We start from the raw sequence: 72,089 nt of genomic DNA, 5'->3' as shown, positions 1-72,089 counted from the left end.
ATACATTTTGGTGGGGTTTGAATGTATTTAAACGGTACCTATACCCAAAACGAGCACATGCCTAGATCTGTTCAATATATCATAAAAATTACTTTCCTATTCTCATAAGCTAAGTAAGTCACACATAACAATATATTTCATTTCTTTTATTGGACTATGAAGGTCCCGTAACACTACAGTGAGCAGACAGATTGGCAAATACTTGATGAAGGTGTGACGTTGCGAGGAGCCATAAAAAACAAACAAAACATCCAGTGAGCAGCAGTTCTGTGGGCTTGTTAATGAGAGAGGTCAAAGGAGACTGGCCAGACTGGTCAAAGCTGACAGGAAGGTGACAGTAATTCAAATAACCACACATTACAACAGTGGTATGCAGAAGAGCATCTCTGAACAACGTGTCAAACCTCTTAAGTGGATAGGCTGAAGCAGCAGAAAATCAATAAGTCTAAAAAATACCTAATACTGGGTGTACAAAAAAATGCATTAACATATTATCACTTGTGTATTCACTTGGTAAAGTTGCAGTCGTTCTGAGAAATACGCTGTGATAATTGGGCTAGAGGGAGCTCAAACCATTTTTACTTTCATAAGTGGAGGTGGTTGCACAAAGTGAAGCTTTTAACTCTGAAAAAGGATGTAACAATTATTTAATGATCACTATTTATGAAAAGGCACTAGCTTGAAATTTCACCCCCACCACACACACATGCACACACACTATTCCTTGGTTACAAAAAACTGAACATCATTATGGTCTGGTTCAATAAACTGAAATCTAATTTTGTTTGCAGCAGTACGCCTGAATGTTCAGTTTTCACTTAACATCACTCTATGTAATATTCATCCTTTTGCTTACTTCTTTTCTTTGACAAACTCTCCAAAACTCACATTCTCTCTCCAGACCACTTGAAATTAGAACATTGCCAAAGTAGCCACCTGAGAGTGTTGTCTTTCGGATGGGAAAGTTACAGCAAGTAGCCCATTCAGCTCCTGGCTCTCACATCAGCAGTGGCCACACATCTGGGCTTGTCCATGTTCACAAGGGGATTCTACCTGCTTATGGCCTGCACTGGATCTTGATTCATGTTCAGGATTTGAGTCTGTCTCAGTGGTGCCCCACAAATATCAAGTGCAGAGGATTGACTCAGAGAGGAGACACATTCAGACCAGTTGAATGAAAAGTGTAATTTGGTACATGGTAAATGGACTGCATTTATATAGTGCTTTTATCTGAAGCGCTTTACAATGAATGCCTCTCGCACACATTCACACCAGCGGGGAAAGGCTGCCATGCAAGTCATCAATCAGCTCATTGTTGTCTTGCTCAGGGATTGAACCGTCAATCCTTTGACTGTCAGACAACCGCTCGTACCTGAGCTAATGTCGCCACCACTTTGGGCATAATGATTAATCAATGACAGCAAATCCACAAAGGGTTGGTCACCTTGTGTTTTTGCTTTTGATAAATAGAATGAACATTGTCACTTTGATATGGTTTTGTAGAGCATTTCAATATCATTAGCATTTTACCGTTACTGTTAAGTAAGATATGTAGATTATGAAAGCCAAGATATTGTTCAACAAAATGAAGATGAAAGCCTCATCCGCATGATTCGGAAACCATCCAATGAGGGTCTTGACTTGAGAGAGAGCTTTGTAAGTAGGCAGAACTTTCGGTCACCCAAGAGAGCTTTCGCAGGAATGATATGCGCCTTCTCCAAGTAATAAAATGAGTAGACTTAAGCAACGCAAATTAATTAACATGCATTCAATTTGTGAGGGAATTTTTTATTGTGTATCTGTTATTTCCATTTGACTTATTTACTGTTAATACTGTATCTCTGATACATATTCATATCCTTAAACTAAATGCTACATTGTTGATTGTTACCATTGGTTGAATAATACAATAATTATGTGCTCCTTTTTTGAATAATACAATAATTATGTGCTTCTCCTTTTAAGTATCATTCTATTGTTATGCACTAGAATATTGTGAAAAAGCACTTCATTTTAATTGGGTAATTTGGTTTTCAAATAAAGTATTTGCTGATAAACTCATAAATAAAGGCAAAGTGTCTCCTTTTACTCTGACAGTAGTTATTGAGGGGCTAGAATGTACCATAATCGAAATGTAACCAGTGAATATTCTCTTGACCATGAGAGAGCATGTGGAGAATAAATATTATTACTCAACCATGGACCTCTCCTCCTAAAGTTACTGAAGTGCACACTTAATTGACTGAGCTACGGAGCATCAGAAATAAGAAACAGGACTAAACAGGACTAGGCTCCACAAGGTGTGCCATTGCACAAACACAAAGCTATGTTTTATCTGACTGGTCTAATTAAACCAAAATACATGCTAATGATAACAAACTGTAAACACTACATTGTTTTTATTTGAAACAACTAGTAGCTGTTATCCAGCATTAGATCCTCTAGTGCAGCATAACGTAATGGCAGTGAGAGAAAAGGCAGTTTGTGTAAGTATGGAGTTCTTGTTTCCAAAATTCTAGTCCCACCCCTCACTATGAAGTACATTGGTCTGCTCCAAGCCAATTGAAAGAAAACGCTGCAAAAACTAGATTTTTTTCTGCAGCATCGGTATATTTTGAAAGCAATAGACCACCATTTGCTTCAATTGTAATTGCATGTCGAGTTTTTAATATTCTTCCATTGTTTCCTTCCTTTATACCTTTTCTGGTTGGATGCTATAAAACAACAGATTTAATGATGTTTCACTTTCAGAAAAAAAAATAGCACACTTAAAAGTATGTCTAATAAAGATATTTTCTGCCTACAAACAGAAAACAAAGCCTTATAGCCTGTCATGAGAATGCTGTGACATTGCTGTACTTCATTAAAAAAGGATCTGCCAGATGAACAATCCGAACATCATGCATATAAATGTTGCAGATTCTTTCCTGGAGTAGAATGGTCCAATAAAATAGATTTTCTTGTGCCGTAATTGACTTAAGGCACATAGAAGTTGCTAATTAGCTTTGTATAACATTAAGAGCATATTTCCAGTCCTGGAAATACACAATTTCCTAGATGGATAGTTATTGACGAAAGCAGAGAATACTGGACCTGACAAGTTGTCATGCAGACAACTCTTTAGTTCTTTATTAAAATCAAAATAAACATGTGAAGTTTGGTGGGGATTCTTGTATAACTATCCAGTAACTGACTTTCAAAGTTTTAAAGGAAACATCTGGTCAGTAGTATCATTGGTTCACCATTTCCCTTGTGTACCTCTTTGTTGTGCCTGTTTAATCAGAGAGAAGATTTTAAGAATAACATGGCCTTGTGTTTGAAACAGATGAGGATTGCTAGACCATTGGCTGTTGTGGCGGTTGTCCCCTGAGCTCCAGCATATGCTGGGTTGGAGGAATTTGCTGAATATGCAGGCTTCTTTCCATTTGAGAATTAAATTAAATTTCACCCTGAAATGACCAAAGTTGAGCATACATGGTTAATTGACAAAGGGCTGTTTGAGAAGCCTAGCATTAGTCCACACACACACACACACACACACACACACACACACACACACACACACACACACACACAGGCACACGCACGCGCACCCACACACACACACACACAGATGGTGTATGACTTTTCTCATCATGGCTGCTGTGATTACCAGATGTCATAGATTTTGCATGGTTATTGTTAATACTAATCCACAGAACCATACATCATTTGGTTTACCTATGTCTCAACACATCTGTAGCTTTTCAGCACAGATGTCTCTGATTTACCTGCTGTTCTTTGTTCTTTGTTCCCTGTCCATCATTCTAGGTAAGAAGCACTGCCAGTCTGTAGTTGCCCGCTCGTAAAGTGGCCATAATTATTCTCTCACATCATGTTAGATATAAAAATGGGTTAGAGAAAGTACCTTTGGGTACTAAAAACTTTCAGGGGGACACGACTCCTGAAATTAAGTATCTAATAATTCAGCAAAGGAAAAAAGGAGCTACATTATCCCAAGTCTACATTTAGGCAATTTTATTAGGCAATCTTCATAAATACTTGGGGATATTTGTAGAATGCTGTGTGAAATCTTCCCAAAGTAAGGTCAAAGTGACTTAATCAGCTCCTATACGTGTACACCAAGTGTGCAGGGCAGGGTCAGACCTCAAGCAGGCCGGAGTGCTTCCAAAGGGTTCTCCTTAACTGCCAACTTTCATTTCTGACGACTATTTCTATATATCTACCATATATTTGATATAGGGGCAATTTACCAAAAATGTATGTATAACAAAAAGAAAAGCTGCAAACATTTATTTTAAAATGGACTCACAGCAAGGTTTCCCCTACTGTTTTCAGTAAGTGGGTCAGGATGAACAGAAAACCTTGCATACACATACAATTTCTAAATTTGATTAAAAAAACATCCATGGTGGGTAGCACTGCCGCCTCACAGCAAGGAGGTCCTGGGTTCGAATCCCCGTTGGCCGGGGCCTCTCTGTGCGGAGTTTGCATGTTCTCCCCGTGTCTGCGTGGGTTTCCTCCCGGTACTCCGGTTTCCTCCCACAGTCCAAAGACATGCAGGTTAGGCTGATCGGAGAGTCTAAATTGCCCATAGGTATGAGTGTGTGAGTGAATGGTGTGTGTGCCCTGCGATGGACTGGCAACCTGTCCAGGGTGTATTCCTGCCTTTTGCCCAATGTATGCAGGGATAGGCTCCAGCCCCCTGCGACCCTGTTCAGGATAAGTGGGTTCAGATAATGGATGGATGGATGGATTTCTTCTGGATTATTGTAAATTATATTTGGACATATCTGTTCAACTTTACTGAATTTTCAGTTATTGACCTGGCTAATGATACAAAGCAAGAGGTGACCTTATAGCTACCCTTTGAGTAAATCAGCTAGTTATGTTTGTTTCACCTGACCGCACAAGCCACTGTCTGCTTGTGCAAGTTAGACAATCAAACTTAGAAAATGACTTCTCAAAATAGATATATTAACCGAGGGGAAGAGTCTGTCTTTCTTTAACAAACCCCTGCCATTGAAGAGCATGTTGGTATTGCGGGGGAGGGCTATACATCACAGAGATGAGGTAAGACTTTACTTGAACCCAGTAGAGATGCTGTTGCATGACCTGAAATTGGCAGGTAATGTTTCAAAACCTACACATTTTTCTGAATTAAAGAACTTCTGCAAACAAGAGTGGGCTAAAATTCCACAGTGATGAGGAAGACTGATACGTAATTATAGGAAGCGTTTGGTTCCAATTGTTCCTGCTAAAGGTGGTGCCACCAGTTATTAAGTTTAAGTTACTTTGAAATGAAGTGATGAAAAAAGGTTTTGTGTACTCAGGCAAGCTGCTAGGAGAGGTACAGCTGATAGGAGTATTGAGGTTGCATGAAATAAATATATTCATTCTTGCTTTAATTTTTACCTTGCTTAAAATTTGGCACCAAAATAAAATATATACTTTGACTAAATAAATAAATTAATACATAAATAAATGAACAACAGAAAAATGTTGGTCAAAGAAAGATGTGAGAGAAAAATGCTCAGCTGTCAGTTGTGGGTGCATAATTACTCACTTTGAGTTGAAGAAGCTCCAGCCTCAGGGACAATGGAGCAGTCATGTTCTGTTCCATTTGGCTTCCCTGCTGTTTGATTCTGGTGTCCTTTAAGCTGCAGGTTTACGTTCTCCAAGCAATAAAGTCTGTGTGTGTGTGTGTGTGTGTGTGTGTGTGTGTGTGTGTGTGTGTGTGTGTGTGAGGGTGTGTGTGTGTGCGTGTGTTGGGGGAGAGAACAGTAAATAGAATTTTAAAAATCATTTAAAAACATTGTTGCATGAATTTCAGACACTTCTCCAACACATTTCATGTGATTTCTTGTCCTATACTGTATATCTGCTGTTGTCTATACTGTTATTGAGTAAAAAGAAAGGGTGCTTAATTCTCATTTTTCCTTTTGCTGGTCATACCTCAGATGATTCTCTATTCAAATGCCTAAAATTACCGCTGATATTTAGCAAACTCTCCACAGAGAAATGTTTGAATTTTAATAATATTTTGCTTTATAAAAGTGCTTTATTTTGTATATTCAGGCACATGACATGTAATAATACTTCACACAAAAAGTTAAGGAAATAAATAAATAACAAAACAAAATCACATCAAGAAAATCAACATTTCAAAAGTGACCATGGGGTTTCTTCACCCATCATTAGAATCTTAGGCTCTTGTGTGAAAGAGTTCAGCAGTCAAATAGGAGAGAAGAAGATATTCACAGTTCACACATAGCCTTGATGCTGAATCACATGTTCACTGTGGAGGGGTGCCCACCAGGAGTGGGCTGACAGCAGCCAGGCTTTTTATGTTCTGCCTTGCTTTTGATGGAGCCAGGCAGATGGAGTTTGATTCATGCCGTACTTTGCAACAGACAAACTCAACACTTCTCAAACTGTTAATAAGGGGAGTAATGGTCAGTCATTGCCAAAGAGCGGAGCTAAGATTGAACTCCTGATTTCTTCTCCAGCACACATTGGCAGCCACTGCAGAGAACTGTTATCAGCTGCTGCTCTAGTGATAATGCCGTCAGGGTTTTTAAAAATACAGACAAGCTGTGAGTGAGTGAGCAAGTAAGTGAGTGACTTAGATATACTTAGATAGATAGATAGATTGACAGACAGGCAGACTTTACCCTGTGTGCAATGTGCCTATGTGGGCTCACATATAAAGTGTGTTGGGGGTGCGTGGGTTAGGGGATATTTCCATATTTCCATGCCTCATAGGTAAATGGTTGGTAAATGTCCAGCATATTTATATATTGTTATGTTAACATATACAACTATTTCTAATTAAAATGTATTTTTTTGTCTCTAAAGCTTGTTCTGCTGGATTTGGTGGCCTCAGTGGCCTGTATATGAGCTGTACTGTATGTTGCATAGATGCAGTTAAAATCTTTTTCTTTTGCTTCCTTTTCCAGTTGCAAAAACAAATTATATTAACTCATAATATCACTATCAGTAGCCACACTCTAAATAATGCCGTCACTCCTAATATCTCCCATCCATGTATTAAAGATTAAAGCCAGTGCAAAGTCTCATGGGTTTTTATGTAACTGCTTCAGACATGGGCAGCAGTATCTTTGGCAGGCGAACCTAACAGTGCAAGGCTAATTGAAAACCAGTGAGGAAATCCACATTCACCGAAGACGCCGGCTTAATTCTGCAAACACAACATGGCACAGTCTAACGAATGCACTTTTCACCAGCCGACGTGAGCCCTTCTTGCTTAGAAGATTGTGCTGGCGTAAATGCCATGTGTACTCTGCACAGCGGATGCAGATGAATCGTCAGTTCTGAAGGAGGGTCTGGGGGGCAGGGTGTGTGACAAGGCGTTTGAGACGCACATGCCTGAATTATGCATTCTCCTTTTCAGAGGGGGAGTGAAGGATGGATTCAAAATGACAAGCAGTCCATGCATCTCCCATGTGTCAGCTCATCCAATTTACGGATTTGTGTTTCATATGATCAGTTCCCAAGGCACCCGGCGTAGCAGTCATTCTGCCCGGTTGCCTTGTCATGCTTCATGGCTTCAACTAACTAGGGCTTGCTTTGGTTTTGCACTGATAAGGAATCTAATGGGGAATTTAGGCCAGTGCTTGTTGTGACTTTGGTGGTTCAGTAGGGGGCAATCAGTCCTCAAATACAGAGACCGGTGATGGGACTCCTTCAGAGCTAGATCAAAAACGTAGTGGACCTGAAGGCAGGGTTTGCACTTTTCAAGAGGTTCCAATAGAAATGCTCAGTAAAACGTACAAAAGTATTTGAATCCAAAACAATTATGTACTTGACCCAGGTCAGGAGGAGATGTAATAAGCAGGTCCTGACTTCCTGTCCTGCCATTGAAACAGTAATAGGGTAAATGCAGCCCTTCACCTTCACCAGAGCTGATGATGCTGAGTGGGGGTTGAAGAGAGCTGCCTTTCCTTTGACCTTTATTACCTTTGTACTTTTTTACTACTGAAAAAAGTAGGAGAAAGGCTCTATAAAATTAGGGTTACTGTGTTTACATTCACAGTTCATGCAGGCTTGGGTAACTTCTTTTGTGGATTCTTGTTCCCTTCCCGCTGTATTCCTGAGTTCCACATGCCCCCCAGAACACACTGAAACACAGAGGAACCTGTGAAAACTGAGAAAGTGAAGAAAGGAAATTAAACAGTTTCTGCCCTCCTTTAACCTGGTGTCTCCTTGCACTTTGACCCCCTTTGTACAGTAACTCCACAATTTCCTTTTGCTCCAATATGGTGATCAAAACAGTGTTTCATCTCTCCAGCTACAGGGGCTCAGGCACCACCCCCTATTCCACATTCACATCTCTGCAACTAGTTTGTCTACCCTGTTTATTTTATTTTTACAGATGAACAGTCCCTTATAAATATTATATAAACAATGTCCTTAAATGCAACTTATTGATGTGTTCTCCTCCTTTGTGGGGGTGGGAGACAAACAAGTCCCCTGAGAAGAGGAGGGTATCATACAGTAAGTATGAGGCCTCTGGAGCCTCTGTCATATTTCATGGTTCAAAGGTCCTTTCTTGTAAGTGTCATCACTCTCTCTGCCACACACCCACATAGTGCGTGCGTTATGTCAGCTGTCACCCTGCATTAACACTGGCCAAGACACAGAAAGTTCAGACCAACTGAATTTTGGCCTGATTACTGCCATATTTCTTAGAATACAGAGAAGACATTCTCCCTGCACAACTGTCTTTTGACTTTTGTTTTCAGCCAATTATACAGAAAAAATCTCTTTATAACTTTCTGGATTCTTTGCACTTTCAGTGTTTAGTTTTTTTTTTTGAAGACATGTAGATACTTTGCATCTATGTTAAATTGAGACTCTCTAATGACGACAGCTGACAGATGAGTTTCCCCTATGGGGGATGAATAAAGTTATCTATGTATCTATTTATCTATGACATGTATAACAAAACAAATGCAAGCTTCTCATAATATTGCACATTGTGTTCTTTGTTTTCACATGTAGTAGCAATACCAAGTAAATGTGCAACATGTTCTTACTTCCTGCTTATGTTCCTTATAATAACTCAGTCTCTCTCTTTTGGAGCTCTTTGTCCCTTGTCCTAATTAATTATTTCTGCTCTACTTTGTTCGTAAATCAAAATTATATTTAATTTCTGAGTGAACACTAGAGAATCTGAGATTATTTGATATTTGAGAGCCAAATAACAGCTGAGTCAATCCCATCATCCAAATATAGTGTCATAGACTCTGATCATTGTGGGGCCTCTTTTGTTGACCAGAATAGAACATTACTGTTGCATGTGTTTTTGAATGCTTTTTTTAGATGTTTAGCAGCTGTCAAAGAATTTTTTAAAAAAAGCAAAAAAGAAGAAGAAAGGAAAGGAACTAAATTTGAGGGACTAAATTTGAATTTACTTGTTGCTCATTTTATGACACATTTGTAGTGAATGGAATTACTTGTACTGCCAAGGCTGTGAAGGAGGTTTGGAAGAGAGTGACTTTGTTTTTCTCATGGCAGGCAGCTGCAGTGCTGTTGAGGGGCCTGTAGCAGAACAAAGCAATGTTCTGCTCAGTAACGTTTTTATCCTCGTTGCGGGTTACCATAAGTGAAGTGAAATACAAAATACCACATGGCTCAGGATGTTGTTCCCAAACTGCACAGTGATTCCTTTGTGGCGGGATCACAAATGTGTCAGAGGCCCTGTTTTGACCAACGTGATCCTTTGGGGGGGGGGGGGGGGGGGTCCCAGGCAGGTGCATAATTGGGAGAGCTGGTGCTCTAGGGCTGCACAACCACTGGGCATGTTTCCCATCTGTTGAGCGACCCAGCTCAGTTGCCCTGAACACACTAACATTGAAGTTAAAAAGATTTTTTAGCTTCCAATTTTAGACCGAGGTCTCCAATGGTCCACGAAAAAGAAATGCAGACGTTCAGTAATGTACTTTGATTTGGAGTTAATCTTTTTCATCATAATATCTTTATTGATTTCCATCCAAATGATTGCCCGACTACTAAATTTAATACTGGCAAATTGGCAGACTGTGACTAAATATATTAATGGGGCATGTATATGCTGTCTGTGTTGTAGAACTCACTTCAATACTATCAATAAGGAGCAAGACTTTACAGACTCCAACCTATGTCTACACATTCATAATTAATTTGGGATATAGGAATCAATATGCATGAGAAAAACTATGATTATAATTATGACTTAAGGTTAGAAAATAGGGTGCTCTCTTAATTGATTTAAAAACGGTTTGAACCACTAGGATTAAAAGAAAACTGTTAGGTCTGAAAGCATCATAGGTAAGACTTCAATGCAATATGAAACCAATTTCAGACTGCCTATAGATAAAAATGAATAAAATGAATGCCTTAATGGCACCCTCAGTTTAGCATTATGAGGGTTTTGATCTGATTTTGAATCTCTGCTGCCTCTAATGTGATGAGCATCCACAGTTCCACCCCATGTTACAAATACTCAGCTGTAACAGGTTTTCTGAACTGGCAGAGAGTCACATATGTTGAAACAAATATTTTGATCATCTTTATGATTTCATTGTTAAGCTGTTGTATGAGCAAGATGATGACCTTGGGGCTATGAATTATGCTGCTTGCCTGCCCTTTCTTACCACAGCCACATGCTGTGCACACACAGAGTACGTGCAGACGAGGCCCATTCATAAGTGTGGGTGAAGAGAACTAGCCATGGGTGTCCAGACGCCCAGCAGTAGTCGCTCGAGCAATGAACAATGCCATGTCCCTTTGGACTGTATCCCTGAGCAGTACAAAGCCAAATATAAGTGCCAAATATAAGTGCCACCTCTGTGGGGCTGCCGGCCACAGTAATGTAGGAAAGTTTTCTTAGTCACTCTCTTGCTCGGTTTCATCTTGCTCCTGCCCACCACACAAAGGTACAATGTCACCTGCAAGGTCTCAAATTACACGACAATGTGGTTTTCATATGAATAAGGCTGCTTTGAACATTAGACTGCTTGACCCAGCTAATAATCAGTATGTTCACTGCTGTACCAGCAGCAGCAAGAGAAAACTTCAGACAGCCATGTGACTTCACTCTGAAAATTCACTATGCTTAATGGTGCTCTCCATGTAGCTGCTACTTATATCAGCACCATCTGCTGTCATTTACTGCATTTAGATGTGAGCCCATATTGAGTGCATAACATATAGTATTGGCAGAGGCAAGTACATGAGAAATTTGAGTTCTGGAGCACAGCCTCCATATGAATATCATTTGCACGACTGCATATGGAAGCAAGAGTGATCTGACCAAAAATCACAAGCTAGCTTAGAGCAGTTCTTATTTACTAAGGACTTTATAATTACTATTAATATTGTGCTGCAATAAACTCTGTTGGGTCCTGCATGATTCTTGTGGGCATGTAGGGCTCAACTCACATGATTTGAGGTAGAAAAGAAGATTCCCATGCTGAAGTAATAACTACCTTCCCATCTCTCTTCTCTTTATCATTAAAATGCACTCTGACACTCTTCACATTTTTGACACAGGGAGTCATGGAGAGGGAGTATGCCACTCGACAGGACAGAAAGAAGAATGCTAGGGGGTGAGGGAGAAAGGAGGAGAAACAGAGAGGTAAAGCTATAACTGGCATTTCCCCTCCATGCCTCGTATCATGGAAACCCAGCTCTGAAATCAGGTCATCCCTGACTGCCTGAAGCCATTAAAGGCATCTCCCCCTCACCACTTGCTGGGTCTAACTGGTGACTGACCTACGTATGTGGCTATTGCCCCAGAATTATTTTATTTTCTTGTGTCTACTGCAATATTCAGTGGAAAAGGCGCATAGGTTATTTAGAACTTATACATAGGGCTACAAGTTTGTCTCCCCTTGTTTTCATGCATGGTATAGTACTTCAGCAAGAGGTTGTGATATGGCCTCTTTGTCAAGCCCCTTCACAAGTAATTATCCCATTTGCAACACCTCAATAAGTTGATGAAGCAATTGCAACTAATTCAGTACAAATGATGATTGATGAGTGTTAAAATCAGTTTGATTAGTTACTACTGTGGACATGCTGCAGTATTTTTAATGGTATATAGGGGAATGATGGGTTTTGTTAGAAGCAGTGGGAAATGAACACATTAAAATGGAGAGCAGTTATATAACTTTTTACTTGCAGAAAAAAGTTAACAAAAATATGTATTCAACAAAGTAACTTCATCTTCAGTCAAGACCCAAGAAACAGAGTGACATGAGTTAATGACTGCTTTAACTGATCAATTGCTGTGATACTCAAGTGCTGGGTAACAAAGAAAGCCAGCAGGCTCGGCAGCCCTTTAGGACCAGGAGTGAAGACCACTGGCTCAAAGGCAAGCTTTTAATAGCATCAAAACTTCCATTCCTTCTGGACTCTCTCCATATTAGATCAACTGTTTATAAATGGGTGGCACGGATGGCGCAGTGGGTAGCACTGCCGCCTCACAGCAAGGAGCTCCTGGGTTCGAATCCCCGTCGGCCGGGGCCTCTCTGTGTGGAGTTTGCATGTTCTCCCCGTGTCTGCGTGGGTTTCCTCCGGGTACTCCGGTTTCCTCCCACAGTCCAAAGACATGCAGGTTAGGCTGATTGGAGAGTCTAAATTGCCCATAGGTATGAGTGTATGAGTGTATGAGTGTGTGAGTGAATGGTGTGTGTGCCCTGCGATGGACTGGCGACCTGTCCAGGGTGTATTCCTGCCTTTCGCCCAATGTATGCTGGGATAGGCTCCAGCCCCCCTGCAACCCTGTTCAGGATAAGCGGGTTCAGATAATGGATGGATGGATGTTTATAAATGTCTCAATTATAAACTCAATTGCATGTATAGTCACTTAACTGTGCCATTGGAGTTCCTATGGGGATCCCTTGAGGATGATAATTGAAATACAAGTTTAAATCCCTGCAAGTCACATGGTAGAGACAAACTGGCTCGAGCCTTATTACCTGGGACCAGTGTCACAATATCACTTGCATTTCAGCTGCAATATGGGTTCTTGTGCTAAAACAATTAACAACTAGGCGCCTTGGAACAATCTTGGAAACATGTCTCCTTGACACTTGCTGAATGCTGAACCCTGGTTCTTGCAAGACTTAGCTGATGAGTGAAACCTTTGACTCTTATGCACTGTGCATTCCATCAGCTCTACAGTACTCTGATGCTCTTAATCCACATTTAATTTATGACCTGCCCTTGTGTGTCAGTGTGCTATTATGGACTCTTCAGACCTGTTCCAGCTTATGTTTCATTAATAGTTTCCAACCCCTCCCATTACATCAATAAAGGTAACGCAACAAATTGGCAGCTGAGCTATTTGGGAAACTGGCTTTCAGAAAAATGGAAAAACACACATCCAACTAACCTGAAGTGGCTAATTAGGCTTGCAGGATCACTTGTCTCTAACCCTTTCTATTGAGAAATGTTTCAGGAATGGATAGCTCTGCCATATGGATATATCGTAGTGAACCCCGGGGAATACGCAAATAATGGCTTAGTGCTGTTCTCCTTGAGATATGAGCAAGAGGTAGATATTCACATTTGTTACGGGAACAGCAGATACTCACACACAACACACCAACAGTGTTCCTGATTTAGTTTTTCCCCAAATTAAGACAATTATGTCTTATTTTAGCACATTTAAGTATATATTAAATGTGCTCAATGTCACTGTATATAAGTAAATGGGTAAATGGGCATGTGTTTAACAGTCTAATATAGTCTAATATAATAAGCTAATATATATATAGACTGTTAAATATTCTATCGCCTCTTAATAATGATATATTTCTTATACTGAACATCCACTGCGTTCCAGGTATCTGAGGTAACCACACATTATCTGTCCTTAGACACTAAACTTAGTGGGGAGATTTACAACAGGCTAACTCAAATTCAAAGGTGGAGGTGAGGTTTTTACCCCCATTTGTCCTTTTAGTCCTTCTTCACTGTCTTCACTCTATGCTTAATCAATCAAATACAACAGTTGAGTGCACAGTTAAATCACTTCACCTGGTTACTCCAGTCTGAATTGGGTGTTGATTTTAAAGTGTAAACAAAAAACAGAAGAGCTTGTGGCTCTCCAGGATCAGGGCTGCAGGCCCCTGCCCTAGATTTTGTGATTCAAAAAATAAAAAAAGCAGGCTGAGGTGCAGGTCTTCTTTGTAAATGAAACAAATGCACAAAGCCAAAAGAGGGGCATCTGAACTCATTTTGTGACAAACATTGGAACGGACAACATGAATAGAATTTAATATTTGATTGAGAATTTAGTTATTTGTAATTACTGCATGATAATGACATGGTAAAAAGCATGCATTTAGTTTTGCTGCATTCTGTAGAATGACAAGAAACGCTATAATGTAAGTCCATCTGTGTATGAACAATTCTATTTCCTCAGCATTTTCCTGTTGAGGAATGAAGAATATGTGCCTCATAGTAGCCCATTTCCTATTATCAGAACTCATCAGACCTTGAAGTTTTAGTCCACAAACTGTCTTCCACTGCCTTATTCAGGGTTTAGTAAGGCTAGCTTGTGTTTTTAAACCACAACTCTGGACAGAGGGGATAAAAGAAAAGTTACTGGACCATGTAATAAAATGTGGTCTTCAATAGAATGCAGAAGAGCTTTTATTCAGTAAAGTGAACTTTTTTCAGTAAAAAATAGCATAGAGTAACTAACTAGTGAGAGTAAAAAAAGTTTGAAAAAACAAACAAACAATTGTGCTTCTAAAGGCGGATTCAGTTCATAATCTAGGTAAGAAGGCAGGTTCTGTACATTTGACCAGGTGGTACAGGTGTATGTTAATTCGAGCATGGCTAGAAAGTTCATCCACCTACTGTACAGCAGGGTCAGTTAAGTTATCGTTACAGGCAATTTCCTTATTTTGCTTATATTTGAGAGGGACTAGACTTGCCATTTAGAGTACATAGTGGCTTCCACACTGTAAAGGAGACTTCAAGGACCTGATTTAAATAAATAAGTGAAGTTTTCTCAGCAGTTTGTTAATCTCACTTATTATAGTTAAGTGCTAGTTAACCCCTTTTTGGTGGATTAACATAACAGTAATAGAGTATTTTATTAGTCCCTACTTGAACCATATGTTTTACTCAGTTTTTAAAATGAAATTTGTTTTCCCATATATTTTTGAAATAGTGAAGTGAGCTTATCAGGATTTACAATGCAGTGCTTACAGCCACCAGCTGAAACCAGCTTTTGAAATGTAATTTGTTACCTGAAATTCCCTTGACCTCTACTTAAGGAAATATTATTCCCTAACATGGAGGATTTTCTCAGATTTGAACAACTGGTGCAGAAACTACAGACTGTGGCTTTAGGTTTGACTGGTAGATTAAACTAGCCATGTACATCCTCTCTCTCTACAGTCAAAACATTGTAACCTTGACAGACAGGGCCATTTGGATTGTCTCGTTATAGCAAAGCTCTAATAATAATTACAGTGTGGTCTTCTCTGTTATTTAAATCATGTGCCATTGAGACATTGAAGAGATTACTCTTCTGTCCTTGCATAAGTTAAATACAGAGAATTGTTGCAAAACCTGGTCAGTGGAGCTGCTGGCACAATGCATTTTGCCATCTTCATTTAGAGGGAGCTGTACAATAGATTAGGTTATATATGGATGCAACATAAGGTTCAGATTCAGATTTAGTGTTTTAGAAAACCACGGGAAACACAGAAGTGACAATGTTTACTGCACCAAACACAGAAAACAATGGCTGTAGTAACAGAGCAGAAATTTTTACAGAGGGACGTCCATGATTTTGTTGTCACTTTAGTTTATTCAGGGCTGCAAAAAGAGGAGAAGAAAGAGAAGATGGTATGTTTGTCCACTCAAAGGAGATGGGACAGAGCCAAAGCCACCCACATTTTTGACCAATTGCAGGCAATCTCTGCATTGACATTGGTGTGCAAACATCTCAGCTAGTTTTTCCAGTCGAGGTGCGCACACTGGGGTCAATGGAGTTTAATTATCCCCAGGAACCCATCAATTTAAATTATTTAGTTTGTGTGAACAAGCCAAAGTTAATTTCCGCTGCAAGTATTCACCCAGTGTATTTGAGGGCATTTTATGACCAGAAAATAATTGTATGACAAGTGTTTATTCATTTTACGAAGCACATTCATCATAACCCAAGTGTGTGGCTATTTCAAGTTCGTGAATATTGAATTTAGGCTACATACCAGTGAGTCAAGTTTACTTGAAAGTTTACTTTACGATACTGTATTGTTGTTTGTTATTTGCTGAATAACAAAGAGTAATTAATTGGCATTACACATCTCAAACTTTTCTAGAACAAACCTGTGTTATTGGATGCTTCGAAATGCAATTCTCACATATTTATGGTCTTTCTACTTAATGTGAAAAAGAATTGCAATAGCTGCAAGGGATGAACAGGCATTTAATTTATTTGACTTAGCTTTCCCTGAGCTTAAATAACCCTTCTCTCATGTCATCCTGGTCTATAATTTTGTGTTTAATTCCTCCTGATGGTACAATAGAATAGGGGATCGGATGGCTGCCTAGACTTAGTATTTCTGGAAAGTAATGATGACTCTTAAGATAGAATGCCTATTTTCAATTTAGTGTCTTATTTTTTAAGGAAAATGAAATGATTAGACCTGATTTCATGAATTGATGGATGATCTGTGGGTCATTAGAATATTTAACAATGCTAATATTTTTATAGGGAGAATATTTAGCTTGTTGCTGCCTGATGGAAAATATGTTTGGGGAGTATCAGTTATCCTTTGCTCAGTCAGATGGGCCCTTATTCTGCATTGTTTCATAAATGGGTCAGTGCAAAAATGTGGAAAACCAGGATGTGATGCAATAGGAATCATATGAATGTGAAATGCCAAGTCTGTGATCTACCAAAGGGATTCCAAGTGTGGGATAGAGGGCTCCAGGGAACTTGTTCCAGGGAGTCCTCAACAAAGACACAAATCCTGCAGTATGAGTCAACTACCTTCAGCTGCATAAACGTCTCAGTGGTTTACTTTATGAATCACTTGCGCCGACACAGAGAGTGGTCTTCACAATTTAGAATAATATATTAGTTTATATGCAGTGGTGCTCATTTGTTCAAACTAAATGTTTGCATATGCAATCTTTAATATTAATAATTTATATAATTGAAATAGGCAAGCCTAAAATCCAAAACAAATACAGTATATCTGCTGAATATACACTCAGTGAACAATGTAGGTAGACCTGTACACCAGCTTGTTAATGGAAATATTTAATCAGCTAATCACGTAGCAGCAACTAAATGCATAAAGCATGCAGTCTCTAGAGTTTGCAGAGAATGGTGCATCCAGTGAGCAGCAGTTCTGCGGGCAGCACACGTTGTTAATGGGAGAGGTCATTGGAAAAGGGCCAGACTGGACAAAGCTGATAGGAAGATGATTGTAATGCAAATAACCACATATTACAATAGTGGTATGCAGAAGAGCATGTCTGAACACACAGCACATCATAATTCAAAGTGGAAAAAAATTAGTCTAATAAATACCTAATAAAGTGTATATTAGCCATTACCAGAGCATGCTCAGTCAAGTGATGATAAAACTTAATTTTCTATTAAAAATGCAATCAAAAGATAATGACAAAATGTGTCTGGATATATATTTTTGTCCTTTATACAGTATATACAGTATACAGTTTGTTTTATAAGAAGAAAAATTTATTTCTGTGTTTTGATAAAGGGAGTTTTGTAGTTTCAGTAGCATGGGCATTGACTGGAGTCTAAGTGTTACATATTTAACTATCCAGAGCTATCTAAGAAGTTTTGGAAAAAAGATTTCTAAATTATCAGCTATAATAGAAAGAAAACATCTTGTCCCCTTCTGAAAATGAGTGCTTTCAAATTTCTTCTCCCCATCTTATTCATGGTACAGCTCGGCTTTTATGAGGAGATAATAATTTAGTGTGCAAGATGCTCAGTGTTTATTATTTTCTTCATACACATGGAGACATCTGAAAAATACACTAATATGTTTTGGATAACAGCCTCTGCTGACGAAATGGTATGTACATGTATTTCAGATTCCTCTCTGAGGGTTTATGTCAGTGGTTCCCAAACTCTTTATGTCAGTGGTTCCCGTATACTCCAACCACAATTGTAATCCCAGAATTCTAACTAGATGTTACATTTTCGTAATTATATGCTTTTCAACTTCAGAGGGATTACCCTCTTTAGCTACATTATGTCAAAAACAGATATGTATGCCATGAAGAATAAAATATATTTTAATATATTGTTTGGTTTATGCCTTAGGTTTTATGTGAAAATGGAAACATGTAGAAAAATAGTTAAATGCGTATCACCATATTAGCCATGCTGTATGAGAGGTCCCAGTCATAAATCGCACTGTTGCTGAGATGCAAAAGGCACAAAATCTAATTTCTTTAAACTTTCAGGTTAATAAACATATTATTTAAAAAATATGTATAACAGCTAAATACAAAATTATTGGAATGAATGTTGATTCAAGTCATGTGATTTTCAGTTTCATGAAGTGCAAAACAAGAGATCTCCATGTCTCATGTTATTCAGTATGAAATCATTTATAGTCATACAGGCATTGACACTTAGGTGGGTGTTCAATACCTCCAAGTTTGTACTGAGATGAGACAACAGACAAATTCAGAGAGACCCACAATTGAAGGTTTTTGACCGATACTTCTCTCAAACAATAAATGACTCGTTGGCTCACGAGGGAGACCATAAAATGGATAAAAGTCCATTACACACTTCCTGGACAGCTGTCCTATTAATCTATCGTATGAACAAATAATGTATCCCTACAGGTGAAGTATTTATTGACAAGTGTACATTATGTTTTCCTGTGGATTAATTCTTAATATGATATACTGGTAAACTGGCAGCCTACAATGTCTCTTGGGTTGGCAGTTCAGCCTGGGAGAATTAATGTTGAGTACATGTTTGTGGTTTTGTGCTCTATACACGATGTGTTATAGAGCTTATAGAGTGTGATAGAATAAAAGGCGTTCTAAGGTGTAATAGCCAATAACAAAGACATCATACGTTGTAGTAGGTAAACACAAATCAGTTACATTACATCAATGTTCAGGTGTAATATTTACTTGTCTGTTGGGAGGTTTTGCAGAAACAACAAGTACATTTGAGCAGGTGGTCTTGAAGGAGCTCCTTTCTTCTAGCATTATTTCAGTAAAACTAAATTATAAGACCTGGACCATATAAAGCTATCGGATGCAACACAGGAGAATAGCGGAGAACAATTCCAATTATTTCAGTTATATAATCATTTCAGATATTTAATGCTACCCTACTGTCTCCTCAAAGTGCATTGAGATGGACTGACGCTGCATAAATCAAAGAAAGTACCCGAAAGAGCATTATATTATGTACAGATGTTAGGTGATGGAAATTTTGAAAGGGTAACTTGACATGGAGTGATAAATCCAAATCTTGTGGGAGTGATAAATCCAAATCTCTCCTACACTGCAGCTATGGCAACTGGAGTCATAATGCATCAGGTGGGCAGCATGAAGCCCAACCCTTTTCAAACAGGAGTATTCTCCAGATAATAGCATTGGGTGCTGCTAGTAAACAAGTGGCTAGGACAAAACAATAGAAATTGGTAGAGAGAGTTAAAAGGGGCCTTAATACTGCTGCAGCTCCACTAGTCAGTCAAAGGCGGCATACTGATTCAGGGGAATAGAATAACGTCCTGCATCAATGTGTGTATTCTATAATTAGCTTATGCAATTTCATGGAAGAAAACACAATCAGCTAATCCAGTCAAATGGAATTATTTTTTTGGATATGAATGCACATTTTTGCCTATGTAAAATCATCTTGATTTTGACTTAATTGTGGTCAAGCATTTGTTACAGTTAAAATGGCATTCTTGTATGTCCTCTGTACGCACATACAGTGGCATAAATGTCTACACCTAACACTAAAATCTACAGTATGATATCTCAGGTTAATTGGACAAATATTGTGACATAGATAAACATTTAATGCCAAATTAGTGTTAAATGATGAAGGAAGAGTTTTAATACACTGTTGCTGCTGAAGGTAGAATAATATCATCATCATAAAAGTGTAAACTACAATTAAAGAAATGATCATAACATGTGGAGTGGAGTGGTAGGGAGAAAAACACATTAACATAGTAAGTAAAGGCTGCCAATCTAAATTTTATTAAATAAGTAACTTTGAAGTTGAAACTAATCACAGTGGTGTTATTGTAATTGTGCATCTTTTGTTGTAAACCTCCAAAGTCAAAATATCATGAAAAATAAAGAACAAATATTTTTTCACATGAATAACAGATTCTGCCAAACCTTTCAGAATGTACTTGAAAGTTAAATTGTGATTTTAAAAAATACATTCTAGATTTGCTGAATGAGTGACTGAAGAGTGACTGCTGTCGTAGCAAGCTTTGCAGAATGACAGTGTAGAATGAGCTGCTAAATTATCTTCACAAAGGAAACGGTGGGGTGAGGAGGGGGCACAAAACATAGATCTATTTTTACCTTTGGGTTGAGAAGGAGCATGTGAAAGACAACTGCCTCATGGTTTTGTAATCACTCAACAAAAGGACAAACAGGGCTATACTGTATGTGGTACTAAAAAGAGGAGGCCATGATCTGGACATGATCCTAACTGGATGTTGTATGTAATGTACTTTTACATTACATTAAATGAAGTAAAGTAAAGAAAAAGTAAATCAATGCCCTCCATAAAAGCATTTACCAAGTTAATAATGAAAAGAAATATTTGGACTTTGAAGGAGGCTGGTTTTTCAGCTGAACTTCAACTGACACCGAAATAACTTCAGTGCATGCATGACAGTGTCCTAAAATAGAGATCATATAGCTGGCTGACATTACTTTTGACATTCCTGGAGTGGTACTGCACTCCTATTGTTGAACAGTCTGGGAAACATGTCAGTCAGGTACATAAACTGAATTGTTTCAGTATTATTGAATGTAGAAATCGATCATGTTTCAAGCTATGGCATGTATTCTGCATTGAGGTGTCTAGTGAGAAACATACAGTATGAATATAAATATCATTCACCACTTGCTTCTGGAAGGTTAGCTCATGAGACAAAAAAACAAAACAAAAAAAACTTCAGATGCTGAACAACAGTGATTTGAGTTTGAATCCTGGGGGTTTTTTTGGACTTGAAGTTGACTGACCTCTAGTTCAGAACTCCAATAGACAGCGGGGCCACCATGGAGACTTTTGGGTCGAGCAGATGGGGAAGGTGGACCTGGATCAGTCAAAGACAGAGACATTCAATCATGAGAGTGAGACACACAGGCACATCTCAGAAAGTATGTCTGTTGGATCAAGATGGATGATGTAAGGGTATCTGTTTCCACCTCAACTTTATATTCTGTGACTGCAGTCAGTGGTGAACTTGATGAACACTACTGTCATTGCAACTGATTGGGTTCTGCCAGCCTTTCAGAAGAGAAATTCCATAGCAACCTGTCCTTTGCCACTCATGGCCCCTCATATAAATGTCTCAGCAAAGCACTGTGCAGTAATATCCACATTCTCCATGAACATAGCTGGCTGAATGTGTCCCCATCAACTGAATTGCCTTTTTTCATTCAAAAGTGGTCTCTTTATGTCTTGAGCTGACTGAGTGATTGTCTGAATGTATTACATTCTCTTACCATATTTTCCTGGACCCTTCTTTGCTTTTGCCTTGTTGAGGGATTTGGTGCTACTGAAAAAAAGAAGAAGATTGAAACAATGGCCTAACCATTATAACTGTCACCTCTGGTACTTCTCTACATTGATGTTTGTAGAAATATATAAATCTATTTGTGACAAATATACAATTAATCCATATTCATAGTTTAACGCAAACTGCTGCTGCAACTTGCAGCCCTTCCTCCGTTTGCAGGTTGGGGTGCTGGGCTCTGGGATAAATTTATATATAAATAAATATATAAATTTATATGAACGCAACACTCACAAAAAAAAAAGATCCACCACCTCAGACGAGCAAGGAACATTAAATACATTTTAGTTCATTAATTTAGCTCCAAAAAAACACGGAAATGATAGATGGGGACAGTTATGTGAGTGGAGCTACAACACCTGCATTAAATTTTGCCTTTGGAAGGTTTAGAAAGGAACTTTCAGTCTATCTGATCACAATGCTCTGAGGAAGACACTACAGTTGAAACGCGTCAGCATTGTAGTTATCACTCTGCCTAATACATTAATCCATATTTATGTCAAGAAAAATTTGCTATTTGCTTCAAATGCGATGGACTAATATGTTCAATGCCGACCATTAGCTAAATACTCCCTGGGCGCATCCATGGCTGCAAACAGTAATTATCCAAATTTATACTGTGACGGTTTAATCTGTTCAATGTTGTGGGAAATGCATCTCCTCCATATCACAACGGGCGTAACGTTGTAGGGTACGTGCGGAGCTCATCATTAATGCAGCAGGGTCTCTTTAATAACTGGACCAATGATACACAGTTCTCCTCCCTCAAACTCCCCTTTTATAAGTATTATAATCTTTTGCGGTTGTCGAAAGCTAGGAGAGCAGAGCACGGGCGCCGCTGTCTGCCTGGTTTGGATGAAACAGAGGAGCTGTTGTTAGAAGACAGTATACATGTTCGCTTCATTCCTCCTGCAACTTCAAAAGACATGTTTAATCTGTCTACTAAAGAAAAATACCAATATAATGAACCGATGAGGTCGAAATCGTGCGAATGAAATCGACTTCGGGGAACATAAGTTATTTCTCTTCGTAAAAGCCACCAATACAAACGTTTGCGCAACAGTCAAGATAGTTATTTTGTCCATTAGAAAATGCGTAGGATACATGCGTCTTGAGCGAAATGTTTGGATTTGGATTTCCTTTTATTACCTGGATGCAACAGAAAGTAGTTCGTGATCACATGCGGAACGGTGAATAGAAGGAATGGTAAACAGGAATGCATTTTAGAAAGTGGAGGTCAGCGCGGCGAGATTGGATTATTTTCCCAGCAATGTTTCTGGTTCCAATTGTATGTTTTTTATCCGAGACTTTTGCTGCGCCCTCGCTTACGGCCGAGCAGATGAACATGGGGGTGGTAAGTGATACCGGGCCAAAGTTTCTTTGCACTTAAGTCCTGATTACCCTGCGGCATGTGATGCGCAAAATGCTTTGATTGATTTAGAATAAATTAAGCTCCACTTTATGTATGGATTTTAACGAAATGTAGTCTATCCTATGCGAGTTAAATTTTCACCGAAGACATGCAAAGTTTTGATTCGCAACGTAACGATGTAAATTGTTACCCTTTATAATTATTCCGTTGAACTTTCCTGTCTCATAAAGGATGAACTGGGCTTTATATTTTATTATATCTTAAAATGGCACTCATTGAAATAAAAATAATCTTTGCATTATTGTTGCCGGAACAATACCACTTTGAATAGATTTTATTTTATTGTCCACTGAATAGACCTGAATAGGTAATATGCGAATAAACTCTTGAGTATATAAAAGAACAGGGCAGTAGAGAATCCCAAAATACAGTGGGCTCCTGAATTATTGGCAACCATAACAAAAATGCGCAAAAAAAATTGTGTAAACTAAACAAAAAACGTTATTGGCATAAGCTTTATTAATTATTAATGACTCAATGGAATCAACCAGTTATATTTTTCAAATTAAAATAAAAAAATCCCTAAAACCTGGTTTCACAGTTATTGGTGCCTCTTGTTTAATACCCTAGCAAAGATGACAGCCATGAGTAATTTTTAATAATTTGTGATAAGTTTAGAGTACACCATGCACCTCCATCCTCCATGCAGAACTTTTCATAATCATTGATATCCTTGGTGCTTATGGACCCCTCTCTTCAGTTCAGACCAAAGTTTTTTTTTTTTTTGTATGGGATTTGAGTCTGGAGACATTGCAGAACATGGATATTATTTTCACTTTTTCGTTTATCTTTGGATTCATTGTCCAGCAGGTCTACCTATGACCAAGTCTCAGCTTCCTAGCAGAGACAACTAGATTTTCTGCCAAAATGTCCTGGTACTTCATTATGCCATTGATCTTAAATCATGCCCCTGGACCACTGACAGCAACATGTCTCCAAAACATCAGTGACCCACCTCCATATTTGACAATAGACATGAGGTTCTTCTCCTTGTATACATTCCTCTTTTGCCGGCAAATCTTTGATGGTGTGTATGGCCAGAACATTTCATTTTAATCTCATCTGACCATAGCACTCTCATCTAGCCAAATAACGTTTGAACTCCAGATGCTTGGTTTTGTTTTTGTGCTCGGGACAGACTGCCCACCCTTTTGTGCCACCCTTCCAAAGACTTTGTTGGTATGGAGGTACCATTTTATGGTTCTTGTTCGGACTTGGTGACCCCAAGTAACCAATTTCCTTGATCCTTGGCTTATTTATGGCCTCCCTCACCGTCTTCCTTACCGTCTGTCCTCTTCCTGGCAAGTTTGCAACCATTCCATATATTTACTATTTTATTATTGCCCTTATAGTGCTAAGTTGTATGCATTTTATGCATTTATTTCTTTGTACCCATTACCAGACGTATGGTTGTCAATTACCATCTCAATTGACAGTTCTTTGGCTTTTCCCATCCTGATGGATTACAGAAAGTAATACAAAAAAGTTTCTGTGTTTATTATACACAGCCTTTTTTTAAGCCCAATTTCTTGCAAGCTCACTGTATATACTGTGTGTGGGCTGTAGTGTAGACTGGCTTTACAGTGGAGAGAGAGAGAGGGGGAGAGAGAGGGAGAGAGATATGCTACATTGCCATGGTACTTTGTTATAATGTGGAGAAATTCACACAATGCCACTTGCTATAAAATGCATTCAGCAATCTAAATGCTTTTTTCAATTGCAAAATATAATCTGTAGCATGTACATGGATCTGTCTTACAGTATGCAAATATTTTTCATTCTTTTTGTAGCCTGAAGAATTAGATGTATGTATGCTCATATGTATAATCTCCTCTTGTATATCCAGTGGGGCTTAAACCTGTTGTTGCAGGAGCACAGTGAAGAGATGTGGAGCACTGTTATCCAAATAACCATCACAATAGATGTTTAAAGACATCTTTGATTTGTCGCTATTAATTATGTTTTGCCAGTACTGTCCAAAGCATCTGTGATTTGGCTTCCTCCTCACCTTTAACTGTTGACACATGGTTTGTTGATACCTGGTACTGATGGAGTGGAACTGGCCTGGTGAAGACTATCATCGAGAGAAATCATAGTATTCGGGATTGCATCCTGCCATTGATGGACTGCATTTGGCAGGGTAATCTTTTCAGGTTATAATTTTGTTGCAGCGGGTACCGAGAGGGTAAATGGCAGTGGCTTCAAGAGGATTCAGCCTAGATCAAATGCATTCTTACCCTACTAAGTACAGCAGATTAATTCTGGGTTTTTATATTCAACAAGTTCATTACCTCATCTGTTGTACGCAATCACCTAGCTGACTAATAAAGTGATTCAGTGCTTATGCAACTGTCAAAATGGCATTTGTTGCTTAGTATAGATTGATAGATAGCATTTATATACTGTAGTGCTTTTCTAGACACCCAAAACACTTTACAGTGATGAGGGGGAAACTCGCCTCAACCACCACTGATGTGTACCAGTCACCTGCCATTTTGTGCCAGAATGCTCACCACACATCAGTAGAGGTGGAGAGGTAATGCATGCATACATATACAATACAATATGCATGCAATACAATAAACAATAAAATGTATGCGTACATATACAATGCAATATGCATGCAATACAATAAACAATAATATGTATGCATGTTTATACAATACAATACATGTATGTTTTGCGGGTACATGTCCAGTATATACCAGGTATATACCAATACATGTATATATATATTCATTATGTTTATAAATACATGCCAGTGTGTATTTTGAATATATAAACGCAGCCATAGTACACACTCGTGCATACACATGCACACACACGCACACACACCCACGCAATCGCAAACATCTGCTATCATTCAGTTAAGCTGCTAGCAATGCTTCCTCAGCTAAATGGCAGCTGTGTTTTGTACTTGGTCTATGCCAGCAGCAGCACACAGCGACTGACAGGACCTGTTCTGTAATTGTTTTCAGACAGACCCATCATGAGCTATTCTAATTCATACTCCTACTCCAATTTAAACTATTGTTAAGTGAGTGAAATTATTACAGTGACAATGAGCGTGCTATTGCTGTCACATGAGGTGATTTGGTACAACTGATGAGGTAAGGGACCTGTTGAATACAAATGCCTAAAACGAAAAGGAATGTGTTGTACTTATTAGGGTAATAATGCATTTGGGGTAGGTGGTTGAAGGGCATTCACTGCAATGAAATTACAACCTGAAAAGATTACCCTGCCAAATGCAGTCCGTCAGTGAGAGGATGCAATGCTGAATACTATGATTTTGTTCAATGATAGTCATCACAAAGCTGGTTCCACCCCATCAAAAATACCCGGTATCAACAAACCATGTGTCAACAATTGATGATGGGGAGGAAGCAAGAAAAGCATTGTTTGTAGGCCAGACATACTGTACATACGGGATCCAGTGATGATAAGTGACAAGCCAAATTAAAAGGCATCCACAAAATATCTAATGCCCTGGGCCCTGTATTTCAAAGGCTTCAAAACTAGAAGCTGTAATCCTGATCCTAAAAATTGTGATAAGGGACAGTAGGGACTTACCAGCAGGGAATCCGATCCTACCTAGAATTTAGATCAAATGTTAGTTTTGGGTAAAGTTCTAAGGTAGAGATTAGGATAGGATTGATACTGAAAATCTGGATAATCTTGATCCCACTGAAAGGGTGGATTCAGGATGAATTCAAGGTTGATGTAGGGACATGTGGGACACATGGCACATCTTTAGAGAATTGTTTTATCCAGTGATTAATGAACACAAACAAAAACACTATCCATTCTAAATGGCCAGTAACATATTTTCAAGAAGAAACCACAATAAGAATTTGCTTTGGAATGTTATTTGAAAATGTATTCTGTTCTATTCTAAAATAATTGCCTAATGTGTAGGTGCTAAAACAAGAATATCGTATAGGGGGCCATTATTGTAGCAGGACTATTTACAAATGTGAGATTTTCTGGGAGATTTGTGAAACTATCTCAATCTGTGTGTGCGTAATCAGATTTGTAAATGTGTAAAATAATCTCAAAATGCATACTGAGATCTGTGAATGTGTCCAGGAATCTGCAAATGTGTATTCAGAATCTGTGTGTGCCTAATCCGATTTGTAAATGTAAAAAAAAATCTCTAATCTGTGTTCAGATTTGCAAGTCTATTGAGATTTGTAAATACGTAGACAAATCTGTAAATGCATAAATAGATCTGTAAATGTGTGGACAAATCTGTAAATACGTACATAGATATTAATGGCTGAAAAGTCTAAAATATTTTGCTCCAAGAGCTGGAAATACGGAAATCCTCAGTTACAACTCAGGGGGCCTCTCAATTGGCTGTCTTTTTACATGTTACGGCGAAGCAAGGCAGACTGTGATGCAATCTCGATTGCTTGCTGTTAGTGCATGTTCATCTTTTTGCAGTAGTCATAAGTAGTATTGCCAAGCTTTATAAAAATAAAATATTATCAGTAACAGTTATCTGTGGACAAGTTATTGTGCGTCATTGAGTGAACTCATATATCAAGTGGAACTAGCAAGCTAACTTATACTTTAATTAGGGTCAATTGATCAGTAAAAACATTATGCTCTCAACAGTTGAGTTTGGAAGTTATTTTTTATTAGTTTTTAAAGTTAAAGTGTTTTTAATTTGTATTTGAGACATTGAATTTTGAAATTAGACTGACTTCGGCCATGTACTACTGTAGATGGTAGGACTGATATGTGAACGGAATTACACATTTTCTAACGTGTGGAAAAATGTTTGTCTTAATTAATTGTTGCATTATTTTGACCAAAAGATAGAGACATGGCCAAAGACTGCACATCTAAATTCTGTAATCTTGATCTTGTGGTATCTGGATCAGAATGATCCTATCTGAAAATAATTTGAAAAAAAAGTAAACGGGATTGATTTGATCTGGGATAGCAAAAGAAAGATTTTAACATCCGGATAATTCTGATCTAGATGAACAGTTTTTAAATACTGGGCCCTGGTCAGCACTGGTAAAACACCCTTGACGAATCAAGGATTTGTGTAGCCCCCCATTGTTGATGGACATTTGGATATAGCCCAGATTTGTAAGTAAGTCAATTGTTATGATAAATAACCTTATCAATATGTTAAGAATTGTGTATGTTATGTATTACAATGATATCTTACAATACAATACATGTTTACCTTTTATAAAAACCTTCACTATTTCACAGATTTCTACCATATAATTATTTTTACAGTGAAGATGCAAAATAATGTTGGGATAAAAAATAATAATAATCTTGCCGATTGCGGGAGACTGGGAATACTGGGAATATCTTAATATATTAGCTAACGAAGAGAACTTTGAGAAAACTCAGCCTGGCTCACGAAGCTGGGGTCACAGCTGCTTCTTGCTCAGACTCATTCTCACACTTCTCCTTAATGAGATTGTCAGCGCCTCACAGTGAAGGCCTTTTTCCTGTCCTGGACGGTTTTCCACTGCCCTTTTTACGTAATTCTTTGTGGATTTCTGTCCTTTCGGAGAGTCAGGCTGCTTGTACCATCTGTCCTATTATTGAGAGGCGCTTTGTTATGCTGTGATGTTTTCAGGATTCATTTGACGTGTTCATGCATCATCTGAAAAAACTGTGTTTGACACTGGTCTGTGTGTTTGAGTTTGGCTGTGTGGCTAAATGGCCAAGCTGATGTGTTCAGGAAAATAATTTACTAATATGAACTTTAACTCCACTCCGTGCTCCCTGTACTGTGCAATCTCTGTTTCAATACTGGGATTCAGTTCAGTGGCCAGGCAGTTTCTTAAGGTTATGTTTCTCCTTCCAGATCATTTCAAAGGTACAAACTTCAACTATCATTAGGTATGGATTTCAAAATATAAATTCTAACAAAATATGTAAATTCACAAATTTGCATACTTTATTCAAGATGGTGTAAATTACAAATTTGACCATTTCTGTAGCAGTCCATAATCTGAACCAAGTAAGATATCGTTATAATTATTTCAAATTCTAAATAAGACATGTTTAAAGATTTTAGCCATTTTCATCGCCAGTACCCAATAGTCATTTTCTGAGAAATTATGGATTTTTAATAAAGAAAATTGATGAAATCTCAGGATCTAACAATGACATTTGTGATGCTGTAATCACCCCTGAAGCTTATAACATGAAAATAATTGGCTCAAAACACTCTGGATATGGAGTAAAGATTTGCGATGATAGGACGATTATGCACTGAAAACTGTCCTGTAATATCAGAAAGAAATCAAGGTTTTCAGAAAATCGACTCCAAAGATAGAAATGGTAAATAATGATACTAATTTCACCATACACATGGCGTAATCATCCAAATGTCGCATTATCCTGAAAGTTGAATAGTCGAGGGATGATTTGCGGCAGTAAACAGAAAAAGGTAAAGATTGTTTTTCAGTGGAACAGAACCGTAATGAGGGTTCTGTTTGGGATTGTGACCTTGAGTGTACACAGCCCTGAATGCAGTTGAATGATTTTCTCCTGTTTCTGCTGTACGTGTTTGTCAATGATGCTTGATGCTGTTCTGACACTCACAGGCATGACAATTCAGGCTTTTTAGAGCAAGTTATCTATTTTCTGGGAGAAACAAATCAATACAATGCTAAATCTGCTGTACAAGTAGAGGCTATTTGGCTTCTTTTTGTATCACATTGTTATTTTTAGTTCATTTTGATTGAAGAACTGACATGTGAACACTTAAAAATAGGGTGTTCAGTGAATCAGTGAATCACTCAATGCATCTGTGCTAGGTTTGAACACCTGAAGGGTCTATACCTCATGATCTGGCAAGCTGGTCTGTCAATTTAGATTTTGTCTGACTAATCTTGTTTAAACTTTTTACCAGTGGCAGCCGGTCAATAGGTGTCCATAGGGCTCCTGCCCACCTGTTTTGCTAGCTAGCTCTATGACCTCTTTGTATTGCATTATGTGGATGGGTCATTTTGTGTCTGGATAGGTTGCAAGGGTGAAGTTTTAGAGGGATGGACCAGTTCAGAACAAAATTGAAAACATTGTTTTCAGGATGGCATCCTGTTACTGATGGACTACATTTGGCAGGGTAATCTGACATATTACCCTGCAGGAGTTCTGACATAATCCCACCTTCAACCTAGATAAAATCCATTGTCAGAGTAAGTCCCTTATTTTTTTAAAATTATTTTTCTTTTCCTCAAACTGAGCAAATTTTAATTTAGTTCTTCCTACAGCGCTCTTTTAATGTATTTTGTTTTAAGAGGTTGCATCACAACAATCAAGTCCACTTCCGACCATGGTCCCATCATCTCTGAATGTAGTTTGACAGATGAGTAAAAATGTCTTAAGTCTTAAAAGATACAGCTGTAAATGGTTGGCATTTATAAGGGCACCTTTATCCAAAGCCCTGTACAATTGATGCTTTTTATTCACCCATTCATATACACACTCACACACCAACAGCGATGAGCTGGCATGCAAGGCACCAACCAGCTCGTCAGGAGCATTTGGGGGCCAAGTGTCTTGGTCAGGGACTCTTCGACACACCGAGGGTGGGATCACACCAGCAACCCTCCGACTGCCAGACAACTGCTCTTACCGCCTTAGCCAATGTCTCTCCCGGCTCTGATATGGCTTTGTGGATGCTGATGTTGGCTATGCTACTATTAAAGCTGTGTGACAATGCTTCCATGTGCTTGCATGCAAAACATACCTCAATGTGAAAAGTTAGTACTTTACAAGACCATTCCTTTTCATATTAACCACAGAATTCTTGAAAGGAGTAATGCTGCAAATCTCATTATTTTCTGATGAAAAATACAATGGTTCAGAACGTTATAGACTTTAATCCTAAGGGGGTGCTGCATTTCTACTGAAAAATGAAGGAGACTGAGAAGTCCTTAAGTCTCATTCCAGTTTTGCAGCTCAAATACTGCAGCCTTTTCAAGTTCATAGGCTGCTGGTGTTCTCTAGGTATACTTCATTGTTGTCTGAAGAAAAATTCTACAAATTGTGTAATTCAATAAAGTCAGACTGAACAACAAGGTTGTGATGCATGGAACAGAAATTATTTTAATCAACAATTCATCAATTGTACAGCAATGTCACCTTCATCTTTCTGTTCTGGAAAAAGCAATCTACCTCCTGCTTATATAGATGGACACATTTGCTGTACATGTCTGGGGAGAGGACATGAAATATGACCTGCTGAATCAATAGCACCTTCAGAAAACAATGAGACAAAATGATGCTTTCTTAGTCAGGATGTCTTGCTCAAGATAACTTGTGCCAGCAACTCATGCAGTAATGCAGGAACACTCCCATGCTTGGATTTAAAAATATTTGCATGTACAGCTTTGCCCCTGTCAGCTGAGTGCTTCCATCAACCTGCAGGCAGAAGTAATGTAAAATCTAATCCAAGTAGCTGAGTGGCCCTGCCAGGGGAGGGGGTGGCAGCTGTCTCCTGGACCCTGAGTTATGCTCACCAGGACAATTTTAATCCGTACCCCTTCAGGCTGCTGCCCAGACTCTGCTGAAAATAAGTTACTCCCAACAAGCTCCTTAACATTAAATGATTTATTTAGTTTATTTGGGATTATTTACATACCATAGTTTTATACATTCTGCACAGTCTTCAGAAAGTTTTACAAACATCGATATGCATGTGTTGAATTGCTCAATGAGCTCACCCTTTACTCAGCGTGATGTAGGCACTAGGATGTTATTTATATTCACTCTTAATTTGGTTCTCCTTGACTCATTGCAGTGACTCACTGCCTGGCGAAAGTTAGCCAGGCAGAGCCTACCTAGCTCATGTGGTTAACTTTCCTGGACAGTTCAGCTGATGGACGTACGACCACTCTGTTAGGTTGGGGCTGGGCGGAGAGCCAGAAGCGACCGAGGAAAAACCCTCTAAAACGAACACGCGAACGTGTTCGTCACTAGATCCCAGGAAACAACGGGAATGGTATGTAAGCAACAGAAACTGAGCATAAAAAGGAAAAGAGAAAAGCCAAAAAAACGGCTATAAGAAAACAAATCAACCCTCTTAAAACAGGGCGAACCACACCACTGACTTGGTGCCCCAAACGACTGTGGGCCAAAAAATAAAATACAACCTAGCCGGGAAAAAGGCTAGGCACGAAAATAAAACCTCGAGATGCAGCTCGGGACCAAAACGCAAACCAAAATACATACTAGGGGACAACGTCCCCCAACCACTGACTCACACGAGTCCAAAGAAAGAAAAAAGAAATCCAAAACCTTAGAGGAAGGCGCCAGCGAACACAACACCAGCTGAACGCCTTCCTTACCTTTTAATCTTTTTGTTTCTTAACAGCGAAACACACACCAGCACAGTACCGGACTCTTAACTCTCACAGAGTCTACCATGTGCATTACCGGCTTAGTGTCAGAGCGCACAGTGAACACAAAAGCATTGGTAGACTGCCAGCACTGGCCTTAAATACTCTTTAGGAGGGGGAAAGCCAATGAGCACCAGCCCTCTGGTGGACACCTTAGGTGTTACCTCACCATGACAGGACCCCCCTACTAAAAATCGACCCCAGGCGATCCTTCAGCCTCTTCTGGTTGGCAGTAGCCCTCGAAAGAGTCGTTTGCACCCTCTTCCAAGTGGCCCGGCATCGCCGAACAAAGGCCTCAGCAGAGGGCACTTCACCCCCTTTCTCCAGGTCTGGGAACAAAGGCGGAGGATATCCAAACTGCACCTCGAACGGCGAGAGCCCCGTGGATGCATTCTGTAGTGTGTTATGGGCGTACTCTGCCCACGTGAGTTGGCGGCTCCACGAAGTGGGGTTGTCAATAGCCAGGCACCGGAGTGTGTTCTCCAGCGTTTGGTTGGTGCGTTCTGTCTGCCCGTTGGTCTCTGGGTGGAAGCCAGATGAAAGGCTCACCGTGGCGCCCAACAGAGAACAGAACGCCCGCCAGAACCGGGAAGCGAACTGAGGTCCACGATCAGACACCACGTCCTGGGGCAGCCCGTGAAGTCTGAACACGTGGTCAACCACCAACCGTGCGGTCTCCACTGCCGAGGGTAGTTTAGGTAGCGCCACAAAATGAGCCGCCTTGGAAAAACGATCCACTACCACTAAAATGCCCGTTTTACCCCCTGAGGGTGGCAATCCTGTGATAAAATCCAATGCAATGTGGCTCCAGGGACGCCTAGGAATAGGTAACGGACATAGCTGCCCTGCTGGGGGACGGTGGGAGCCCTTGCTGCGCGCGCAGACAGGACACGCGGCCACAAACTCACAGACATCCTTCTCCCCATCAGCCGTGAGGCATGTCCCCACAGTAACACTTGGGGCCGGGCCCCAGCGGGCACAAAGAGGCAGTTAGGCGGACCCCCTCTTAGATCCGGCTCTCTGCGTAATGCTCTACGCACTGCTGATTCCACCTCCCAAATAATCGGCGCCACTGTTCTAACCCCCGAGAGAATAGGTTCATGATCGCGTTCCCCGTCAGTCTTGTCGAAAACCCTAGAGAGGGCGTCTGGTTTGGTGTTTTTGGACCCAGGGCGGTATGTCACCGTAAACGAAAAACGCGCAAAAAACAGTGCCCAGCGGGCTTGACGTGCGTTGCGTGTCTTGGCGATCTGAATATATTTGATATTTGAGGTTCTTATGATCCGTCCACACAGTGAACGGATGCTCCGCCCCCTCCAGCCAGTGCCGCCACTCCTCTAAGGCTAACTTGACTGCTAGCAGTTCCCTGTTCCCCACGTCGTAATTTCTCTCGGCCTGTGACAGTGACCGAGAGAAAAACGCACAGGGATGCACTTTTTGGTCTTGGGGAGACCGTTGTGACAGAATAGCCCCTACCCCCAGCTCGGAGGCATCGATGGGTTCGGAGTTATCAGAATCGGCTCAGAACAGAACCTTTTCTTCAACTCGACGAACGCCGCTTCTGCACGAGGTGTCCACACAAAGCGCGCCAGGGCATTCTTTTTCGTGAGCGCCCACTCCTCTGGTGGACACCTTAGGTGTTACCTCACCATGACACACTCGTTACATACTGGTTACTCTGACTTTCATCCTAACAATATTTTAAAGGCTTCTTAGCACCAGCCCTTTAATCTTTGTTTCTCTGAGCAAGTTATTTTGCATCATTTTGTTGTCGGGACTGTTTTGATATTGTTGGAATTCCAAGTTGGATCAGTGACCCACAAGGTTACAGCAGCCATTTTAAAATGTGAATCTAAATGAACTCTAAATATCAGAATAGCTGAAGTGTGCTTGCTCATGCTGCTTCTTGAGACTGTGCAAAGTTCAGTTTTCTGAACTGGAACAGAATTATATTTTCTAACTGTGATTCGTTGTTGGTACCTTACATATTAATTTGATTTATAGGGTTTGCCTGGAGTGAAAAGTTTGGAAAAATTAGTCAGTTAGGAAAGCTGGCTTGGAATTTTGCTCTTTGTTGGACTGGTCTCTCTTTATTGTGGTTGGTATTTGAACCAGATGTAAATGAAGCACATGGCACAGAATGTTTCAGAGTCTGCCTTTCCATTTGTGATGGATAATGGCAACATGCTTTTTTTTAATCTGTTCAATTCATATTTTAATGATGAAAAACATAGTGTATCCTCCCAACTGAATAAAAACGGTCTGTTGTCCTTAGTCATTTTCCAGAATGTGAAAATATAATTTTTCAGCAGAACATAAAAAATCAATTTACTGTGCCTAGTTCCGTAATGTTATGTTTCCTGCATGCAAATGCAAAAAATCTAATTATCATTTTCGCTACATCACCATTCTCCTTTGCAGCCTCTATTATTACTGTCATTAGCCTATTTACATTTTTTTACTCAGTGCTTTCAGATGACATTCAAAATTCCCATCAAAGGGCATATTGTTTGATTTCATGCAAGTGTTTAGCAATTGAGAAAAGTTTTGAAGAAGTAAATTTGCTTTAAACGTCAACAATGAAGTAAAAAAAAAGGGAGAGAGATTCAAAGTTTGACATGTTGTTGGTGTTATTTCCGCAGGATTTGCCACGGACGTTAGAGTGCCCCAGAATGTAATTTAAAAAGTTTTAAGTATTTTGAACTGTGATTTGGGTTGATTAAATTTGGTGTGTGTGCAGAGGTGAATTGTAATGTGTGATTTCATTAATTTGACACAATTGAATGCTGGCTACTTATAGCACATAGCCATTTTGCAAGCTGAATGTGATATAGAGAAAGGGTGCCCTATATAGAATAAACCATTTTTTTCTGAATTGTGGGACCTCCTGGCTAGTATCAGACTGTTGGCAATCCAAACTTAAGGCAGTAATATTAGTAACGCAATACATTTGCATTTTCTTTGTATTTCATTTGTGAATATGCATGATCTTATCACAAGAAAATATATTTTCCCCTTGGTGCTTGCTTTCTCTGTCTCTCACTCGACATTCAGGTAACTTGTTATTTACCCCAGAGAGTGAAAACGTCTTCCTGTAGAAGATGACATACAAACAAGAGCTCTCCTTGATGTAATAATTCAGGGTGATTAGTGACTGACAGCCAGCTGAAAAAAAAAAAAAAAAGTGTTTTGTGAAAACAGGAACTGCAGGTGCATGCCTCCCCCAGAGGGCCTGCTGTCCTGGATCAAGCGTCTCTGAGAGGGATAACTATGAATGTGAATTTGATGTCCTTTTTTGGTGTGGGTTTATTCTTTCCTCCTTCCTTCATGGCATCTGGCAGAGCATAAAATCGACCCCAGCGTGAAACTGTTTCTCATTGTGAGAGTTATTGTGCTCAGGTTTCCTAGGTGATTCTCTTTTCAAATCTCTGACTTGAATAAGTGGTAGGTTGTCAGCGTCTTCTGATGTATTCTCATTCTCTCAGTCGCCTTTGTTTAATTAACAGCGAAAACGGCTATTTATTTAAATCAATGATTCAAATATTAAAGGGATTTGGTGGATTGCTGGGTGACTGATCCTGGTAACACCTTGCCTTGTTTCCTTGTGTATGAACGAGCCCCACAGTCAGACGCTGACTGATCTGGGCTATGGCAATGCCAGCTGCAGCCGGCGGCTCAGCAGGGCTGTGCTTAATTGGCGGAGTGAGACGAAAGGACTTCACTTCATAGGAGTCTCATCAGACATTAGCATCCCGCTATGGTCAGTTGTGTTCCACTGTCTGCCTGCACAAGGCATACTGATTACTGACCGTATCAGCAGAATCACACTCATATTGTGTGAAGGTGCACACATGCTTGTCGACCAGATTGACAGTGGAAAATAGGCGTAATTTGCAAAAATTCACTTGGAGTTAACCAAGTACTAAACGCAGTCCACTGCCCAGTCAGGGTCTGTTGGTTCACAAAATGTGAAGTACTGCGCCTCACAGCAGATGGGGGAAGATGTGCGTATCTCACACAGCCCTCACCCCCAGAACTGAGTGGGTTACCAGTGTCCTGCTAACGTTCAGGTATGTGGAGAATAAGGCCTGCCATGCCCCTTGTGGAATGAGCACTTAGGCCCAGGTTATCCCCTTTGACTCGTATGCCATAGCAATAGCTTCCACCATCTAATGGGACAATCGCTGCTTAACCGGCCTCGACTTTCCCTTTGCAGGCAGGGCCCTGGAGTGCTTGGAGTTCTGCCCATCCATCCATCCATCCATTATCTTAACCCACTTATCATGAACAGGGTCGCAGGGGGGCTGGAGCCTATCCCAGCATACATTGGGCGAAAGGCAGGAATACTCCCTGGACAGGTCGCCAGTCCATTGCAGGGCATACACACCATTCACTCACACACTCATACCTATGGGCAATTTAGACTCTCCAATCAGCCTAACCTGCATGTCTTTAGACTGTGGGAGGAAACCGGAGTACCCGGAGGAAACCCACGCAAGCACAGGGAGAACATGCAAACTCCACACAGAGAGGCCCCAGCCGACCGGGATTCAAACCCAGGACCTCCTTGCTGTGAAGTGGCAGTGCTACCCACTGCACCATCTGTGCCACCCTGGAGTTCTGCCCAAAGAATTTATCTCTGATGAGTTGGTCATATCTGGCCATGCTCTCCTGTAAATGCTGTTTGGCAAACTCCGAGTGGGCTGTCATATGCCTTTTACTCAACATTGGCTTCTGTCTAGCCACTTTACCATAAAGGCCTGATTGATGGAGTACTGTTGATGAGTTGGTCATCCTTCTGGCAGGTTCTTGGTCACCACCCTGACCGAGACCCTTCTTGCCTGGTTACTCAGTTTGGCCGGACGGCCAACTCTAGGAAGAGTCCTGGTGGTTTCAAACATCTTCCATTTCACGATTCTTGAGGCAATGATCTATGCCACAATTTTATCATGGAGGTCTATTGAGAGTTACTTGGATTCATGGCTTGGATTTTGTCCTGACATGCAGTGTAAATTTTGGGACCTTGTATTCCTAAATGTGTGCCTTTCTAAACTATGTCCAATCAATTCACTTTGCCACAGGTAGACTCCAGTCAAGTTCTAAACGCATCTCAATTAAAGCAAACATGGTGCACCTGATCACAATTTGGAATGCTTCAGCAAAGGGTCTGTATACTTATGTGAATGAGAGATTTCAGATTTACATTTTTAAGAAATTAGCAAAAATGCATAAAAACATTTTTTCACTTTGGCAATATGGGTTATTTAGTGTAGATTGATTGGCAAAATCACACAAAGTGCAAAAGGGGAAGGGGTCTGAATACTGAAGCCATTGTGTAATAACAGGATTAAGGTATTGCCAGTCCACTCAAGTGGGGTTTTAAGTTAAAAAATCATGATAAAGGGTGAGTCTGCCTTTTATGATCGGAACCAGGCACTCTTCAAAAGAAGATTTGGGCAATGGAGAAATAAGATATTCAGTGAGCCATACAAAGTAGAGAAAGCAACATAAAAAAAGGTTTGCCTATATAAATAATAACATATTTTTTATGTTATTATTACATTAGTTAAAGGTCAGCTATTTGAAAGTTCTCACAAAAATACCTGGGCTGACTAAATGTTATGTATAGAGTTTGAGATACAATAGCAAGCATACGTCAATCAGAAGAATCGTGCATATCCTACACCACTTTCAGGATTTATGAGGCTTATTCTCATGGTTTGTATTTGATCATTTGATCATGTGATTCACCATAAGTTGATTATTCTTTCCATCTTAAATTATTATTGAATCTGAAAGGTTATTAACATGTTTTACATTTAATTGTTTAATGAGTCAGTTTTGCCAACATTTGCAATGAAATTTCTTAGCAGTGGAATTCACAATTGAAATTTGGCTTCATTAGTGAGAACTGCAACAGCAGTTGGGGTCAGATAAACAAGATGGGGCTTGTGCAGTATAAAAAAAACAGCCATTCCTTTATCAAGGATGTCAGCTTGCTACAGAATGTAGCTTGGTCCTGGTTATGTATTTTTGTTGTTCAATGTTTGAAAATGAACATATGCTCACCTGCTGTCTCTGTATTTGGAATTAGCATGGATCTACACTGTAGAATTTTTATGTCCTCAAATGGGAATAAGGAATGCTGAACTAGCATAATATCTTCCTTCATTATAAATTATAGTAACAAACAGTTGCATACTTGTATTTAACATAGGTGAAAATATTTTTAGGTAATAGCAAGAAAAGATGATCTACAAAGATACTTTTGGGAAGAGGAAGGGGGAAAGGATTTGCTGAAATCCAAACCACTATTTTGGATCTAATTTGAACAGTTCCAAAGTCAGTCAGTCAGGCTACACTGCCGTGCAGTGATCTCAGGTCACCCTCCCAACATGCGTTGTGTTTCCAAATGATTACTTGAGGGATAATTTGCCATATGCTCCACTGCGAACCATGTTATCCATCACTTCCATCTTTTACTGAAGGCGAAGTCAAGCCAATGAGAGATATGAAAAACAATTAGGACCTAATTTGGGGCCACAAACAGGTTGGCCTGAGTGAACCATGATTAACTGAAATTGCAGGGGAGAGGGCTTGTCCCCTCAATGCCTGTGTGAGGAAATGAATGAGCATGCCCTGTCACATAAAAAATACACACTGGGGTCCAACAGAGCTAACTGAGCTACGTCTGTGTCTGGAAACTAGGGGACTGTTTTATTGCCGAAAGTATTTCTTCATCCTTCAGGTGTACAGACATCGACTTTGGTCTGCGTATATATGTCGTGCAGAGAACCCCACTGCATAATTGGAATAGCTAGGACATTTTTAGCTCTGCCATCAGATCAGAGACAGGCCCATTTATTATGGTGTGCTTACTCTGCACTGTTGAAGGGCATCGGAGTCATGGGATGTCAATTTGTGCTTTGACTGTATCTACAGTGGGTAGATATTGTAATTAAATAAAAGCAATGACACCCAGCAAATCACAAACTATAAACTTGTATCAAACAGTAGTTGCTCTTGGAATAGAGCCCAACAAGTCCCTTATCACCCAACAGAGATGCTTCCAGTGCCAGATTTCTGAATGTATGAATGGCAAGCATGTCTGCAGCAGGGTCAATAGCTACATTTACATACAAGCTATCATTGAATTAATAAGCCATGACTTTGAATTGCCCAAAAAAGTTGATGAAAAATGTATTTTCTTGGAGCATCTGAAAGGTTCTGGAGGAAGTTTTCTTGGAGGGGAAAAACAGCAATACATTACTGGGATCCAGAAATATTCAAAGCCACATATCCTCAGTAATACATTTCAAATACAATTTTGCTTTACATCTGTCTAGAACAGTTTTGATTATCTTGTTTTGTAGCCCACTGATCTATCATGGTTTGCACGTAACTCTAAAATATCACTGAGTATCACCCACTGTGTTCTTTTTAGTTTTCACCATTTGCACAATATCTGTGAGTCTCACCTACTCCATAGTTATTCATTTTCTTACACCCGAGAAAGGACTACCTGCAGAACAGAATGTGTTTGCTATATTTTGCAGTGTCTTTGCAAATATGTGCAGCATACTCTGCTCAGAGATATCAGTTTCCTTTTTTGGCTTCGTCAACCAAGCTGGATGAAACCAGCTAGTTTGTTGGTAGTCAGAATGACAAGATGAATGAGTCTCTTACTTAATTCATATTATTAACATGGTGTAACCCCCAGATAGGTGCCCCAGATGTGGCCCCCTTGCCTTATTATGAGGTTTTGCCCCAGTACTTATATACATGTATTATTTAGGCCAGTGGTTATGAGCTCAAATATTGAAGAATGCATTTATGACATGACTGACGGAAATGACCGTTTCAGATGTACACCTATAACTTCAGTTATAATGGACACAAGAGGTGTTTGAGTGAAATAAACATTATGGACTCTCTCCCAGTATTTGAATGTATTTTTGTCATGTTTCTTGGAAATTGGCTGTTTCACAATCCTGTGTCAGAGATCCAAATTTCTATTTTGCAGATGATGGTGTGTCTGGCCAAAACATTCCATTTTAGTCTCATCTAACCATATTACTCTTCCAGGCATAATTCCAATAACGTTCCAAATTCTGGATACTCGGTTTTGTTTATTGTGCTCAGTAAGGGCTGTCTTGGTGCCACCCTTCCAAAAAGTTTATTGGTATGAAGGTGCCATTTTATGGTTCTTTTTGAGACTTGGTGACCCCAAAATGCAACAAATCTCTGCTTTTCTTAAACTGTGTTCTTTATGGCCTCCCTCACCATCCTCCTCACCATCTGTGAAAGTGAAAGTAAATGTATCTAAATAAAATAAGATAATTCTCCCATGTGATTGAACATAACATATATTACTATCTGTTTTGTTTAATATATGCATAGGTGCTAATAATTCTGAGGTAGTATTGCTCCATCCATGGTTGAAACTCAGCAGGCTGACACTATGACAGTCTACTGATAAGGTGTCAATAACTGCCATTGTTGCAGCACAAAAAGGCTCAAAATCACAGCGATCAGAAATATGAACTTGGGCAGGGGATTACTGCTCGGTGCTGGTGTGGAGCTGCACCCTGGCTGACCTTCAGTGTGCGACTGGATCAATGTAAAAAGGACAGTGAGTGATGGGAACCAGAAGGCATACTTGCACTGACATCTCTATATCTCTGAGTGTGACAGTCTCTGCGCTGTGCCCTGGGCCCGTTTCATGTGGACGTATAACAGAGTAAATGGGACTCTGATGGGGATAAGGAGAGGAGGTCAAATTAAAGCTGAGGGGATGATACGAGCTCATTATCAGCTTTCACTCATCAGGTGTGTGTGTGTATGTGTGTGTGTGTGAATGCAACGGCATGCTAACATTCTCTGTTAAGTTGATTTTGTGCCGCCTTTGTATGTCAGCTCACATTCAAGCGAAGGTTTGTTCCTCAAAACTCTCCCTACAGTACATCATTTTCTTACTAAATTGAAGAATCACTACATTTCTTACAAACCTGAGGTGTCAGGTTGTGCTTTTTGGATTTAATGTTTTGTATTTATTGTTGTATTGAATTTTTCATTATTCTGGTTTCTTGTTTAATAAAATGTGTGAGGGCCCATTTCTTGCTTTGTCAGAGAGCTTAAAGGAAGAAACAGAGAGCACGGGGGAGGTTGTAACCCGAACCCAAATGCAGAATGAATATAACTTTCTCACACAAGCTTGATGCAGGTCTGCTGTCAGGGAGGCTGCCTTTGGTGAAGATCAGTGACTCGACAGGGCTTGCTCCAGCAGATTCCTTTTGGCATTTTCTGCAGGTTTCTTCCCATTACTTGTTGTCAATCTCACAAATGAAGAAATGCCCCTCGTGTAATGGACACAGGCAAAGGAGGGCTCATCAGAGCTGTGTGTGTCTTGTTACAAAAGTAAGAAACCAGTCAGTCACCAAATAACCAACAAGATATTATTTTAGAAAAATGTAGGTTAGGGTTCAACATTAACAAATAATAAATGGACATGTTTGCCAGACAATCCTCTCCAGAAGGATTTACACACATCTAATATTAATGACATACAATCTATTTGTGGAGCTGTATATTGATGCGTGTACCTTGCTGAAGGGTATAACATAAGTGTCTCACCTGAGAATTTACCTGACAGTCTTAAAGTCACAAGCCCAGTTGCCAAACTATTATACTACACTGCTGGCCCACAATAAGTCTAAACTACAATGACATAATTGGCATTATTTTCATAGAGATGAGTGTGCAGGGTCCAAAGTATAATAAATGAAAAAATGATTTAGATTCAGCCAATTGTTTTGCATGTTTACAAATCCTGTGAAGAATAATTCCATTGTAAGATAAGCACAAATATTGGTTGATTGCAGATATTTATCTAAAAGCGTAGGCTATATACTGCAATCTTCCATTTCTCACTTTCAGTACCGTTGTGATTTGGTTTAGTCAGGTCAGTTTAGGCTGATACTACTACGTGGGATTCTCTTGATTTGTTTCTTCATTCTCTGCACTGTTTTTCCTCTTTCTTACTTTCTTGTCCAACAAAAGAAGGAACAGACACTTTTGTCATTCTGGCACCAATGTGTGTGACGCATTATTCAGACACTCTCGATGTGTCATGTGGGAATGTTGCTGTGCAGCTGTTGTTCTGGTGGACTGGACTACCATTGTTTCCAAATTGTAATTGATAGACGCACAAGAAAAAAGAAAAAAAACGAATTATGTCTTGTATTAGCAGAGGAAATTGAGAAGTATTTCAGGCTTAAATTATAAGTAAAAATAATAAATGCATGATTTGTTTTGTTTTCTCATTGTATTCTACCAGATGTGACTTACCATTTGAGCTGCTATGTTAATAAGTAAATATGGACATTAGTTCTTCTGTAGATCTCAAGATGAATGAGAATGGACAGTATATGGTAGTGTAATATAAGCCATTTAACAGTAAAGGCCAATTATATAAGCCAGACCAGCTGTTTTGCACAGGAAGTCATTTTAATCAGGCTGGAATTAACATACGTAAACTTGACCCTCTTGAATATGTTTGATAATGGCGACAAACATCTGGTCATACTGCAATTTTAGATGAAGTCAGTTAGCAGGCACTTAGTTTTTGATTTGTTACTAATGTTCAGGGTTTGCTAAGGGTCAAAGTCAAAGTTGGCTTGGATGAAATACTTTGCACAGCTGAAAAAGTGGAGAGCTACAGGAAGATCTTTTTGCTGGAAAATGTGATACAGGCCTGTCTAACCTTGATGTGTAAAAAATATTCTGTATTCTTAAAACGAAGATATGCTGTACAGTACCGTCATGCCAGTTATACCCTCCATTGTGTCCTAATAGGTGATTAATCACAGACATGGGCTAATCCAGTGCCCCTGTGTTCATGTTTCCCATTTTAGAACTCTGTACTTTATCTCAGTTGGCTCCATGAAATCATTTATTTTCAGAATAAATCAATACATAATAGTCACATATTTGGATACATATTGCCACAATTTATGGAATTATAAATAACCTGCTGCGTGTGTGTGTGTGTGTGTGTGTGTGTGTGGAAGGAAAGGGTGTTGTCTGAATCCTATATCTCTACTCGTATGGGTAGGGCACTTTAGATGTGTGTTTAGATGTTAGGATATTACAATCCTTGCCCATGTGTCCTGAAAAAATGGTTGTAAATCAATTACAGTCAGGTCCATAAATATTGGGACATCGACACAATTCTCATCTTTTTGGCTCTATATACCACCACAATGGATTTGAAATGAAACGAACAAGATGTGCTTTAACTGCAGACTTTCAGCTTTAATTTGAGGGTATTTACAAATTTTTTCAAATCAGGTGAATGGTGTAGGAATTACCACAGTTTGTATATGTGCCTCCCACTTTTTAAGGGACCAAAAGTAATGGGACAAACTAACAATCAGAAATCAAACTTTCACTTTTTAATACTTGGTTGCAAATCCTTTGCAGTCAATTACAGCCTGAAGTCTGGAACGCATAGACATCACCAGACGCTGGGTTTCATCCCTGGTGATGCTCTGCCAGGCCTCTACTGCAACTGTCTTCAGTTCCTGCTTGTTCTTGGGGCATTTTCCCCTCAGTTTTGTCTTCTGCAAGTGAAATGCATGTTCAATCGGATTCAGGTCAGGTGATTGACTTGGCCATTGCATAACATTCCACTTCTTTGCCTTAAAAAACTCTTTGGTTGCTTTCACAGTATGCTTCGGGTCATTGTCCATCTGCACTGTGAAGCACCGTCCAATGAGTTCTGAAGCATTTGGCTGAATATGAGCAGATAATATTGCCCGAAACACTTCAGAATTCATCCTGCTGCTTTTGTCAGCAGTCACATCATCAATAAATACAAGGGAATCAGTTCCATTGGCAGCCATACATGCCCATGCCATGACACTACCACCACCATGCTTCACTGATGAGGTGGTATGTTTTGGATCATGAGCAGTTCCTTTCCTTCTCCATACTGTTCTCTTCCCATCATTCTGGTACAAGTTGATCTTTGTCTCATCTGTCCATAGGATGTTGTTCCAGAACTGTAAATGCTTTTTTAGATATTGTTTGGCAAACTCTAATCTGGTCTTCCTGTTTTTGAGGCTCACCAATGGTTTACATCTTGTGGTGAACCCTCTGTATTCACTCTGGTGAAGTCTTCTCTTGATTGTTGAATTTGACACACATACACCTACCTCCCGGAGAGTGTTCTTGATCTGGCCAACTGTTGTGAAGGGGTTTTTTTTCACCAGGGAAAGAATTCTTCTGTCATCCACCACAGTTGTTTTCCGTGGTCTTCCGGGTCTTTTGGTGTTGCTGAGCTCACCGGTGCGTTCTTTCTTTGTAAGAATGTTCCAAACAGTTGATTTGGCCACACCTAATGTTTTTGCTATCTCTCTGATGGGTTTGTTTTGATTTTTCAGCCTAATGTCTTGCTTTACTGATAGTGACAGCTCTTTGGATCTCATATTGAGAGTTGACAGCAACAGATTCCAAATGCAAATAGCACACTTGAAATGAACTCTAGACCTAGATGCTCCTTGTAAATGAGATAATGAGGGAATAACACACACCTGGCCATGGAACAGCTGAGCAGCCAATTGTCCCATTACTTTTGGTGCCTTAAAAAGTGGGAGGCACATATAGAAACTGTTGTAATTCCTACACCGTTCACCTGATTTGGATGTACCCTCAAATTAAAGCTGAAAGTCTGCAGTTAAAGGATATCTTGTTTGTTTCATTTCAAACCCATTGTGGTGGTGTATAGAGCCAAAAAGAGGAGAATTGTGTCGATGTCCCAATATTTATAGACCTGACTGTAGGTCTCTTTAAATTGGTCTAATGATATGAATGGACATATCTGATTGAGCTTTTATTCAGTGCATTCTTTTTCCCAATACAGGATTGGCTGACCAAGTTTGGGTACCTCCCACCCCCAGACCCGGTGACAGGACAGCTGCAGACCAAGGAGGCTCTGACCAAAGCCATCAAAGCCATGCAGAAGTATGGGGGATTGGAGGAGACAGGAGTGCTAGGTCTGTGTGTGTGAGTGTTTATGTGAGTTTGTGCGTGTGCAGTATGTGTTTATGAGAGAGTTTATCTTTATAAAAAGCCTTTCAACATATCAACAAGGATTTGTGCCTGGAGGGCTCTAGATGACACATGCACTATTTTAATGTTACACTATTATACTATACTATGCATATGCCCAGTAGATAAATCTACAGGAAGAAATGGGTTTAAAATAATGCATAGAAGATGAACATGGTGATATCTCATTGTCTTCTATTGTGTGTGTGTGTGTGTGTGTGTGTGTGTATGTGTGTGTGTGTGTGTGTGTGTGTGTATCTCTGCGTGTGTGTGTGTATGTGTGTGTATATATATGTGTGTGTGTGTTTGTGTGTGTTCACGTTCCTGCCTCCAGATGAAGAGACCCTGGTGCTGATGAAGACTCCTCGCTGCTCTCTGCCAGACCTCTCAGAGCCAGAACCTCATTCAGGCCGGCGGAGACGCTCAGTGCCCTCCCAGACCAAGTGGAGCAAAAGACACCTGTCCTGGAGGTAGGCTCCAGCGCAAAGTGTGATGGAATATAATTGCCAGAACTAATGAGGATTAATGCTTGGATTATTGGCAGCCACATAAATTAATATGCTCTCTATCATTCGGCAGCTGCATATGCCTCAATGAAGAATGTATTTTACTGTTAACACTAACACAATCTCTGACAAAGTCGCTATGGGATGAATACAGATTATTTACAAATGTACAGCTTCTGAGAGAAAAGTGGCTTAATCCCAAATTGCAATGTTTTGGAATATGTGCAATGCTCTGTCGTGTTAAGCATTCCGTATTTGAAATGGAGAAAAATCATAAGCAATAAGTATTTTGAAATGGAAAATACATATTTAATATTCAAGTATGCACACCGTTTGCAGCGCACTTCATCTGGTAGGAGCTCTTTTGTAACTGGGAAATCTTCCTGACCCCCAAGAAACAAGAGTGTGACACCTATGCAGTCCTGACAGTGCACAACAAATTGTAGTGTTGTATCTGAAAGCCCACATAAGCAGTCTCCTGTGATCTGTTGTTATGCCAGGTTTTTTTTTTGAAGCACAGGTGATAAGGCACTAAGGTTGTTCACATTACCCAGTTGGTGGCAGAAAGTGTAGGTGTTGCTCCCACACACGCACAGCTGTTGGCCTTCCCCGGTGGGTTTGAAATGCAGGGTCCCTTGAAGTTCTTCAACAAGTTAAAAATAAAAAACTGCCTGTGCAGTTTTTTCTGTTATTGTGAAAATAACCAGCTGGTATGGAAAGACAAGCTAGTACTAAGTTATCTCTGCTCTTCCGTAAATCTGCATGTGACCCTGGCAATGTCATTGCAATGGGCCAGAGACAAAGCACACTAATAATCATGATCCCTTACAGGAACAGAACAATTATTCCAGTGGGAGGCGATGAGCCAAGCTTTGAGGTCGAAATCTCCTCTGATCTGATTCAGATTTGCTGTGGCAAATTAGCCTGTCACAGATTCCAGGATGAAATTTTGTTTGTGCTGCAGAAACAGTTCATAAAACCTTTGGCAAATCAAAGTCTGTCAGTGCATTTGTTCAGCCCTTTTAGGGCACACATGCAAGAGCTGGAATGGAGCCATTTTTGAAGTCAGTTGCTGTGATGTTTAAACACTCAGGATTCCTATGTGTTGCCCCTTTAAGTAATCTCTCTTTCAATCAAATCAACAACTGCAACAACAAATTTAAGTTATTGACATCACCCAAAAAATTATTTGCTTAATGGTATAATGCTATCTTGCTCTGATATCAAGTGTGATGCAAATAGGATTAATTAAATAAGAGATATCAGACTCCACAGGGCCACAGTGTTTGGTGGGTTTTTGTATGTTTTGGCACCAAACTGCTTAACTTAGCTTAATCACTGGCTCACAGACTAAGGCCTGTTGATTGAAACAAATCCACAAAAATCTACAGACACTGCAGCCCTCCCTGGCCTGACCCCCTTAGCTCCATTACCCATCTGTAAAACGGATCAGTCCATTGAATCACCTGCCCAGGGAAATATGCGGTGAGATGGCAGTGCCCTGCTCCACCCTGTTTCTCCCAGTGATTCACGGTGCCCTGAGCGCAGATGGCTGAGCGGCTGGGAACTGAGGCTTCGCCCCGACCGCACTACCTTTAATCCTCAGAGATGGCCGCCTCTGCTGGAGCCCTTGAGATCAGCGTTGAGGAGCTGCGGGTGGGGGACTGTGGAGAGAAGCTCACTGCAGTGTTTTTATCTGCCGCTTTTAAAAGGCACCATGACCTGTCAATCAAACCCCAGTCTCAGGGGGATAGGATGCTGTGCCTTGTACAATACAGCTTACCCTCCACTTAGAGGATTTAGAGCACACACACAGAAGTCTCTGTGAATAGTAAGTATTGTCTCACTATTTTAAGACATGCTGAGTTGGATGTGCCAAGCACAGGTCTGTGGTGGGAACTGTTGGAGGCACATAGACAAACAGACTATTTCTCCTCACGTTCATTCTTTCTTTTTCTTCACAGACAATTCCATTGTCTGTGGATACCTTCAGTTCTCAATTGAAAGGGAAATAATTTTCTTTGTGGAACTCTGCTATTTGCTGTAGATACTTTAGTGCAGGGCTCGGCAACCTACGACATACTTGACAGGGTGGGCAGGATCATTTACTGTGGCACGCTCAGAGAAAATTGGTACAATTTTAGTTATTTATTTAAGAATTCTAGTTTTTGTGGAAATTGTTAAATATAACCTTCACAGATGGCACATTTGTAAGGGAGGCTTCCTTGAACAGTACGGCACAGTTTTATTTGATGGCCTGCCAAACAATGATACAGTCATATCCTGAATTAAATAGCTGTCAAAGGTACAACATTGATATGGCAGAAAATGGTACGGCACCAGAAAGAGTTCAGCCTGGCTCTTGATGAGACAGTGGACAACAATGACATTTCATGTCTAGCAGTTGATGGGGAGTGAGAAACGCAACAGATTGAGTTCAGGGTATCGGCACTGTGGACACTAAAATTACAGAGCGGCATAAATCACATGAAACTACTGACATGATTGACCAAGGAACATCCATTGTGGCCTTCTGGGAGAGTCTACCAGATGCACCTATACATGCGAACAGATCTTTTTGGACATGAAGACTATAATAAATACATCTTGCCGCTGACTCACCATAGACCACTCACAGCCGTATGTCTACCTTAAAGTATCCATTTATGGAGCAGAGATCGCTGAACAGGGAAAAGATGTGCCTGTGCGTGTCCATGAGTGTGTGTTGGATGCATGCTGATATTACCGTTCAGATGGAGAGACTCATGACAGTACAGCAGCTGATAATATTGTCTTAATTATTATGAGGCTGTAATGGCTACATTGTTCTTCCAAAGAAAGTTACAGTTCTATAACTGCAAGGATACAAATGCATATGTATAAAATTAAAAATAGCCTATATGTGTGTTGAAGAAAAAATTGGCAGGAGGTTGCCGACCCCTGCTTTAGTGAGATTAACTTTTGATTCATTACAGGATGTTGGAGAGAGAATATGTCCAGTATTGTTCAAATCGGTTTGACTCAATTGTTTCAACCAGCAAGATGTTAAATTGAGAAAAGCAATTTAATGAAGGCTCATTTACCTTCAGACATCCAGACTGTAAAACTAAAAGCCAAAGTCATCACCTCTATTACACTTTTTTATTTTATTTGGAAGTATAGCAATTCCTCTATTCTCTTTTGGCTTCACACCCACAGGATCCGGACCTTCCCAAAAGAGTCTCACCAGCTTGGCCGGGACACGGTGCGGGCCCTGATGTACTACGCCCTGAAGGTTTGGAGTGATGTTTCACCCCTAAACTTCCACGAGGTGGCAGGCAGTGAGGCAGACATCCAGGTCGAATTCACCAAGGCTGACCACAACGACGGGTACCCCTTTGACGGGCCTGGGGGCACCGTGGCACATGCCTTCTACCCAGCAGACCGCTTCACTGCAGGGGACACACACTTTGATGATGATGAGGACTGGACCTTCAGATCTCCAGGTGAGGCTGTGAGGTTGAGGCAGGACATTATAAACTGTATAAGTGTCTGCCTTATGGTACGTAATAGACTAGAATTTCTAGTGCATAATACATCTTCAGCACTCACCAAATGGTTCACTCTATTTCAGCACGATTAGTAAACCTGTGCACCTGTGTGTTGAGAAAATGCATAGATTTGCGTAGTTATTATATAGCAAAACACAGTTCACAACACATACTTGCCATTCATTGGCATCATATATCTATCTGTGTCACAGGGGGGAGCCCAGGCTCATGATTAGCAATCCTCATTATGTGATTTAGGGGTGGATGTCCATTGCATAAATGGAGCTGAATAGTTGTGGAGATCCTACCCTTAAGAGCACTGTTATTTTGTTTTCTTGCAAGTCAAAGCTGGTTGCCATCACCCTTGGTACAGAGCTTATAGCAGCTGTTTAGACAGACCAATCAATATCGCCATAGCTGAGCAAACTCAGCTAGTTACAGATTCATTGCAATCCACCTGCTCCCATTCTCTACTCTTCTGCGTTGTGCTGTGGGCATGTGCTGTACTGTCTCATTTGGGCAATGCTAAATGCAGAAACACCAGAACACAGCCTGTGTCTGGTGTGTAGACAATGGGCATCAAATTGGACCTGTCATTTCACATCCTGTGCTTTAATGAGCTGGCTTTGATGATGAGATTTGATATCTTATTACCGGGCATGAATCACTGCTATAATATTTAGAAGCTGTTATTCCCCCCAGCTACATCGTTCCTTAGCCTGTCATGGCCCATTTTCAGTGTTGCCTCACTGGGTATCTGCACTTAGCAAGAGGTTTGCTTTCATTCTCACTTAGCGTAATTCACACAGTGCACTTATCAGACATATCCACTAATTTATGCAACTTATAAAGTGGAGGCGTGAGCACAGGACCAGGCAGATATAATAACCTGTGCTGGGGTGGACACAGAGCAAGACTTTGTGTCTATCAGCTCTGTTTATTAAATACAGTAGCAGATGGGGCAGCCTCTAGCGTAGTGGTTAAGGTACATGACTGGGACCAGCAAGGTTAGTGGTTCGACCCTGCATTGCTCCAGGGGAGGATTATCTCCTGCTTAGTCTAATCAACTGTACATCGCTCTGGATAAGAGCATCTGCCAAAATGCCATTAATGTAATGCAATGTAATATAATGGAGGAGAAGATCATGTCTCTGTCAATGGTTAGTGTTTCTCTCCACAACTTATTCTTTGTCGCATGGTTCCACATGGGCCAAGGTACTGGATGAGCCAGTCAGCATAATTATGGTTTATTGATGAATTCAGTGAGCACTTTATTAGGTATTTATTAGACTTATTTGTTAGACTTAAGTCTTCTGCTGCTGTAGCCCAGCCACTTAGAGGTTTGATGCGTTGTGTGTTCAGAGATGCTCTTCTGCACACCACTGTTGTAATGTGTGGTTATTTGCGTTACTGTCACCTTCCTGTCAGCTTTGACCAGTCTTGCCATTCTCCTCTGGCCCGCAGAACTGCTGCTCACTGGATGTTTTTTCTCACCATTCTCTGCAAACTCTTGGAACTGTTGTGCCTGAAAACCCCAGGAGTTCAGCAGTTTCTGAGATACTCAAACCACCCTGTCTGGCAGCAACAATCATCCCACGGTCAAAGTCAATTAGGTCTATTTTTCCCCATTCTGATGGTTAATGTGAACATTAACTGAAACTTCTGACCCATATCTGCACTGCTGCCACACAATTGGCTGATTAGATAATCACAAGAATAAGTAGCTGTGCAGGTGTTCCTAATAAAGTGCTCAGTGTGTGTATATGGTGAATGATGAAGGGAGGTTCATGCTCAGGTATGGCATTTGGGGGGTCTGCTGTTATCTTTTTTGTTTGCACTTGTGTTGCTGTTTGACTTTGGGGTCACAATAACCACTTAAGCCACGGCATGCAGATTATTTACACATGGAAGCCTGACAAATATCTCAGCGGCAAAATAAACTTCTGATTTATTGAAAATAATTGGAATTTCAGGAAGTTCACAATGTCAAATACCATGGGACTGAACTCAATTTGAAAAGACCTCCAAAACAAATCTCTGAAGCAATTTTGTTTATTTTATGAAGGATGAATGATAATCAATGTTGAAATTAGTTTGAGGATGTGAATAATATTTAATCAAATTGAAACCAGGTGCAATATTGTTTATTTTAGTAATGTGTAGGCATGTGTATGGGTGGGGAATGTTGAGAAGTCCATTAATATGTACAGGCAGATCCCTTCTGATTAATTTAAGGAGAAAATAATGCAGTGGTCAGTCAGGCCTGAATCCCATACAGATCCCATTATAATGAGCCTTATCAGTGTCTTGCAGGTCATCTGGAGCCATAGGAATTTATGTTTGTAGCAGCCAGCTTGCCTTTCTTAATTGCCTGCCCATACATTTCTGCGAATGCAGACTTGTTATCACAGTTCATAGGAAAGACCTCCATAACACAGGCACCACCAGCTTATTGCAACCTTCCAGAACTCAGCATTTTGGCTTCATGACATTTTGTAAAATATATATGTATATATATTTTATCAGTACTGGACTGTGTAGTGGCAGAGGAATAAAGATGAGAATTAGTACGATCTTTGAATTTCAGAGGCTTTTAATTTAGAGTAGCCATCAGGGGTAATACACTGCTTATAAAACACATTTTGTACAATCTTCTACCCTGTGGCTCAAGTCTCCACAGCACTTAGAAAAGTCTTCTTGCATTGAACTTTAGAAGGGGCTGGCAAATTTTCAAGAGTTGTTATATCTTTGAAACTCGAATTCTCCGCAATGCATGCCTCTTACACCACTGCTGCCAGCTGTTTGTAGGAGGCGGGCTGGGAAATCTAATTGGACAACCTCCATCCGCCAGACACAATGCACGCCATCAACATCTATTTGAGAGATCTCATACATTATGCCAAGAGAAAGAACTAGAAAGAAATAATCAGTTCATTTAATGTCCCGATCAATCACAAGCTTTTTATTTTTTGTTTGTGTCTTGTGATTTGACAGGGAACAGAGAGCAGGGCTTCCTTTTTAAATAGGAGGGTTTTGGCACTACAGGGAAGTCAGTTTTCTTTTCTCTTACATCAGATGGTGGGGGGAAGTATTTCATAATTCTATAACTTACTGAATTATAAATAGAAGAATCTCAGATGCGTTTAAGGATTATCTTAAAATTTCAAACGTGTTTCTTTTGGTTGTGATATTTGCCTTATATTGTGTGTTTTATGAAACCTCACTGAGATGGCGTATTTCAGCCTTGGTCAAAATTGCGTCTGCCATGGCCTTTGTTCTTCTCTCCCAGATGCCCATGGGATGGATCTGTTTGCGGTGGCTGTGCACGAGTTTGGCCACGCCATCGGCCTGGCACACACCTCCGCCATCGAGTCCATCATGCGGCCGTACTACCAGGGCCCGGTGGGAGATCCACTAAAGTACAGCCTCCCCTACGAGGACAAGGTCCGTGTCTGGCAGCTCTATGGTAAGTGAATATTTAATCTTATCAATATTTCAATGTATCAGCTACTGAATGTAGGCAGAATGGTTATAAATGGATAGAGGTCCAGCAATGCAGATGGACTTTCCATACTATGTCTGTGATTTGTTGATAAATTTCTATATTCCAGAATATGAAATGGATAGTTTCAATCCCACTTACTGATTTGCCCATAAGTAATATACCTGTTCATGGTAAATAATGGCTAACAATACATTTAGGTATAAGTTTTACCCATTGCCTGTTTCCCATCTATACAATATGATATATGAAATAACATTACTGGAAATAGCATGTTATCTAAATCTGAAAACATGGGGAGTTTTAACATTCGTTATTCAACTTTGTGGCCAGCCTGAAGAAAGGCTAGAATGTGCCTGTCCATTGCCAGTTGAGACAATGCCACAGCATTCAGAGGCTGAATAGTGGAGGACTGCCACCATTCGCATTGCCTTTCTGTTGTTAATTGCCTCTCTTTCCCAGGGGTTCGGGATTCTGTGTCCCACACAGAACGCCCTGATGCCTCCCAGAGTGCAGAACCCCCTGTCCTACTGGATCTCCCTGAAAACAGGTCCACTGTCCCGTGAGTAAGATGGCATCTTTGGCCATTTGCGGCACTGCAGAGACGCCATTGCACCTACTCCCTTTCATACGGCTCATTTGTGAGTGCAGGATTAATTGAGACAACGGTCACTGCAGGTCACTGCTCCGTCAATAAGGTGTGGAACAATGCAATTGCTCCGCTTTTCCTATCACTATTCAAGTTGCAGAAATGTTTCTGTTTCAATTATTAGCTTACTGAAAATTAAAATTTTAATCAAAACAGATTTGACCTACCTCGGGGTAATACCTTCAGGGTTTGATCATATCTTTATTAGACTGAACATTTTGGCAACATACGGTCTCCCACACTTACACTCACGTGCACGTGCATTGCGCTCTTTAGGCCAGATGTACTAAGCCCTGATTTTCAGGCGCATATATGACGCATTCTGCCCCGGAAACATGCGTCTTATGTATCAAACTGGTGCACAGCGCTAGAACCGCAGTATGCCTGAGATCTAGGCGAATCATCACAAGATACGCTTCTGTCCCTAATGCATATGCATTTAAGGGTGGATCGCACAAATAAAAGGCAGAGATATTATGTGTGGCTGATTATGTATTCCATTAAATTTACTAAAATTCACGCAATTAACAAGGGTCAAATTTCGAAATTTCGCAAGACAGATACACAGATCTAGGCTTCAAAGATGCACTGAAATATTCTTTGCAACAGGAAACACACTATTTCAACCCCCAGAGCAAGAAATAATCAAACAGATTATCAATAATACATATTAATGTATGATTGCAGCCAAGCAATAATTAAGGCTGGGTGTTTGTCACTGAAAATATTTACAAAATAATGTATTATCTGATGTTTAAAGAATCAGTTTTGCTGCTTGTAAAAAACATGAGTAGGTTAAATGCAATGATATGCTGCTTTTAATTTTTGTTAATTGCGGAAAGAACGCAAGTGTATCTTTGTTTTGGAGGATGACTAATCAAAACAATCACAGAAAAGAAACAGGGAATTAAAGGGCCTGCCAAAAAAGAGAAAATCTGAGAAATAACTGGTACCTCCCACGCAACGTTCCCAATCTATCTCGGCAATATTGATTGTCATTGCAACGGTACATCTCACATTTAATTCTAACAAAAATATCATAGCTGGAATATGTACACATTTTATCCTGCACTGGATGAGCTTTAGCGTGGCAGCCAATACATGCATATTGCCAGACGCAGTGAACATATTCAAAGCACCTGTTTCAACTGCACTGTTTAAGATCTGTCTCTTTCACAAAATGTGGTTTGTAGGCAGCCCCATTCACTGATAGTCTTCATAAATAAGACGTTCATTTCAGGTAGACTGCAAGTCACCAACACACTCGTCAGACTGCATTTTGCACTGCAAGCTTTGTGTTTGTAAATCTGGCCCTTTTCTGTTTCTCAGGCTAGACCCTGATGCCCCAGACAGATGTGGCACTCACTTTGATGCTGTGGCCCAGATTCGTGGAGAAGCCTTCTTTTTCAAAGGTAAAAAGTCCAGGGGAAAAGCAGCAAGCCGTAATCGATATTAACCCCAGCCGAGTGCACTTTCACAGTTCTAAAGAATATGTCCTTGAGGTGTACATTTCTTTTTCAATGAGCTAGTACAGTACATTCTTCATTGCTCCTGTACCTGTTTGATGATGCAGCAGTCAGCGACAAAGATTCAAATGAGTCCTGAGTACGTTTCTTTGTTCTCATGACCCGTGAAATCGTCTCAGAGGAATGCCTCAGAAGAAACCCATTCCCACAGGATATTTAATAATTTCTGTGTTGGATAATCATCGGAGGTGCAGTTATTACTGAAGGGGAAAAGGGCTGTCCTCTGTCTCATCAATTTGTTCCACCCAAATCCTCACCTCTAAAGCCCTCCCACCCTGTTTCACGCTTGCCACTTCTTCTCCCGATGAAGCAGCAAATGCTAACTCTAGTTTGGCAGCAGCTTGGTCCCTGTTTCAGGCTTTGTAATTTGCTTGTGTCTGCCTCGCTGCTTCCAACAGCTGAGTGTTCATCTCTTGACCCAGCAAGCTGCTTGTGCTTGCCCCGTTGTAACCTCAAAAACACTTCTGAAGTGAATGACCTTGCACGCTTGTTTTCCCGACTCTTGTCCTCTCAGGGAAGTACTTCTGGCGTCTGACTCGAGAGAAGCACCTGGTGTCTCTGCGTCCGGCCCAGATCCATCGGTTCTGGAGGGGCCTGCCGGCCAACCTGGACAGCGTGGACGCTGTGTACGAGCGGCCCGGGGACCACAAGATCGTCTTCTTCAAAGGTACCACGTCAGCAGGACTGTGAGACCCCAGACGTGTTTACTGGACAGAATTTATGGCTGTAATTCTAACCTTGCCTATAGAGGCAGTTCAGTCAGACAACTCATGATTTGAATTAAGCAATATTTATTGATGTTTAATGTGAATGCAACTCTGGCATCCAGGCTCTGCCTCTTATCACTCTCTGTTTATATGCCAGCCAAAATGATAGCGAGAGCGTGACAACCCCCCTACAACCCCCATTCACCCACCATTTGGATCAGAAGCAGAGCCTACAGGCTGGAGCGGTGGTGCGAGCACACGCTTTCTGAAAGGCATGAATACAGGATTTGGCAGGGCAAGTCAAGCAAAAGTAACCGCAGCAGCAGGGATGGCTTATGGCATTTGCAATGGCATGAACAAGTAAAGTTGGTGATTTAAATAGCCCTCCGATTAAGGCGTAAGCGTCATGTGAGCTGACAGTGATTTAGAGCTTTCAGGTTTCCTGCCCAAACTAGCTCCACAGGCTTTGCATCATTTGAAGTGCCACTAGAATCATTAGACTCATCATTTACAGTTGTAAAACATACTCTTTAAGTGTTTTGTAAACATTCAACACTAATATGAGGAAGTAGCATCATAAGCCATTCATGCTGAAATATATCTTTCTGAATGCTTCTACGCCATAATGCGTCTCTTGCTTTGGCTCTCTCTGCAGCGCATTCCCAATTTAAGCAACTTTGCTTTAGTGAATAATAATAATGTGAGGGAAACATTCTGTCTCTAGTGTTACAGCCTCATCCACCCACTTGCCTGCAGCTGGAGTTTCTAAAAACTGTGACCTCATCTGTCCCATGCTGATTCAGCTGCGTGCTCTGTGTTAATGGGATAGTTGACTTTCTGGATAGTTGAGTTTCTTTATATTATTTTGGTTTTATAAATGTTTTTCATTGCCCCACCAGTTTATGCGTGTGATATTTGTAGAAGTTTCTGATGACCTGTCAGTTTTATAATGGCTGGTATATATTTATTTTTATAATTGTGAACAATTTCCATAAAATTATTGGAGTTACTTGAAGTTTATTTGCTCTGAATTGAAACTTGAGAAAGTAAACTATCCATTTTGTCCCTCATTGGATGAATCAAATTTTTATTACAACAGCTAATTAGACCTTATCACTCTTAAAATGGGCACACACACACTATTATATTTATTTAGCAGACTAGCACCCGCAAACACAACATGCAGATACATCTTTGAGCAATGTCATCATTAAACAACCATTTCATACTATTAATTTAATCCACTCTAAATGTACTTATATTGATTAGAAAACAGTTAATTTGTATATTCTTGCATGTATTTATTTTAATGTTCATACATTGTATGTATGAAAGGTGCTATATAAATAAAGCTTATTATTATTATTATTATTATTATTATTATTATTATTATTATTATTATTTAAACATTGTGTGTCTGTTAATGCATTGCCTTCAGGACAGAAGTACTGGGTGTTTAAAGACAACAACGTGGAGGAGGGCTACCCCCGACTTATCAGCGATTTTGGCCTGCCAACGGAGGGTGTGGACGGTGCCTTTGTATGGCTGCACAATGAAAAGACCTACTTCTTCAAGGGCAGCCAGTACTGGCGCTATGACGACCACCTGCGGCGCATGGATATGGGCTACCCCAAGGACAGCATGTTGTGGAAGGGAGTCCCTCCACAGCTGGATGACGCCATGAGGTGGTCTGATGGTGAGAGTCCTGTCATGTCCTGGAGAATAATTCATGAGGCACTGCAGGTTGTTATGTGGGACTCACTATGGAAAGAATAGGGAGACATGGTCTTCTGAAGTCAAAGGGCTTGTTCTCTGTTGCTGTTCATTGTCAAAGTCATGAGGAAGAAGTGAAGATGTAGTGAAGATGGTGTGACTTCACATCAAATTCATGGTACTCAAAGTGTGTAAGCAATGCCTTATTGAGATTCATGCAGCTTTCCCTGCTCTGCCTACGAAAATGTAAAACACTCATCAAGAGTAGCGAAATGCACAACTGTCCAACATGGTGCTGAAAAGGTGCCTGAGCTGTCAGTCTAAGTCCAGTCCCCTCTTTGTTACCGATCCCCTCTTTTCATTTCTGTGTCTCTCTCTCCCAGGTGCCTCCTACTTCTTCAAGGGTAAGGAGTACTGGCGGGTGGTGGGGAGTGACATGGAGGTGGAGGCGGGGTACCCGCAGCCCGTTGGGAAGGACTGGCTGCTGTGCACTGATATGCAGTCTGACTCTCCGGCCCTGGAGGCCAACGGCACAGAGACTCGCTCTCACGGCCAGCGGCACGCCAGCCACGCAGAGAACAACTACGAGGTGTGCTCCTGCACCTCCGACTCAGCCATGGCCCTCTCTGCCCGCCTCACCCTCTCGCACCTCGGGCTGCTGGCCTTCCCCCACGGACTGCTGACCCCGCTGGTGACACTCGCTGTGGTCCTTTGTACGCCTCCATGAGGAGGGACACAAACGTGTAGACTTGCGCCAACAGTCACAAAGAAAATTCAAACCGTCAATCCAAACACACAGGAACTGCCTGGGTCTTTTTTTTCTTTTGTTCAGTTGTTATACAGTTCAGCAATTTGACTCTAACCATTTGTTTCTAAACTTGAATAAAAGTCTGTTTTTTACAGCCATGTTAAGGTATTATGCCACTATGAACTATTTTCATTAATATTATTAATGTTAATATTATTAATAGTACTGGTAGTGTTAAAGGTTAATAAAATGCGCTATTCTTTTTTAAATGACCATTCCAAGTGCTTTACAAGTCAGGGATGTTTGCACAGACACATATTGCCGTTTTTGTGACCGGCGTCCGCATAGATCCTGAGGGGTCGATCCGCAAAAAGATTGCATGTCAGCTGGTCGCAAAAAAGCCTGCAGAAGTTTCACAGGGTTCCTTAACCAGTTGTAGTGGCTCCAGTCTGTAACGGGACAGCTGTTTTAAGGGTTTTATAATACCATGTGCGTATCTGCTGTGGACACATTTGTAATTACACACATGCATATGGTTTCCAGGGATATGCATAATAAAAAAGATTTCGCTTTAATATGAGGTTCATTAACTATTCCATCCGAGACACCAACAACCTGTGCTAATTACGGGTAGTAAATAACACACAGAAGAAAAAAAATCAATTGCATTAATTTTCCAATGAGACTTTAAGGCAATGTACTGTGAATGTAATCCATAACCTGGTGGCTGGATCTGCTCTGGGGAACAGCTATCAGGAACAGTACAGTAAGCTGTTACAAGAGCAACTCCATGTTCATGTCAGCAGCATGAGCATGCAGAGAATGGCTTCCATTCGGTAAATCCTCTCGTTTGCTGAACTGAAATTTCAGTTTTAATCACATTCATTGTTAAACAATGCTGCTTTATATTCCCCTGAAAGCAACATGACACAAAAGAGAATGAATGTGACCTATGGTTTTCATCACCCAGCCATGAATAACAACATCCACAATTTCCTTTATTTCAAGCAAAAAATGATGGGCGACAGGTGCCTACAAACGATCAATGTCAAAAAACAAAACATACCTTTTTTGAGACAAAAATAGCCATAGAGGTTTTGGATAAAATTGCTGCAGTGTTTCTGAATAAGCAATTGTTCAGTTGTTCATGCATTTTCAAAGTTTTTCAGCATTTGTTGTAAAACATCCATCAATGAGCTTAACCTGAACTCATTCTACTTCTCTTTGCTGTTTCTCGTCTGTACAATCAGTTATTTTGGTAAATTTGGTGTCAGATGTTGCACTTCTGCATTTTATAGTTTCTATTTCTTTTGTTCAGAAAATACAGAAATTATATTCAATCACAGTCAGCAGCAACTTAGCATTCAACAAAGACTTCAATGAAAGCGAACTGAATTTAAATTTAGGCTACACAAAGAGAATTGATATCTTTGTTTTTACACATCTATCACATAAGCATGTCCAGCAAACTGGATTCAAAAATAAATAAAAAACAAGCAGTTTGTCATTTGTAGATTACAAGTGTCCCTGTAGATTATAAAGAGTTTCGAAATTCAGAAGTAGATTGGGAAGCCTGTAAAATATTTTTTATGTAATACAATTATTTTTGTTTTGGAAAGCATAGCTTAGATTTGAAGATTAGATGACAGCAGTCATCCTATGTACGGACTAACAATAAATGTTCACACACCTTGCTATTCATCATAGGGCAGTTTTGAATTTGGCAGTGCGCTTAGTGAAACCAAATAGAATACCAGGTACTGGATGCTACAGTATATCAACAATAGCTTTCCGTCTGTATTGTGACAGCACTTTTTACGTGTTCAAACACTGACTCCCCCATGGGGACTCTTACAAGGTCAAGTGAATCTTAATATATTCTTTATTCTTTCTTTTTTCCCTTTCCCTGATATTACTCATAGAAGTGGGGTTTGTCTTTGTCTTTTCTATGTGTAGGTAACAACCATTCATTTCAATGCATAGCTAAACATTACCTTCACATGTCTCTGCCATTTTCTTTCATACATTAAAACCTGTTAAAATGAGAAAAGGTGCATTAACTTGCATATAACTGCTTCGCCCCTGTGACAAAAAGCATGACAAATACACCTTAAAAAGTAACAGTTCTTCAAATCAGTGATGATTAATTACACACTTGTTCTCCTGATTATTATTATGGATTTATCAAAATCTATAGGCTGAAAATAGATTCACAGATTAATTTTATAATGAAAGCCTGGCTTATAAAATAAATCCTAAATACTGGAAATTACATCTCACACAGCAAAAGAGTAAGGAAATCATTCACATTAAAGATCACATTTTAAATTAATAGAAAATACTCCCTACTCCCTACAAATAGAAAATGAGCCTGCAATAGGTGCATTGTGTGCAGGTATCACAAACAGGCCAAGGTCCAACTATGGAGAGGCTGCTGTCAGAGTAGCAATGCATGAATTTACATCAATTCAGGTGATGGGAATTGATGCCATAGAAATTATCCATAAAACACGAATATTCGTTTTTCCGTCATCCAGTAAAGCTAAATCATTGTCTTAAGTATCTCTTTTTTCCTGATAAATATTTTGATAAATCTCAGTAATTACAGCTGCCATGGTCAAAGGCATGACTACACACTGTATTGGATTTTATATAGGTCACCAGCTCTGTGCTAAATTAAAGAGTCGTTTTTGAGTCCTTCTTTCCCCACTTATAGTGCAGTGTAATCAGCAGCCAGAGACTTTATAGTCATTAGATTTAGTCAGAGCACTTAATGAACCTCAGTCACGTATGCCCTCCTTTTCCTTGCACAAATGTATGTATGTATTTATATAGACAATTGCTTGTGCTGTGTATATACACAGCAGTGATTCTATACATGGTGTATATACAGGGTGTATTAAAGAAGGAATGTATGATTTTGTCAAATACGAAATATTTGTTATTAACTGTGTCATGTATGTTGCTCTGAAGAAATATACTCATATATTCAAGAGAAAAGCCAAGTCTTTTCTACCCTCAGATATTTTGTATACAATGTCAAGGGTGCAGTGGTTTTTTGTCATGTGGAACTACAATGTGTTTTTGGGAGGCATAAGGACAATGGATGTACGTTTTATTCTTTGTTTCACGTTTGTACCAAACTCATATGAATGTAATGGGAAATAAGAAAAGTTTTTCTTCTTAAGCAAATGTTGCAAGATCTTAGGATTCCTGTCTTACCTTTTGTGCTTTGGTTTTGTTTCCCTTTGATGTATCTATGTTGCACAAATTATATATCTTTCTTAGTAATGAAAATCTTGATGAAGGGTTTCCCCTTTTATGACAATTGCCATTCATTACATTTCAGGGTGAAGTTATGGACAAAACTGTGGGACTGAAAATAGAACTAGATTAGGACATAGGTATGTTCTTTTACTGGGCTACAATTGTACTTTTCTGTTTGGCACAGGACATGTTTGTTTAAATCATACGTGTTTGCCTATATCTAACACATTTATGGGTCACTTGTAGGTCAAATGAAATGGGTCAAATCCAAGGCAGGTGGTTTTGCTGACCTGGTGCGTTGCTGTTGCAGTGGCCTTGAAGCACCATAGCATTTCTGCTTATGGTAGCAATACCTTCGCCAACACTCGAGTGCTGTTAATTAACTCACACACTCGTAACGGAGAGATACTGTTCTCCACAGGAGTGGATATGTTCATCTGCATGGTGAAAGCAAGTACGGCAAATTGCACTAACGATTTTCCTTCGTTTACTTACTTGCTTTTAATTAATCCCTACGGAGGTCTGCTGAAACAACATGTTAGCAGCAGGGCTCAAGTTTGTTTTGTCTTAATTAGATTTTGTGGGGGAACATAAAAAATATTTGACAGAAAACAGTGTTTTGATTCAGGTTTAGAATAACGTTTGTTCAGTAGCTATCATGAAGTTGATTTTACTTGGCCAACAATCAGTAATGGAGGTAACCAACTAGTGTTCGCTGTAACACTAGGCAAAACATACATAGAATCGCTGAACATTAATTACCACACGAGACAGCATGACCTAAATCCTGACTGTACAAGTCATGTCAATAATCTGTGCAGCAATATTGATGAAAGAAAATAAATAGTGACAAGAGTTAGGAAGTTTATGGGAGTTGCTGTATTCCAGAAGGATGTGGGCGTGAGTGCTGTGACTTGAGGCTGTCAGGACAAGACAACATGCACAGCTGGTACCTTTTGCTGCATTAAACAGCCCCTGCAGTCGTGGGAAATTGCGGGTGTGTGCAGGACAGAGTGGGCGATGCGCGGAGCACGCTGTGAGTTATGGATTTCAAAAGGATGCATTTTGCTAGCAGACACAACTCAGCTCAGTCTTGAAGGGTTTGGTTTGAGTCCCATAGCAGGGATTCTTCACAAGGCACAGGGAAAACAAATCAATCACCCCGATGGATCACACCAGGCTAAAGTGAACGCTCACAGACCCCTTTACATTGTAAGATGTTAACGTTACAGATTGTACGTCTAGCACCTACATTCCGTGATTTTATTTTTGTCAGCAATATGGCAGTCTCTCATATGTACTTCAGCTCTGGTAATTTATAAACCCTTCTGTTGACCAAAGCACTGGTCAACTTTGTGACATTGTTAACCATTTTACCACAGCATTCAATTACAAAGAAGAAAGAATGATTGCACCATCTATTATCTTGTATCAGGGTTCCTATCCATGAAATCAAATGGGGTTTTTAATTGAATGTCTTGGGTCTTGTTCCACTGGGTGTGAATGAACTTATCAGGAAAGAAATGACACGTGTGAAGCTGTCAGCCAAGATCAATAGTCCCTGCGTTTGCCTGGAAGGTTCCTCCACATCTTCAAGCAAGTAACTTTCTGCAAAATATTTTGTTATAACCTCTCTTACATTGTCAAAAATGTAAAGGAAATGATAAAATAGTGTAAAAAATTTAAACAATTTGTCATGACTGCTTAAAATAGCTTATACAATAGTTCATTGTATAATTATGACTTAAGAATGTCAATTAAAATCGAATTAAATCAAAGAACCATATCCAACAATAATAGAAACATGAGAAAACATATGCACATTAATTATGCTGCTAATTTTTTAATCAACATTATCATAGCTTCACTGTAAACAAATTATACAAATTCCTGATTATCCAATTAATTTTATAAGCCTACGGATATGATAATTTCCTTAATGTTTGATTATGTACAATTTAGATGAAATACAGTGCCGTGAAAAACCCAATACAGATGCAGGCAGGGCCTGAAATGAGCAGTTAATGATCGAAAACCTACCAGTTTGTCTGGATTAAATCTGTTCTGCAAAGAAGAGTGGGCTAAAATTCCTCCCCAGCACTGTGAAAGACTGTGAAACCGGTTATTAAGTTGAAAGGGGAAATTACTTTTTCACAAATCTGAAACCATTCAGTGCAACAAATATTCAATAATAGAGGCAATCAGGAAAAATTACTTTCACAGTACTGTATATCATGTCATATGTTTTTGTGATGCATTATGTGGCTACAGGAGGTAATTTCTCATGTCCATTAATTATTATTTTTTTTAAATTTTGTCTGAATCAAAATTATGTGTTTTCTTACTAGTCCTGTTTATTTACTGTACACATGTTGGTATAAAAAACAACTTTCCACCCTAAGTAAGTTGATAGCCCAGATGGCAGGAAAACTGAATACTGTTTGCTTGCTCATCAATACTTATTCTCCTTGCTCCCTTTCCATAGTAAGTGCAGTAACAAGCACTCTGAATGACCAGGCTCAGTGAGCAAGCCTCTCTTCTATCTAATTCTTTGGCCCAGTTTATATCTATTATCACTCTGCACCTGATCATCATCATCCTCAATCATCATCTTCTTTTTTACACAATTGAATTGATTTTTGCATCGCAGAAACTGCTGATCTCCTGGGATTTTCACGCACACTTGTCTCTAGAGTTAGCAAATTATGGTGCAAAAAAAAAAAAAAAAAAAAAAATATATATATATATATATATATATATACAAAATCCAGTGAGCAGCAGTTCTGCAGACAAAGAACGCCTTGTTAATGAGAGACGTCAGAGGAGAATGGCCAGACTGGTCAAAGCTGACAGGAAGGGGACAGTAATGCAAACAACCACACATTACAACAGTGGTGTGCAGAAGAGCATCTCTGAACACAACGCATCCTAACTCTAAGTGGATAGGCTACAGCAGAAGAAGTCTAAAAAATAAGTCTAATAAATACCTAATAAAGTGCTCACTGAGTGTACAGAAAATGAAGCAGGCCCACTGATATAGCAGAATTTGAGAAGTTGTTGCTTGGGATAGTGAAGCTTCTGGCCTTCCACATCTCTGATCTCCACTGGCTTCCTATTGCTGCACGCATCTGCTTCAAGGCCCTAGTGTTGGCATTTCAGGCTGCTAAGGGGACTGCCCCACCTTACATACAACCCTTAATCACTCCCTACTCCCCAGCTAGACCACTCTGGTCTGCCAGCTCTGGTCACCTTACCTTACACCCTCTCTATGAACACCTGGCAGTCGAGCTGCACGTTCATGCCTGTTTTCCGTTCTGGTTCCTCAGTGGTGGAATAACTTGCCTACCACAGGACATCAGAATCTCTCCCCCTATTTCGACGCAGACTGAAAACACACCTTTTCAAACTCCTTCAAAGTCCTCCCTCCTGACCCCCCCCCTTCCTGATATCACTCTTGTCTAAACCCCCCCCCCCCCCCAAAAAAAAGAAAAAAAAAAGAAAGAAATTGCACTTACAATGACTGTATTTTTTGTTTAGAACAGCACTTGTGTATTTTACTAGTTATGGATGTGATGCTTTAACTTGTGGAAGAACCTATGCACTTGGATTAAAAGCGTCTGCCAAATGACTAAAATGTAAATGTATATGTAAATGATCTCTACATGACAGAACAGAATCTCTGTGTGTCAGGAGTTGGTAAGGACCTCCAGGATAGGTGCACAGAACTAAAAATGAGCAAATAAAACAGTACTCCTTCACAATGCATTTTTTCCCATTACTGTTTTATATTATTTCATACAAAATCAAGCCCCTTGGTTATGCAAACAGCCAAACAAGACACTTATGCCTTTGTTGTTTTTGGGACAGAATCAAGTGCTCGACTGAAAAGGAAATTTATTGAATTATGCTAAAAGGCCAACAGATCTCTGAGCTGGACAGTGTGGAATTGCGTACCATCTTTCATATGGACCTGCTGATACAGGTATGCTGCTGTGCCCTGATAGTGTTTTAAAATGCTACTATCCATTTCATGTTATCCGTAAGAAAAGGTTAAAGCAGGAGAATACGATTCTGGGCTAGAGAAAGGGCTGAGTCAGTAAGCCCATTCACCATTCTAGTCTGTATATTATATATACTGTATGTCAGTAATTTCAGGTTTGAGCTGTGGATATATGCCACTAGCAGACTTTGGTTAGGTGCCTGCTGCAGGTTACATCGGGGTAGTGCCGTCTTAGCTGGTGCTTTCCTGTTTCCTGTTTCCTGTCCTTTACTGTGTGGCCTGTAGATTGTAAAAGAGTGACAGGAACCAGAGGAGCCTATGACTCTTCTGTACGGTGTGGGTGGTATAGCAGTGACTGAAGAGGCACTTCTGAATAGCGGAGTGCTCATTTTGGTTACCACATGAGTGTATGCATTTACTCATTAACAAGAACTTAGGTCAATAACTTTCAGTTTTACTGATATTTCAATCATTGCATTCCAATAATTTTAAGGACATTAGAAAAGGCGAAATATAACTGAGTAAACAAGTTACAGTATGAATAATCAATAAAGTGCTAATTTAATTAACTGCAAAAAAACTGTTGACCCTGTTGCTCCCCAGGACAAGGGTTGATGATCACTGCCTGGAACTATATAGCTATAGTGCAAAACCTTTTCCTACCTGTAGACTAGAAATAGTCAAAGTTTTATATTGCAGGCCAAAAGCGGTTACAAATATGATAAATTGTTGATAACATATATTCTGTGATTGTCTCCTTTGTCTCTTGAGTGGAATGAATAACTGTTTGTACCACTTCCTTATGATGACTGTCGGAGACCAGAATTATTATCACCTTACCTTCTGTAGCCTTTCTTGAACCACACAGTATACTATAATTACAACTTAATTGAAATGTCATGCCCTGGATACTGTGTTATCATGACAGAGAGAATCAATGTCTTTGAACCATTGGGAGCCTGGGAAATTTAACTTTTAACAATAAAGCACACTCTTTCACGTGCATGTGAGCAGCCTCTCTCTCTCTCTCTCTCTCTCTCTCTCTCTCTCTCTCTCTCTCTCTCTCTCTCTCTCTCTCTCTCTCTCTCTCTCTCTCTCTCTCTCTCTCTCTCTCTCTCTCTCTCTCTCTCTCTCTCTCTCTCTCTCTTGCTCTCACTCTCTATTTCTGCAGAATTAGGTTAAGACCTGGGTTTAAATATAGCCTGGCTCTCAGATTCCTTCAAATGAAATTAATTTTAATCCAATTCCATGAGCTACAAATAGAGCTATTTCATCATGGCGTGTGATGTGAGCCAGAGATTTATGGAGACACAAGAGGAACACATTTTCCTGGTGTCTGAAATGTTTCAAATCTTATGAGTTAAAACAGGGCTAGGTAATCTTTTCTCCTCCAGGCAAAAGTAATGTTCTTAGCTTTCAGGTAAATAAGAAAAAGTAATGTCTTTGTGGGCAAACCACTTGTGATTCAGATTAGAGACTACATGCATTTGTCAGGGAATTTCCATCCTACAGGGTATATTTCCAGGTTTTCATCCAGTTTATGTTCTGTATTATCCACACGTAATATGATTCCCTATGACACCACTATCACAGAAGACATAAATAGCCATGTGCAAAGAAATTAATCTGATAGTGAGTTATTTTCCTTTTTCATGTATGCGTGTCTTTTTACAAATGGTCTTTTGACTTGACTTCAGTTTCAGTTAAAGGAATAATAATTGATTGAGATATATAAATGCATGCCCACTCATACATACTGTATGTGCACAGTCCAGGCTCACATTCTCCCACCCCTTCTGCAGCTCCCTTGGATCTCTGGGGTCCTGACATTAGTGACCTCTCTCTGCTCTTCCAGTTCATTTTTCCTTAAAGGTGATTTCAGCACAAGCTGTACTATCCATGGGTACAAGCACAGGGTGGGATCTGGGGTCAGGATGAAATAATCCATGTCATCTTGCATGTACTTTTTATCGACCTGGCAGCTGGAGCTGAAATAAGCTTACGGCCAGTATCAGCTCAGGGGTTCAATCCTCCATTAAATAAGCATGACTCAAACTAAAACAATCTTGTATATGGCTTGCAAAGCCTTCAATTGGCATGAATAACAATTCTACATCCAAGCCATTAATCACAAAATGATCATTTCTCCTGCTTTTACAATTGACACTTATTCTCTTTCACTTCATTTCTTTGTGTAAATGATTGAATATTTATATATCTATTACAGGAGGAAAAGAGGTGAAAAAAGAAGGAAGCCATTTCAGCATGATTGCCTCCGGTCATGCGGTAGCGTGAAATACTCCATGGTTCTGAATACTTTAACTTCAGGAACATTATGTAAATCAACAATGCCATAGACAAACAGTGCAGAAGAGCTTATTCAACAGACTGGATTAAATGTACAACAAAAAGACAAGGTTGTCAGCTTTATCTTCTTCCCAGCCTCAGCCTCAATACACTCGCAATAGCATATTGATTTTGTCTCATACATTATCTTTCATTTATTGATTGTATTATATAGCACATTTCAGGGCACCACAATATTTGGGACAAATGGCTTCACTAGTGTTTCTTATTAGTCAGGTGTGTTGAATCACTTCCTTAGTGCAAGTAACTGTAGTAGTGCTAGAGGTTTCAGTTTCGCGGAAGTCTGTTATTGGCCTTTGCCAATGAGGGCCGGCCAATGGAAGTTAAAGAAGCCATTATGAGACCAGTCATATGCATAGGCTTACCAAAACAAATGTATGCTTTTATTCACCGAGGTAGCATTAAAATAGATTTTAAAAAATACAGCAGAGGCATTGCTAATGCTACATATTACTATTACTGTTTGAAATAACTTTACAAATCATTGCAAAGCCCCATTTTCAACAGCCATTAATCCAGAGCACAACACACTCGGTGTTTCTCAATGTTTGTACTTCTCTGTATGTGCAGTCTTGAGAACTCCTGAAATATATCATGAACATATTTAATGGCCCGAATCCTGTTCCAAAACCTAGACCACAATAACATCCGAAGGACGTACTTGTGTTGCTGGGATGTGCATCAGTGAATGTATATAAGAATGTACTTCCCAAGAAGTCAAAACTTCACATTCTTGGTATTGAGAACTCCAGCTGTGTTACCGCAGCCTTCAGTAATTGCTAATGTGCTAATTTGCTACAAGAGAAACCATACTCATTTATTAATCTATATTCTTATAATTCAGTTGCCACACAATTATACACTATTATATTACATTCAGTTGCTACACTATCTCGTACCCTGGGATGTATAAAATACATAGCATACAATAGGATGAATGCTATTCCAGTCATGGGACTGCCAAGAAACTGAAGATTTCATACAAAGGCACAGTATGCACGACTGTCTTTAAAAAAGAGATCCTTCAAACTTGATCTAACCAGGACAGAAAGAAAAGCCCCAGACAGACACACCTCACAGGTCCTCAGCAGGCAGCCTCATAGAAACAGTGCCCTTTAAACATCACTTTCATCTGCAACAGTGGTGACTCAGGGGGGCTTACAGTATACACACCAATCTTTGCATCCGTTTGCTCATTTTAACCTTTTATTTGTGCTCGCAAGTTTTAGAAGTGGCTTTTTTTTTGCTGAAACTCTGCCTATATACTGTTTCATTTACTTTTTTTAAATTAAAAAACCAAAATAGTACTGTTTTGAGTTTTGGGTTAACTCAGTTTCCATTTGTCTAATATTACTTTTGTTAAAAGATCTGAAACCATTCAGTGTGACAAATATGCAATAGTAGAGAGTAGAAGGGTAAAATACTGTAATTTTTCACAGTACTGTATTTGAATCTGAAGCTCATGTCTGTTATGAGAAAAAGTATTCAATACTTTAGTTTAGCCAGATGTCAGAACTTATTATATCTTATATAGCTTTGTTACAGTACGTTTGTGAGGCTTCAACTTTAAAATACCTCATTTCATACATTTTGTGTTATTTCAGGGAAACATTTGATGTTTTCAATATAATCATTGTAAAATAAGAGGATATCTTTTATTCAGACAGTTTCACACCCCATTTGTTTGAACTGAGTAGAAGCCATTTCCTTCAGAGTGTCCTGATTTGAATGGAAATGAATTACAGTACATCTCTAAACATCACTTTGAATGTGCTGTTAATATTTTGCTGATTCTTCACATTGTTCAATTGTGTTGTCCACTGAAATCAGAGATGATCTATTCCTTCGGTGTTTGCAGTTAGGGCTGTCTCCTTCTGTCACAATTCAGCATCCTACTGTGATTTATTTCACACTTCCGAGAAAAACCAACAGTTATGTTGCATATGATGTCAGGATCAAATCCTACAGGGGTGCCTATTATATCCAGGGATCCCCAGGGAGAACCTCTGGGTGGGTTTCGGTTGGCAGGAAATTCACCACCTCATCTTTCAGTGGCAACCCCTTTTGTGGATCATGCACCTGCACCACTTAATGTGCCAGCAACACATAGTCTTTATAAGTATATAAGTATGATTTCTATAGTCTTGGCATTCTTTAATTCTCTTTTCTGTGTTACAGTATATCCATCCATCCATCCATCCATCCATTATCTGAACCTGCTTATCCCGATCAGGGTCACAGGGGGGCTGGAGCCTATCCCAGCATACATTGGGCGAAAGGCAGGAATACACCCTGGACAGGTCGCCAGTCCATCGCAGGGCACACGCACCATTCACTCACACACTCATGCCTACGGGCAATTTAGACTCTCCAATCGGCCTAACCTGCATGTCTTTGGACTGTGGGAGGAAACCGGAGTACCCGGAGGAAACCCACGCAGACACGGGGAGAACATGCAAACTCCGCACAGAGAGGCCCCGGCCGACGGGGATTCGAACCCAGGACCTCCTTGCTGTGAGGCGGCAGTGCTACCCACTGCACCATCCGTGCCGCCTTGTTACAGTATATCCAGATATAAATAATTTAAAACATTATATAAAATATCATCCAAAATCTTATTCATTGAATACTAAATGCTTATTTTACTTGGCCTTATTAGGTCTCATGACATCATATTCAAACATTTTGTTTTCAGGAGAAGTTGGAAGTAGTTTAATCTGTGTATGAACTCTTTTCAACTCAGGCAAGTATATTTTAAGAGACTGTGCATATTTGCTGTGGGGATCTACAGTAAAGAAATTATTTGATCACATTTTCTGTTTCAGTTTAACAGAACCAAGCACATGTAGATATAAAGATGTACAACCAACTTGCCCTGAGTTTTTTGCCGTTCGTCAATAAATATGTAATCCCTTCTTTATATGGACAGAGGTCTCCTGAACACCTTAAACCACATTAGGTTTGTTAATCTTCACATTTCAATTCTAGAGTCCATGGGATAGCAAATCCTTAAAGTTTATTTGGATAATTTTCCGTTACTCCATAAGTTAATCTGCCGTCTGAATGTTCTATTACACCTTATGTTACCATCTACCATAAGGACGAGCAGAAATGCCAGGACAATGGCTGCAAGCCCATTAATTTTATGACGGTAATTAGCAGGCTAATTGAAAATGAGCTGCCATGCAATTATTGAATTGCTTCCCCCAGGAGAGCACACAAACAGTGCTGTATCTTGAGGGCACCCACAGTTGTTTCCAACACATCATATGGCATTCAGTGCATGGAGTGCAGTAATGCAACAAGCCCAAAACGATTCATCAAAACAAAACAACAAATCAAAAACCCATTTTCAGAGGTCAAACAGGGACGCTTTTATTGAAGTACAGGGCCACTCAGTATTTCCACACTTTTGCATTGTATAAGGTCAAGTGACAGTTGCTTGCTTTCTGTCAAAAAATAAAAGAAAAATCTAAAAACTAAAATCCATTGTTTAAGTTTCTATTTGTGTCTGGGGCATTTAGGGCTGGTTTCACAGACAGATTGAGTTTTGTATGGAAAATCTCCATTCAAATTGAAATTTTGTCCAAAGTACTGCATTGGATTCACTTCAAAGTACTGTACATTTGTTTTTAGTCTTTTTAGTCTCTTTGCAGGGTTGCACTTAAAGTAGCATGGAATTACAGCAGAAATAATATTGGACTTCTGAAAAGGGTATCAAATATGATAGATCAATAACCTCTTTCACACCAACTTGCTGTTTTGCAGTAAATTTGGACATAACATCACCACAGTGGCACGGGGTGTCTGGGTGGTGACATGATGCTTGCT

The 72,089-nt window shown here is 39.9% G+C and overlaps 1 protein-coding gene across 1 annotated transcript; it reads left to right on the top strand.

The window, feature by feature from the left end:
* Nucleotides 1-22,647: 22,647 nt before the first annotated feature.
* Nucleotides 22,648-61,921, top strand: LOC133140546 (matrix metalloproteinase-17-like). The gene is made up of 10 exons (XM_061260559.1): nucleotides 22,648-23,169; nucleotides 45,556-45,688; nucleotides 46,078-46,213; nucleotides 49,448-49,734; nucleotides 53,069-53,245; nucleotides 53,744-53,843; nucleotides 55,260-55,342; nucleotides 55,971-56,123; nucleotides 57,602-57,859; nucleotides 58,260-61,921. Exons 1-10 carry the CDS (start codon nucleotides 23,032-23,034, stop codon nucleotides 58,601-58,603), a joined length of 1,809 nt encoding a protein of 602 aa, XP_061116543.1. The 5' UTR covers nucleotides 22,648-23,031; the 3' UTR covers nucleotides 58,604-61,921.
* Nucleotides 61,922-72,089: the final 10,168 nt, after the last annotated feature.

This window comes from Conger conger, chromosome 11 (assembly GCF_963514075.1).
Source record: "Conger conger chromosome 11, fConCon1.1, whole genome shotgun sequence".
Lineage (NCBI taxonomy): Eukaryota > Metazoa > Chordata > Actinopteri > Anguilliformes > Congridae > Conger > Conger conger.
The sequence above is the reverse complement of the archived record's forward strand: the minus strand, read 5'-3'. Positions and strand labels throughout refer to the sequence as shown.

Bases quoted from the DNA above. Each gene is read 5' to 3' on its own strand.
- LOC133140546 (XM_061260559.1), top strand. From the start codon at position 23,032: ATGCATTTTAGAAAGTGGAGGTCAGCGCGGCGAGATTGGATTATTTTC. The intron at 45,689-46,077 runs GTCTGTGTGTGT...TCCTGCCTCCAG, and splicing joins GGAGGAGACAGGAGTGCTAG to ATGAAGAGACCCTGGTGCTG. The intron at 57,860-58,259 runs GTGAGAGTCCTG...TCTCTCTCCCAG, and splicing joins CGCCATGAGGTGGTCTGATG to GTGCCTCCTACTTCTTCAAG.